Consider the following 71,042-nt stretch of genomic DNA (forward strand, 5'->3'; position numbering starts at 1 on the left):
TCCGTAACATGTGGACGAGGCATGCATCACAGAGACATGTTCTAAAGTTCTGTGCCTCCTAGGTGCTCATGGGCCTGCTTAGGATTGGGGTAACTGTGTGCAGGAAGAAGGTGTTTCAATGTCCCTCCTGACTTCATTTTCCTGACCTGAAATAGCCCTTGGGAGCTGTCGTCATGAAGCTGGGGGAAAGGAGTTGGCCGAAAGGCTGAAGCACTCTTTTCTTGTGTGCTGCAGTCCCAATTTGAATCAGACCCATGCACACCTGGGAGACACAGAACACCTGAACAGGTCTTGGTCAGGTGTGATTGTTGTTGTTTAGTCGCACAGTCGAGTCCGACTCCTCGCGACCCCATGGACCAGATCACGCCAGGCCCTCTTGTCTTCTGTCGTGCTCCGGAGTTTGCTTAATTTCATGTTTGTTGCCTCAATAACACTGTCTGACCATCTCATCCTTTGCCGTCTCCGTCTTCTTTGACCTTCAGTCTTTCCCAGCATCAGGGTCTTCTCCAGGGAGTGCTCCCATCCCTTCTCATTTGGTGGCCAAAGTATTTGAGCTTCAGCGTCAGTATCTGGCCTTCCAGGGAACAGTCAGGGTTGATTTCTTTTAGGATTGACTGATTTGATCTTCTTGCAGTCCAGGGGACTCTCAAGAGTCTTCTCCAGCACCATAATTCAAAAGAATCTATTCTTCGGCACTCGGCCTTCCTTATAGTCCAACTCTCGCAGCCATACATGACTACTGGGAATACCATTGCTTTGACCATACGGACTTTTGTTGGCAGGGTGATGTCTCTACTTTTTATTATGCTGTCAAGGTTTGCCATCGCTTTCCTCCCAAGGAGCAGGCGTCTTTTAATTTCATGGCTGCTGTCACAGTCTGCGGTGATCTTGGATCCCAGGAACGTGAAGTCTGTCACTGCTTCCACAACTTCTTCTTCTATTTGCCAAGGAGTGATGGGGCCGGATGCCATGACCTTAGGTTTTTTTGATGTTGAGTTTCAAGCCAACCTTTGCACTCTCCTCTTTCACTCTGAGTAAGAGGCTCTTTAGGTCCTCTTCACTTTCTGCCATTAGAGTGGTACCGTCTGCATATCTGAGGCTGTTGATATTTTCCCCAGCAATCTTAATTGCAGGTGTGATTGGGTCTTCGCAATGACTTTTCTTCCTTTTTTGCAGGCACGAGATCAGAAGGTGTCTGGTGATCTGGAAGCTGCCCATCGCTATGGCTCCAAGGCCAAATGCTACAACATCCTTGCCACGGTGTGGAATGTGGTTCTGCCACTGGTGCTCATTGCTCTGGTGATCACAGGCGTCCTCCATCTCTCCAAGCTGGCTCAGGAATCCATGGACTTTTTGGCTTACAGACTCTTTCCTAATGAGGACGACGACAAGAAATGAGCGGAGAGCCTTGAGCATTCCAGGGGACTTCGCTTTGGCCATTCAGGTGGCTTCTGACAGAGACTGTCAACTGGTGTGACCCAACCACTGCACAACAAGAAACCTCTCTTAGTTCTAATTCAGATCACCTGTATCGATGCATTCATGTTTCTTGGAACTCATCTCAAAGCTCACCCTTTGGAGATGCAGAAGATATAAAAACGGATCCTTGGCATCCTGCCTAGGCTCGAGGCTGAGCTTAGCTGCCAGTGTTTCCCACCTGCCGTCTCTCTTTTTCACTGGTGGTCTCTTTAGCTTTCTGTCCTCTCTGTTAGTCTTGCACTCCAGACACACAGAGCACGGTAGCCGAGAAATGTGAGCAATCACATTGATTATGCTCACAAAACTGCCTACCGCTTTTGCAATCTTAGTCCTGGGTATTATTATTACTATTATTATTATTATTGCTGTGGCTAGTTAGTGGAGTAGACCCTACCCCCATACTACCACTCCACTAAGCAAATTTTGGAGCCTTCCTCCAGCCTAATGAGCCATTCTCCAAGTTAAGTGGCTTTTCCTTTGGGGGAAGAGCCACGTAAGTTGGAGGAAGGGTCCTCAGATTCAGAGGAGGCTTCAAATGAGCCAAAATAAAAGGTGGGGTATAGATGTTTAAATAAATCAATAAAGTGGTGGGATAGGCAGGGGTCATTTCCTGCAGGAGCGCACAGGAGCGGAGCTCCGGCTGTAAAGAGCCCAGGGGGCGGGCACATGCAACAAGCCCCACCCCCTGCTCCCAGCAGCCCTCAGTCAGAGCAAGAAGCAGCCAGGTGAGTTGCAGAGCTCCCCGCCGCCGCCCCCGGTCCAAAACAGTCCAGTGGCACCTTTAAGACCAAGTTTTATTCAGGTACAAGCTCTCCCTTCTCTGCGAGGACAGATCTGCACATTCCTCTGCCCCCCCCCCCAATAGCTAGCATTCCAAAACAGTCCAGTGGAGCCTGAGCGGTGGGTGTTGCCTTCTGACACACTTCCGGTGATGTCAGGGGGTGTGGCATACACAAATAAGTTATGCTAATGAGCTATGCTAATGAGCTCCTGCACCACTTTTTCTATGAAATGACCCCTGGGGATAGGGATAGGCTCTACCCCATTTATACAGAAGGTTAGCTAGCATGCTTTGCTCAATGTCTGTTAAACGAAGCACCGTCTTGTAAAGTTTCTTTATGAATGAGATTCCAGAGTAAACCATTTTGTAGTGAACAGGTAATTCACTTGCAAGATGCCGGTGAGATGGCGTATGTTCCAGCCCAAACTGGCTTATCTACAGACACATATTTGAGATATATTAACCAGGCCATAGTAAAGATCCTTTATAGTATTATGTAACAGTGTTACAGGGACATAAAACTTTTGGAACCTCCTTTGTTTCTTTTCTTAACTTTGACTGTATCTCCAGTTTATTTTTATTGCTGTAACTTAAATAATTACACAGCTTTCCTGTCTGATGTGCATCTAGTGGCATCTGTTAATAAAAACAACATGATGTGCTGTTTTTCATCTGGGTCGTGTCTTCAAGCTATTTTTTTGGCAGCATCAAGGACTAGGCACTTTTTCTGATCTAAACAGCAACGACAAAACACAGGATTCCAATACAGTTGTTTCATATGTACTGGGACAATAAGCAATTTGCCTAACTTCAGCCCTGCTCCCAGCATGCAGCATCAGCCCCAGCATACAAATGCAAACACCAGATACTATAGGGATGTGGTCACTGGTCACACACACTAAATAATCCACTTTCAGTGCACTTTCCACCTGGATTTTACTGTGTGAAGTGGCAAAATTCAGTTGGAAAGTGCATTGAAAGTGGATCAAAAGTGGATTATTTAGTGAGTGTGACTGCAGTCTAGCAGTAGAAAAGAGTAAGAGTCCAGGAGCACCTTAAAGACGAACAACATTTGTGACAGAGTATGAGCTTTCATGAGTCACTGCTCACTTCTTCAGATACGGCTAGAAGGATACTACAAGATACTACAGGCTGCGATCACACACACCAGTAGATCCGACATAGGCACAAGTGCCCGACGGATCTAAAGGGTGCAATCAGACAGCAACATCTGTGAAGCGTCCCACAGTCATCAGCAACCCGTGCTGCTCTGCCACGGAAGCGGAGTTAAAAGACACCTGGGAAAGTCCAGTAGTAAACGGGTTTCGATGGACGTTCCCATGTCTGATTGCTCAAGCGTGCACTCATACCGTCGGGATGGTCTGATCAGGCCATCCCGACTCGGTGCCGTTTCCCCCCTCTCTCTTCACAGTATGCGCATCATCGCATACCCATAGGGGGCCCTCGGTGCGGAGGTGTGATTCCTTGTTTATGCGCATGGGAACAAATGTGACAGGCTGTGCCTGCAGCTACGAAAGATGGTGTGACCTCGCAACTGCAGGTTGAATTACTCCGGAGGGAATAGCCTTGCTTCCCCTCCGCTTCAATTGGCACGTGTGACCGCAGCCTATAGAATAGCAAGCAGAAAAGGCTACCATTCTGCACTACATGGGCCAAGTGAGAAGAGGAAACACGAAACACTGAAAGAAGCCTTGCAGGGGCTTCTCATTTTCTCAGCTTGTTCTGAAGTCCACGATATCTTACTAGAAAGGTGAGATGTTATTACCTAACACAAACTTGTGGGGCCCTAGAATCTCACCCGAGAGAATTTTGCTCTAGATATGGGTGTCTGTGCCTAGTCTGAAGAATCATCCCAAGCCATCTGCAAATACTGAAATATTCACTAAATGGTCTAAGCAATTTTATACCTCCCAGCTTTACTGGTACAAAGGCAATCTGGGGGTGCACATATTACACTCTACGACTATCTACATTCAGCCTCATGTATGAATCACCAGGAATCAAGATGGTATCCTTCCACCCTCTGAAGAAACCGTAGGGCATGTGCTCAGCACCAGCACACGTCGCTCTGAGTCAGTTTGCACCAGCTTCCAACTAGTGATCAAAAAGATCTATGGGATTCAAGTGACAAAGAACAGTCCTTTGCATTTAGCTGTTCCTTTGCACTATGCATGGGGTATGGTACAGTTCTGGCACTGAGTCATTTGAAGCCACACAATTCCTGCTTTGCCTGATTACTCCCTGCCCCCTACGTTAGCACAAATAATGCAGCCCAAACATAGGTCCAGGAGAAATGGTTTGTAACTTACCAGGGGTCATTTCCTGCAGGAGCGCACAGGAGCGAAGCTCCGGCAGTAAAGAGCCCAGGGGGCGGGCACATGCAACAAGCCCCACCCCCTGCTCCCAGAAGCCCTCAGTCAGAGCAAGAAGCAGCCAGGTAAGTTGCAATGGGTGTTGCCTTCTGACACAGTTCCGGTGATGTCGGGGTGTGTGGCATATGCAAATAAGTTATGCTAATGAGTTATGTTAATGAGCTCCTGCACCTCTTTTCTACAAAATGACCCCTGTGTGGCCTTTCACTTTAGATCTTACATATTCTGTGGGTCAGTTTGCGGTCAACTTGTGATTAGCATAATGCGTGGACTCAAGAATATTTTTTTAAAAAAAAAACAAACCCCAAGTTATATTATGGTAAAGATAGCAGTGTACCTGCATTTCTGATACCCTATTAGCACATCAATACAAAATAACCAAAATGCCATACATCAGCTGATTAGGTCTGGTTCCCAATTTCTGGGCTGATGTTCTGCTGAACATCTAGTTGCTCACAACCCTCATTATCATTCTTCCAAGGCCGGCCCTTTGTTATATTTCTGGTTACATTTAAGAGAACGGGTTGTGGTGCAGCAACAGGCCCTGTAATTTACTGGTTTTGCAGCCTCTGTCACGCCAAGTGTACATGTACTGCCGTGTGTTCTAAAATAGGTCCTGTGAATAGAAAAGGCAGCTTTCCTGTTCACACACACTTGCACACTTCAGTCTTATGTGTTGGCCCTCCATTATTTCTTGGCCCGCCAGGACTGCAGGTTTGCCACAGAACAGAGTTATTTTAGTTCTGGATAATAGCAGTGAGGCTCTCATCTTTGAAGCATTGGAGGGCAGCTATTTTGTGGGATCACTTTAACGTTTTATTCCATGTTTTCCACCATTCGGCTCAATGGCAACGTGCAATTTTCAGGCCTGTCAAAGTCCTTGAGACAACGACAATGTAGTCATTATCAGCTAAATATTGCTGCTGGTGGCTTTGGCAAAACCAATAGGAATGTGCCATCCACAAGCGAAGCCTTCTCATTGGTATCTTGGCTGAGTACAACGGAATGCTAATTGCCTAGTGCAAAAATGCAGAAGTTTCTCTGTGGACAGAATGTCCAATGAACTAGGCCTTTACCTTCCATCGGAACACTGATTGCTAGGTTTCTGATTGGTTACAACATGATTCTGGATGGTGAAATGGTTATTTCTACCAGTTAATTAGAAGACGCTGGTCTCATGGCTCAACTCTGCACTAGATTTCTTACAGTGGGAATACAGATGTTTCTCACCACCTCTAGCAGCCCAATCCTAGGCACGTTTACCCATTTGTTTCTGTGAGGTATACTCCCAAGAAAATGTGAATATATTTGCAACTATTACTGTCTAGAAGCACTTAGGGTGAGTGCCTTATGCTGAGCCTGCCACAACTGGAAGGCCAGTGGGCCTGGGCCTGGAGTGCTGCTACCAGTCCAAGGGGACAATAATGAAGGCCAAGCTACACATCTGTGTTCTTAAACCGTTGGGTCTGGATTCCTACATCACACAGCAACACAGCAGCTGTGCGGAATGGATTTTAAATAATAAGGGTGGGGGACAGGGGTCATGTCCTGCAGGAGCGCACAGGAGGGGAGCTCTGGCAGTAAAGAGCCCAGGGGGCGGGTGCATGCAATAAGCCCCACCCCCTACTCCCAGCAGCCCTCAGTCAGAGCAAGAAGCAGCCAGGTAAGTTGCAGAGCCCCCCCCCGCCTCCTGGTCCAAAACAGTCCAGTGACCCCTTTAAGGCCAAGGTTTATTCAGGTAGAAGCTCTCCCTCCTCTGTGAGGACAGATCTGCACGTTCCTCCCCCCCCCCATAGCTAGCAATCCAAAACAGTCCATTGGAGCCTGAGCGGTGGGTGTTGCCTTCTGACACACTTCCAGTGATGTCAGGGGGTGTGGCATATGCAAATGAGTTATGCTAATAAGCTCCTGCACCTCTTTTTCTATGAAATGACCCCTGAGGGGGGGATTATTTCCCTGGCTTCCCTGTGGAGCAGCCAAAACAGGGAAATAACTCCTCCCCCAGCGCTGTTTTTCTGCATGGGAAAACAGCTTGCAGGGGGAAGGCAACCCCTTCCCCAGCAGCAGTGTTCCAAGCCCGTCTGCGCTCTCCTTCAATTTTTAAAAGCCATTCCCTGCAGGGGGTTGGAGCACCTTCCCTGTGAGGAAAAGCTGAAGAGTCTGGGACTTTTCAGTTTAGACATGAGATGGCTAAGGGGGCCCGTAGCTACAGTGGGGCATCTCGGGGCCCGAACCCCTGACTGACTGCCAAGCCCCCCTCAACTTCCAATTTTTCATTTTATTTGTGGTGGTCCCTTGGGGGGGGGTGTCTGTGCGAGGTGCCCCCTGACTTATTTTAAGGCCCCCCCAAATTAAAAAACCCTGGCTACGGGCCTGTGACTAAGGAGGGGGAGGCATGGTAGAGGTTTGTAACGTTATGCATGGAGCAGAGAAAGCTGACAAAGAGAAGTTTTTCTCCCTCTCCCAAAATACTAGAATTCGAGGGGATCTAATGAGGCTGATGGGCAGTAAATCCAGGACAGACTAAAGGAAATACTACTTTACATAGATGAGTGATTAAAATGTAGAATTTGCTGCCAAAGGATATAGTGATGGCCACAGGCGTAGACAGCTTTACAAGGGGATTAGACAGATTCATGGAGGATAAATCAGTGGCTACTAACCATGGTGACTAAAGGGTTGGCCACTCTGTGAGACAGGATGATGGACTAGAGGGGCCACTGGTCTGATCACAGGGCTCTTCTTCTGGTTTTATCCAGGGGTCTTGTTGTAGAAAAAGAGCTGCCGGAGCTCATTAGCATAACTCATTAGCATAACTTATTTGCATATGCCACGCCCCCTGACATCACCGGAAGTGACAGAAGGCCACACCCCCTGACATCACCGGAAGTGTGTCAGAAGGCCCGGCTACTTACCCTCCTGCTTCATCCTCATTCCCAAACGGAATGAGGATCGAAGCAGAGGGCGGGGTAAAGAAGGGGGCGGGGCTTCACCACGTGACCGCCCCGCCCCCTAGAGATTCTCTTCCGGAGCTCCGTACCTGAGAGCTCCCCCCCGACTAGAGCCCTGGTTTTATCCAAGTCCAACACTCTGTGTCACACAGTGACCAAAAATACCAGGTGCCACCAGGAGGTCCAGCAGTGGGGCCAGGACACTAGGAGCCCTCCCAGTGTTGACCCCTCCCCAAAGCACTTGCCCCAGACCGAGAGTTCCTATCTATACCTTGTGGCTAATAGCCACTGATGGACCTCTGCTCCATAGGTTTATCCAGTTCCCTCTTGAAGCTGCCCATGCTTGTAGCCACCACCACCTCCTGTGGCAGTGAATTCCATGTGTTAACCACTCTTTGAGTGAAGAAGGGAAGGGAGGGACCTCAGCAGGGGACCCTAATACAAGCCCTTCTGGTCCACATTCAGACTAGTTTCTCCCCAGTTGCTTGCAGGCCAGGTAAGAATCCCGGGCAGATTGGTTCCAGCCCATGGGCTGTATGTTTGACATGTCTGCACTATACCAAGCCAGCCCTTGATGACTGAAGTCTTCATATGCTGCCGTTCCAATCTGAATTGGGCCCCTGCAAACCTGAGAAACTCAGAACTTCCAAACACACCTCTCTACCTGACCCAGGGCCCTCCCCTGGGGAAAAAATATAAGGTGTAGTTATTAGTTACTAGTGTGAAAAGAAACCTAAATCCCTCAAAGGAGCAGGGGTGGGGTGGCTTACCATTTATCTATGTGAACATTGTTGCCCCCTAGTGATTAAGGAGTGTTTTTCAAAATTAAAGACAGTGTATGGTTTCCAGACAGACTAATTACAAGGCAAGAGGACTCCTTTCTCTTCCGCTTTAAGCATTCCCACATGCTGCCTTTGAGCAGGGAGGGCCCTGGGGATAAAGATAAATAAGATCTCCGCGAGAGGGGTACTGGGGCTCACGTGCCACGCCCCTTTTGATGGGTGAGAGGAACAAGCAAGCATGTAAAGTGCAGAAATAAGAACCACTGGGTGAAGTCAGGGTTGCCAGCTCTGGACTGGGACATTCCTGGAGATTTTGGGGTAGAGTCTGGGGTTTGGTAAGGTGAGGGACCTCAGCCGTTTATGATGCCAGAGAGTCCAAAGCAGGCATTTTCTCCAGTCGAACTGACCTCTAAAGTCTGGAAATCAGTTGAAACACACACACACAGCAGGGTCTCTATGATTCGGAGTTCTTGAAAAGAGTTTAAAAAGCAAAACTTTGTATAGAAAAAGATAAAGAAAAACACAGGAAGCTAATGTTAATGGGTGCTAGCCTTAAATGATCGGAGAACACATTTTTCGTGGAGCCCTTGCTTGCTTGAAATCATGGGTCACTCAGGGCCCACCTGACTGCACGGAAGGTGAAGCAGGAACTAGTCCTTTAACTGTATCTGATTTCCAGTGGCAAAGTCCCCTCAGAAGAAAAATTAGGCTGGGTGACTCCAAAACTGCAGAAGGTGCATTATCCAACAACTCAAACTTGCGCTGGTATGGTCGTTGGTTTGTAACTACCTTTAGGACACCTGAGGCAGCATCAGAGAAGGCATTTACGCTACCTCCAGTAGTATGATGGAGCTCCTGCACTTTTAATGATTGTGTAGAAAAAGGAATGCCATTAGGCAGGGGTCATTTCGTAGAAAAGGAGGTGCTGGAGCTCATTAGCATAACTCATTTGCATATGCCACACCCCCTGACATCACCGGAAGTGTGTCAGAAGGCAACACCCACCGCTCAGGCTCCACTGGACTGTTTTGGATTGCTAGCTATGGGGGGGGGGGGCGTTGCAGCTTTGTCCTCGCAGAGGAGGGAGAGCTTGTACCTGAATAAAACTGGGTCTTAAAGTTTCCACTGGACTGTTTTGGACCGGGGGGAGCCCTGCAACTTATCTGGCTGCTTCTTGCTCTGACTGAGGGCTGCTGGGAGCAGGGGATGGGGCTTGTTGCATGTGCCCACCCCCTGGGCTCTTTACTGCCAGAGCTCCACTCCTGTGCGCTCCTGCAGGAAATGACCCCTGTCATTAGGGACAGTTAGTCATGATATGTTCCTTCCTCCATAAAACTACTGGAGGAACCCTGTTTGGCACTTTCCAAGGCTAAAAGTGGAAGTCAGTTCTGCCTTCCAAACTCCTTTAAATAATTCTCTGCAACCTAACATCTACACATATTGGGCAGTGGGCATCTCACAGGCAGTGATCCACTATGTCGTGATAATGAACGTTTTCTTCACCTCAGCCAAGGAGAAAGGATTCCCAACCTGAGTTTGCCTCGAGGCCCACAGAATCCTTCCTCGCCTATGCAAATCAGCTCTATACCTCCATTAGGAGATGGCTCAGAAACGACCTTCTCCCTAAAAACCACTGGGTGGAGGAGATGTGACTGGATGTGAATAATAAAGTGATTGGTAGGGATGTGCATTCAGCTGCATCTGAGCCGGAAAAAATACCCCAAAGTACCTCATTAGTCTCTTCTTGGTATTTTCTCAGTCAAATACAGATCAGAGTCTATTTTTGGCTGTCTGATGTAGCCGCTCCCAGAAGGCTGGATAGCTGCAGTCAAAGGACATTTAAAGTGCTCTCATTCCCTTTAAATGCCTTCAGAATTCTCTCTCAGTTTGGAGAAGGCATTTAATGGGACTGTGAGCCCTTTAAGCACCTCCGGAGATCACTCACAGCTTGCAGAAGGTGTTTAAAGGGACCACAATCCCTTTAAACACCCTTCCCCCACTCCATTGGAGGATGGGGCACCCCTGGTCCACTCTTTTGGAAACTTGGTGGATTTTTTTTGTGGAGACACACCAGCAGCTATGCTGCAAATTTGGTGCCACTACCTCAAAAACAGCATTCCGTGCACCTTGTTTAGTCATGCCGGCCACATGACCACGGAAACGTCTTTGGACAGCGCTGGCTCTTCGGCTTTGAAACGGAGATGAGCACCGCAACCCTAGAGTCGGACTCGACTGGCTTTCGAGCAAGGGAACCTTTACCTTTACTTACCTCAAAAAAACAGGGCCCCCCCCAGCCCCAGGATCGAGTCCCCATTATACCCTATGGGGACCATTGACTATAATGGTACCCATACTGTATAATGGAGCAAGAAAAAAATCAGGATTCCCAAAAAATCCAGAATCCAAATACTGTATCAGTACTGGGATTTGGGAATATCAGGGAATACAGATTTTTTTGGATCCAATACACCCAAAACCCGAAAAATCCCCCCCTCCTTTTTTGCACACCCATAGTGATTGGACTTACAGCATGTGCAGTAGAGGCATCGTCACTCCTAAGTAACCACAAATGTGTATCATTATGCATTTAGGACTGAGAAGCAGGATTTCCAAATTGGCTTCCAGGCAGGTTTATGCTTTTGCACCTTATTTTTAGACATTATTTTAGAAACTTATCTTTATAAACTGCCATAATCTGCAATAATCACTTCCAATCCAGTCTCTAGCAGGGCCAACATGTTATAATACACATCCTCCCAGGTCCAATGTGACTCTTACAGGGCAAGACATTGACCCAATCAGGTTTTAGCTCAGAACCCAATTGTAGGAATGTAGGCTGAAAAGTACTGAGGTAGGCTGAAAAGTACTGAGACTTACTAGTGATTTCAGCTCTCATACTTTATTTCAGCTCAGAACAAGACAAACTAACCAGCTCGCAGGCTGGTTTATATGTGCAACAACCCCGCACCCAAAACACACCCACACACAAGTGATTGGCTATTTACAGTGGCCGAGAGTTTTATAGGCTCTCGGCCGGGAGCCTAGCCTGCTGATAGGTGCCGCCTAGGATCTGCTTGTCCCATTGTTACTGAGAGCACAGCTCAGCCGCTTCGCATGACCGCGTGGTGAAATGGCCACGCACGTGGTCTGGGATGGATACATTACATAGGCAAAGGAACCTGCTAGCATATCCAGGTTTATCAGACAAAGGCCTTTCCAGTCTAAGACAAGGGCTTTCCAGAATTATCACCTACTCAGAATGAAGACTATTATCCAGACAGTAGCCTCTGCATTCTGTAAAGGTTTATTTTGGCTTCAGAATACAGACCGTCTTTGACAACCCAGAAGGCTTTTGAAAGCTTTATATAGGAAAAAGCAACCTAAAAATCAACACACAAACATAAGACATGATGCAAACTCATTATTCTTAGTTGCAAGTGTTCTAAGGTATTGTTACAGGCTCATAATGAAGCATATTGTGCATTGTATTATTTACAAAGTAATAAAAAAGCAAAAGAACAACAGCAGGTCCACATCTGAAGGACTGTACAATCTAATTTCCAGATAAGGAGTGGAAAAGACAACAGAGGGAAAGGAGCAGCAAGTGTAATAAGGGTGCAGTGTGAGCAAGCACAGTTATGCTACAGTCAGTTTCCAATAAGAGTAGACTGCCTGCCAAGAGAGCTGGTAATCTGTGGATCCTCCCAAACACAGGTACACAGGAGTCACTGCGGGCTCTTTCTAGAAAAGCTTTCCTAGGATGGCAATATTACTTCATGCAACTTTTCCAGACAAGTCTCAGGCATTAGTAACATAGGCTATGTCTCCTATGTATACTAAGGTATCAGCTTCAGTGTCAGGAAAGAACGTGAAGACCAAGGTACATTTTCCGTTAATTACCTCCGATTGAAAATACTGAACTGAATAAAACATTAATCAAAGTCTGACAGCCATTAGTAAGTAACTGTAAACTGTTGTAAACGATAAAGAATATACAAAATAAAGCATGATTCAGAAAAGACCAGTTGTCAGCAAGCTGCCAAGAGTTTTTCGGTTTCCCTTTCATGCACATTCTTTCTCTTGCACTTAATTGCCGCTCCGCTGCAACGAGTGTCTTTCAAGGCCGCTGGAGGAGTCGCTAGGGGGATTGCTTTGGCTTTAGCCAGGATGAGCCGTGCGAAGCTCGCACCTGTTTTGCTTTTGGTAGCAGTTGGTTCTCAAGCCTAATGGCGCGCGCGGGAACCACAGTAATTGGATACTGCTGATGTGAATGTACTATAACCTTACATGCGCACAGTTTACCTGTCATTCCTAACAGTGTTCTTGTTCATGCATCTATAGCTTCAATAAAAGTAAAACCTTCCTGCAAGTGTGTACTTTGTTGTTGCTGTGGGTCCTGACACCAGTGAATCAGAATTTCTACATAAAACAGTGGCTGTCTACCCATTTCTGATTAAGTTGTGGGGAAGATATACATTCTAAAGAGTGGTGGAAGATGTTTGCAAGCCTGTTCTCTGTATTCCAAGACGTCTGTTTCCAGATCAGAGAATCAAGACTGGAGCAAAGGTGGGGCCACATGCAGGGCACCCTGTGCCACTGCAAGGACCGGTTCTCCCCACTCTTGCGGAATGGTTGCGGTATTCCTTCTAATCAGAGTCATAGCTATAGTTGAAACTTTCATTTAAATCATGAGAACCATAGCTAGATGATTTGGGGGGGGCACTGGGGGGGGCATGACGTCACTCATGACGAAACAAAAATAATAAAATAAACATAGAAGAGCCAGTTCCCTGGCAGGGGTGAGAAGGACAAGAACAGCGCAAGGAAGCGGGCATCGCCTCACTCCTCAGCAGAAGAGCCATTCTCCCCTGTGGGGCCTAGGGTTGCCAAGGGTGAGCTGGAAAATACCTGGAGACTTTGGGGGTGGAGTCAGGAGAGGGCTGGGTTTGGGGAGGGGAGGGGCCTCAGCATGGCGCAATGCCAGAGAGCCCACCCTTCAAAGCAGCCATTTTCTCCAGGGGAGCTGATCTCTGTCGGCTGGAGATCAGCTGTAAAAGCGGGAGATCCCCAGGCCCCACCTGGAGGCTGGCAACCCTAGTGGGGCCTTGTGGGCTGCTTGCTGCTGCAGCTGCTGGGCCCGTTCCCACAGCAACTGACTCCCTGCACAGCACAGGAAAGGCTATGGTGGAGGAAGGGCTTGGGCCTACCCAGCAGCAGCCTCCCCTCCCCTATCCGCTCATGTACCTAGTGGGGAGTGGGGCGGCACCCGCTTCTCCTGATGCATCTGTGCACTGGGAAGAAAGCCGAATGCGTGGAGCCACTGCTGCCGCTGCTCTCCCTGGCTGCCTGCTGGGGTAAGGAGCGCAGCCCACTGGGGGTGGGTGGGTCTGGCGTCCTCCTGGGGTAAGGCATTGTAGATTTGGGAGGGGTGCCCCCCCACCATGGAGCTGCGGTGGCTCAAGTGGTTCAGACGCTGAACTGCAGGCTGTGGAAGGTCGGTAGTTCAGCAGTTCGAGACCCGAGTGCCGCGTGACGGAGTGAGTTCCCGTCTCTGGTCCCAGCTCCTGCCAACCTAGCAGTTCGAAAGCAAGGAACTGCAAGTAGATAAATAGGTACCGCTTCGGTGGGAAGGGAACAGCGTTCTGTGCGCCTCAGCGTCTAGTCATGCCGGCCACATGACCACGGAAACGTCTTCGGACAGCGCTGGCTCTTTGGCTTGGAAACGGAGATGAGCACCGCAACCCGAGAGTTGGACTCGACTCGCTTTCGAGCAAGGGAGACCTTTACCTTTACTTTACTAAATGATGACCATAAATAGAACACCATTAGTTTGCTAAAAGGTTTTTGCAGTGTATTGTTACTAGACTCTCCTAACACTGCAGCTCGGGTTGCTTCAACCTCCAGGTGGTGCCTGGAAATCTCCTAACTACAGAGATCAGCTCACTTGGTAGCTCTGGAGGATGGACTCTATGGCATTATAAGTACCTTCCCTCTCCAGGCTCCACCCCCAAATCTCCAGGAATCTCCCAACCTGGAGTTGGCAATCCTAGAGGCACTGACCATGCACAGCTAGATTGTGAAAAATAATATCAGAAATGCAAGAAGCAAGTGGCCTTCACCACGAAATTTCCTTAGATACGTTGACTATTAGGGAATTTTACATGAGTTTTTGCTACTGGCAGTATAATTGGTCACATTTCTGACGGCAGCAACGTGACAATCTGTTTTTACAGCTGAAATATATAAATCGAAAATTATGATAACAGGATTTGCAAATGCTAAACATGGCAAGGATTTTACCGGGAAAAATGCACAGGCACTAGCCAACAGGTCCAAGAAACGATCCAAAAACCGGAAACCTGTGTGCGTACTGTGCTACAAAAATAGTTTAAGTATTTCAAGTGACAGTGTAATAATCCAGAGTGCAAATATACACACAATCAACATTTCAGAAAGGTAAGTACAAAAATAAGCAAATTGATGAGATGTTAATGACAATCTCCGGCATGTTCTACCATTTCGAACGAAGATGAAGAAATGCAATGCCTCTAGTCCATGTCTCAACTGGTACATATCAATAAGTCACTGTATAAGGTTCCAAATGATTCTTAGAAGGGCAAAATGCTGTAAAGTGCCTCTGGATTATTACACTGTCACTTTAAATACTTAAACTATTTTTGTAGTGCAGTACTCACACAGGTTTCCGGTTTTTGCATCGTTTCTTGGACTTGCTTTAATATTGTTACCATCATCTATATACGACTAGCCAACAGGTGCCTACAACACTCACATGATAGCAGCACTTAGAACACTGGCAAGCCTCAGAAATACTGGCAAGTAGAATAATCACAATTTGCCACTAATAAATACTATACTCGTCTTGTGTTTTTATAAACTTGCAGTAAACTAAACATTAGAGCAGACCCTAAAATTCCTTCGGGGACTCCTGTTTCCCTTAAAAGGAAGCACCATTTCCTTCCTGTTGTCCACAACCCAGGTTTCAAACACCTACTCACAGAGTGAAAGAAGCTACATGGCAGATGTGGTAAGAGTGGTCAGATTTCAAATCAACTCCCACTTGATCAGGTTGCTTAAATACACAATGAATGCAGCCAAGACACAGGACTCCTTCCCATTTAGCATGAAGGCCCCCTGTCCTGTGCCATGCTTCTGTGGCTGGGTGTTTCTGATACTTGCAATGAAAAGTAAAACACGTTGGGCTTAAAATATTTTAACAGGTGTTTTCTGGATCCAGCCACCAGCTGTAGGGAAGGTAACACTCTGCCCTGAAATAGAAAACACACACACACAAACTGTCAACTCTTTCTCGGGTTGTTTTGTTTTCAGTCTAAAATGCAATAAAGAGTTCAAACAGCTTTCTTGGGTTGCAGTTTCTACAAGCTAGTTCTACATTTTAGCTTACCCCTAGAGTCAGCCTGTATCATTTAGCATCAGATTAGGGTCCTGTGACTCACGCGTGAACCCCCCACTCTGCCATGGAAGGTTGCTCGGCAGCCTTGGGCCAGGCCAGTGACGCTCAGTCTAACCTTCCTCACAGAATGGTTGAACAGATGAAACGGAGGAGAAAATTACATCAGGCACTCTGAGTCCCCACTAGGCGGAAAGGCAGAGTATAAATGGAGTAAATAAATAAGTAACTTACTTTTAGGAAACTGGGCTGAGTAGGCTGGGTGTGCACATAGGCTCCGTGTCTAAAAGCTGGCCCGTGTAATTCTTTCAGTGAATCACAGCACTAGCATTTCGGACTGGAAACCATCAGTAAATGGCAAAACGTCCAAATGGTATAGTTTATAGGCTTTGTTGGGTTTCCCAGGAATGCAACGAAAGATCCAGCCCACATGAGCCCTTGCCCCATGAGAAGGTGCATGAGCTGCTGGAGGAGTGTGCCTCACTGTTCCTTAGTTCTCTTGACCAAGTCACTTGACCAATACCTCCTACACTATTTGCCCACTTCAACCCAACATCTTATTTCCCTGCCATTCTCAAGGGCTTGCCAAGAACCTCCAAGGAGGCACAGACAAATGTTTACCAGCCATGGAATCTATGAAAACAAATCACCCGTCCTGCCCAGCTCTTTGGGGCTCGGAACGACTAGGGACGTTTGCCCACTGAGCCCCTCTCTCTCTGCAGTTCTGTCCCCCCCCCCCCCCCCCCCCAAAAAATTCTGACATTAGTTTGTATAACTCCAGCTAGCTATTCATTGGCATAACTCCATGGAATTAGATCCCACTCTGTTAAAAGTCATGTTGGTGCCATCAAGTTGCAGTTGACTCATGGCAACCCTGTAGGGTTTTCAAGGCAAGAGAGGAACAGAAATGGTTTGCCATGGCCTGCCTCCGCGTAGCAACCCTGGACTTCCTTGGAAGTCCCCCATCTAAGTACTAACCAAGGATGTAGCTGCCGCCACCTCCTGTGGCAGTGAATTCCAAGTGTTAATCACTCTTTGGGTGAAGAAGTACTTCCTTTTATCCGTTCTAACTCGACCGCTCAGCAATTTCATGGAGTGCCCACGAGTTCTTGTATTGTGAGAAAGGGAGAAAAGTACCTCTTTCTCTACCTGCTCTTTCCCATGCATAATCTTATAAACCTCGATCATGTCACCCCTCAGTCGTCTTTTCTCCAAGCTAAAGAGCCCTAAGCGCTTTAACCTTTCCTCATAGGGAAAGTGTTCCAACCCTTTTATCATTCGAGTTGCCCTTTTCTGCACTTTTTCCAAAGCTATAATATCCTTTTTAAGGTGTGGTGACCAGAATTGCACACAGTATTCCAGATGAGGTCGCACCATTGATTTATATAGCGGCATTATGATATTGGCTGATCTGTTTACAATACCCTTCCTAATAATCCCCAGCATAGCATTGGCCTTCTTTATTGCAGTCACACACTGTCTCGACATTTTCAGTGAGTTATCTACTACAACTCCAAGATCTCTCTCTTGATCTGTCTCTGCCAGTTCAGACCCCATCAATGTGTATTTATATTTAGGATTTTTGGCTCCAATGTGCATCACCTTGCACTTGGCCACATTGAACCCCATTTGCCATGTTGACGCCCACTTGCCCATCTTTGACAGATCCCTTTGGAGTGCCTCACAATCCTCACTGGTTTTCACCACCCTGAACAACTTCGTATCATCCGCAAATTTAGCCACTTCACTGCTTACTCCCAACTCCAAATCATTAATGAACAAGTTAAAAAGCAGTGGACCAAGTACTGATCCCTGCGGTACCCCACTGCTTACCCCCCTCCACTGAGAGAACTGCCCATTTATACTCACTCTCTGTTTTCTATTTATTAGCCAGTTTTTGATCCATAAAAGGATTTGTCCTTTTATCCCATGATTTTTGAGCTTACTTAGGAGCCTTTGATGAAGAACTTTATCAAAAGCTTTCTGGAAGTCAAGGTAAACAATATCTATTGGATCCACCTTGTCCACATGTTTGTACTTCTTCACCCAAAGAGTGATTAACACTTGGAATTCACTGCCACAGGAAGTGGTGGCGGCTACAAGCATGGACGGCTTCAAAAGGGAATTAGATAAGCATATGGAGCAGAGGTCCATCAGTGGCTATTAGCCACAAGTGATGCTCTGTCATCTTGGGGCAAGTGATGCTCTGTCATCTTGGTGCTTGGGGGGGGTCAACAGTGGGAGGGCTTCTAATGTCCTGGCCCCACTGGTGGACCTCCTGATGGCCCCTGGTATTTCTGGCCACTGTGTGACAGTGTGTTGGACTGGATGGGCCTTTGGCCTGATCCAACATTGGCATCTCTTATGTTCTTATGACCCTGCTTAGCTTCTGAAATCTGACAATATTGGGCTAGCCTGGGCCGTCCAAGTCAAGGTAAAAGTCATGCAATATCAATATTACAGATCTTGATGAAGCTGTACCTTCTCGTAAGGGAAAGTGCTGCTGTGTTGTGGCCAGCACAGCCTCCAGACTGGAGGACTGTGGTTCATCGGAGGACCTAGTCACTTCAATGGTGACATTTTCTTTGGTGAACGTGAAGGTCAGTTTGCTTCCCAGGTAACACACTCCAGTGATCTTTAGCTTTTTTGTGTTGTCAGGGCAAATAGGGTCAAAGTTCAGGTGGTTTTTGGTGATCCTAGAGAATGTGAAAAAGAATCAATGGTCAGATTTATTCATTTTGTCTCAAAAATGTGCGACCTTTCTTAAGCTTCAAGTAATGATGAGTGGGAAAGAGCTGTTGGAACAAGCAGTTTCCTAGCACTGGTTTCAAGGTTTCTCTGCTCTTTTGATGAGGCATCTCCCAAGAACAACCTTGTTCCTAAGGTGGATGCATGACAGACACAAACACAGAAAGTAGGTGAGAATTTCATCAATCGATTTACCTAAGCCCAAGGGCCATATCTGAACGGTAGAGAGCATTTTCCCATGTATTTTCCATGATTTAATTTCTAGCATCTGATAAGGGCTGGAAGTGTACTGTGGCATGAGACCTTATACCTCTGCTTCCAAATTACAGTGGGCAGTGATGATGTCTCAGTTACCGTCACTCTACATGGCCCTTCACAGATTAGCTAAAAGAGAGAGATCCATATCCCTATATGTATTCTTATTGTAAAGGGAAATCTTCAGTGAATAATCTGAATTCATTTTTTAACTTCAGCTATCCCAGAATGCACTCTCCTTATGGTAGCATACAGAGGAAGCAGAAGAAGCCTTTTTGGGAAAGGTAGGGAAGTACCGTTCCCACCAGACCTCCCTCTGCTCCACCCTCTGTTGGGGGTCCAACCATACAGAATGGATAGCCAAACTGGACTATGGAAAGTAGAAGCACAGCTAGAGCTACATAGAAGTGGCTCAGCTAGGGGTGTGCAAAAAACCCTGGTATTTTTTGGGGTTTAGGTATATTGAACCTGAAACATTTTGACATTTCCCAATATTCCCAAATCCCAATACTGGTATGCTATTTAGATTCGGGAAATATTTGGGATTCCTAATTTTTTTCAGTTTAAACTGGGCTGCCCAAGAGAGCCGCCTCCATCCTCCATAGTTTCCAATGGAGGGAGGGGGAATGCATTTAAAGGGATTGCTGTTCCTTTAAATGCCTCTTGCAAACCATGAGTTCACCTAGAAGGCATTTAAAGGGACTGCAATCCCTTTACCTTCAGCTATCTGGCAGTCCCAAAAAAAACCCTGAATATTTTTAGGACTTTTTGGGGCAGCCATTTTTGGACACCCGAATAAATACTGGGCTCTATATCTGGCTGAAAAAATATCTGGAAAATACCAAAAAGGTATTTTTGGACATTTTTTCATCTTGGTATAGGCTGAACGCACACTCCTAGCCTCAGCTAATAGAGAAATGAACTGCCTCAGCTGTCGGTCTTGCTGACTTAATTTTGTAATAACAGTTACCTTCTGCTTTTTAATATTAGTAATAATAATATACATATATGTGTGATAGAAAATGTGTGTGTACATAAATAGATTTATAACTTTTGCAACACACAAAGCCTACCTACCTTGCAAAAACTGCAGGGCATCACAAACATAGCTGAAAAAGTAAACAAAGAGGGCAGAAACCAAACTGGGAACCATCCTCCGTAGGACCTATCTCCTCCTCTTCATGTGCCACAAATGAACTTTTCTCTGTGCAGGGCCTATTTTGGGTTATTTTGGCCATTTCCTGCATGCCTTTCTAAAGAAACAGGGCTTGTTCTCACCCTACAGATGGTATCATTTGACATATTTTCTGTGGTGTCAGAAGCCCTAGTCAGTATTGACTCAGCTGCTTTTTGCATCAGGGGGTAGTCCTTGCTAGTGGGAATAAACTTTGTGGCTACAGCCATGCAGCCACACACATTAATTGGAAATAAATCAGAGACCACAGCATTAGAGGGGAAAAGAGGACATTCTTCTTATAGAGAATAAAAGACACACAAGGTAAGACTGAATTACAGAACGAGCTCTACTCCAAAGACAAAAGCTCTTTCTATGAGGGCTGTTAACTTGTCTTGGCCTGAATTCTGGGTGAGATGGGTGAAATAACCACACGTTTTCCTCAGCATGAAGAGCACACCAGGGACTGGGACAGGGAGAACAGGGAGGATATGTATGTTTTTCTAACTGCAATGGTTATTGCAGAGAGACCACAGGAAAGCTATATAGGTTGTACACAGACTCTGATATGCAGAGAAACCTTTCCGAGAACATCAGCCATCTTGTTTATTCCCAGGGACTTGCGAGTCTGTCAGAATAGGACCCTTGCCTGGCCCAATGGATCATTGTACTTGTCATTGTGGCTCTCTGATGTACATATCTTTGCTAGGCTGAATTCTATTTTCGTTGCACTTGCTATTTCCTCCCCGCTTGTAGATCCCAAGTCTCATGTAGCACCTGATGGCAATGTATCCCAAGGATCCTCCTCTGACATTCCTGAGGGAGGAGTGATTGAGACATGTCTGTGTGCACTTTAGATTAGCTGCACTATTGTAACACTGTGAAAGGGTGCCTCCTCCATAGAGGCCAGAAAGAATCTCCGCTGTTCCTATTTCTCATGGCCTTCGAGAGAGTATCAAATGATAAACATTCTCACCATTTTAATTGAACTGTATTAACCTGTCAACATGCTATGTAATCATGATGTATGAATGAGGGCTGGACCAGAGGTCTCGTAGTTCCGTACTTTGTAATAATCTTCAGTTCTGTCAAAGAGTTTCAACTTTAATGCAACTTTCCTGACTTTCCAAATAAAACCTGTTAAAGGACTTATTGCGTCTGAGAGTTACTGTAGAAGCTGACAGAGTCATGAATAATGATTAACATTATTTGCACCTGAACCCAGTGTATCCAAAAAGGATGGCTTGGAGGAATCCACCCATTCCTGTCAGGAAATTGACTGCTCCTGATCCATCAGAGTTCTCGACCCATATCTGAGTGAGTTAGAAAAAATGAAGAAGCATTTTTAAAGACGCCATTTGGTACTTGAAATGAGAAGAGAGTGACAAAATTTTTTTTTCCCACCTGACTAACCTTGAATGGTTCGGTAATGTTGCTGAAGCACTTGCTCAGCAGTTGTTGTGCTCTTTCCGGATCCTTCAGCTCCAGCCAACCAACAGCAAACATGCTCTGGTGGGAGAAAGGGAACAATCCTATTACTTGCATACCCACAATCAGTGTTCCCTCGAAGCTGAGTGAGTGTGAGCTGGCTCACAGTTTTTTAGCCTCTGGCTCACACATTTTTGTCTCAGCTCAGGAAGGAGGGCTCCAGAGCAAACTAATTTATGCTGTAGCCAAATAGCTCGCTCACAACTTTAATGCCGGTAGCTCACAAAGTAGAATTTTTGCTCACAAAACTCCACAGCTTAGAGGGAGCATTGCCCACAACAGGCATCTCTTGGTAACAAATCCATGTTAAGATCCAGCCTCTTCATGCCATGAGAGTTTGGCTTTCTCCCTGCGCAAACGCAGTCATTTACCCAGGTCATGGCTGGCCCTGTAGGGTCAGTCACAGGTTCATACATTTCCAGGTCATTCCTTCTCACTTCAGAATCCATGGGATACAGGAGAGGGAATCCAAGCAAGATAACATCGGCTTGTTTCACCTGCTCACCTAAGAAAGAACAGAGAGGAAAGATGCATGCATAGATTAGTTACTGCTGATGAATGGTACTGAAAGTATGACTTTTAGATCTCAGGACCATAATGAAGTAGCTTCATGACAACAGCTTCCTCCACTACTGCATCTGTAGGCTGGGAAAAATCTTCACCAGCCGAACTGCCAGAAAGAAAGATGGCAACCCTGCCAGAAAGAAAGATGGCAACCCTGGACAACAGCTTTTTAGATGGGCCAGACCAATTATGACAGACACATTACCTTCGAACACAAAACGATGATGGGTTCAACCAGGGGCCATTTCGCAGAAAAAGAGGTGCAGGAGCTCATTGGCATAACTCATTAGCATAACTTATTTGCATATGCCACACCCCCTGCCATCACCGGAAGTCAGAAGGCAACACCCACCGCTCAGACTCCCCTGGACTGTTTTGGATTCCTAGCTATTGGGGTGGGGGACGTGCAGATCTGCCCTTGCAGAGGAGGGAGAGCTTGTACCTGAATAAAACTTGGTCTTAAAAGTGCCACTGGACTGTTTTGGACCGGGGGGGAGGGCTACTTAAATACTCAGAGTTTGCAATGGATCTTTGCTTCACTGGAGAGGAGACATTTCTTTCTTTGTAAAAATCTTTATTTTTAAGGGTAAAAGGTACACAGGAAACCTACAAACAAAAGAGCTATCCAGACCTACATCTTTGCATGCTTACAGACACAAACTTAGTCACACAACAATGGAGAATCCGCCTTCTTCTTGACCCCTAGAAGGAAGTCACCTGAAACCAGTAACCAATGGTTTAGTAAACAGACTAAGATTTTCCCCGGGCTCTCCTCCCATTGGCTCTGAGCCAAGTTTCCCTTCCAGGTCAATCTAAACAATAGCATAGAAGATAAACAGGTTAACCCTATAATGACTGGATTAGACCTTGCAACTCATACATTTCCAACAAAAACCAGTACTCCAAATTTTGCTAGAAACAAATATAGCCAGTGAAATGTGTAGTTGGACGTGCATAGGGATTGGAACCCAAATGTACATCCCACTGAAAGTTACACGATGCCGAGGGATCACATCAGGATGCACACAGGACACTTATCCCATTTTCTCAGCAAATGATAAAACCCCTAGAAAGGCAAATTTGCATATGGATCTCCTTACTTGGATTAGAACACTGTCTTCTTGGAGCCAACTCTGGAGACAATGGCTGCACTGCTTCGGCTAGCTGCAGCTGAGAAACACCCTGCTTGAGCACAGTGGCCTGTGGCAGGTTTGCTGTGAAGTGGGCATAAGATTTGTTTTGGGCAGGGCACACTTTCCAAGACCAGTCCCTTCCCCATTCGTCCCTCCTCCCAGTTTAAAGGATGCAGGAAAGGTTGGCTTAGAGGAGGTATGCTGGTCTCTACGCCCAGTCCTCCTCCACCAATGATCTAGGGCTACATCGAGACAGTACAAAAGCACAGCTCTAAAGTATTGCCAGATTGGAGGTCTGCGGGGAGACAGGTTTTTGGTTTTGTTTCTGAAAAGTACTGGGTTCGCCGCATGGAGGACTTGGATGACGACATTGTATAGAAATATTAATTCCTGTAGGCCTCATGTCTCCCTTTGAATGTTATGTAGCATCATGTTTCCCCTTGGAATGCCTTTTGCTCTCACCCCCTGGTGTTCTAGCTTCCTATGCCTGACCATTTGCTCAATTGCCATGCCATATAACGACACATGTTTCACACTTCTGGCAGACCTACTGGAGCCTAGTTAGGCCTAGCTGCCAGGAGTCACGTACCACATGGAGGAGTGGTTAGAGGGAGTGGTTAGGGTTTGGAATCACATTCTGCAGGTGTGGCTTCAATACTACTGACCACTCAAGACCCTTGGACAATTTCAGATCGTGTTCATTGGCTCCTGGCCCGGGGTCATTTGAATCCTGAAATTGCCCTTTATTAGTCTGAAAACAAAGACATGAGCTCAGATTTTCTGCTTGCAAATCTGTTCTTGCTATCTACTGTCTGTGGACTTATTCTGACATGCTTTGTTTCTGCCATGTGGCTGGCAGACAAAGGATCCTGGGTTGCAGCTCAACACATGGCTGCATACTGGCACAAAGATGAAACTTAACTGGACTTTATGCTGATGCTTCTGGACTATGGATCATTCTGGTAATTATGTAGATCTTTAATGTTTAGTAAGGGCCACAGAGGGCCATAGGTGTTTTCTTGTTTTCAGTACTTTCTGTAGTCTGTGTTAAGTTCTGTGATAAATAAAACTATTTCTTGTTTAAATACTGTCTGATTGATGGGTAACTGATCTCCAAGGCTGAATTCTTGTGCCTAGCTGGCTATGCTACCATTAAATCTTAAGAGTCCATCTCTAAGGAGGTGTTGGAGCTGGGCATGGTGGTTATTGTTTGTTAATATAGGACTCCTTCCTATACAGACATGCGTTTGCACACGTTTATTGTACTTAGCATCAGACTAACTAAAACGGCCCTGCAAGGCCAACTATATACACTCCCACCCAGCACACCCCTAGTCCATTGGAGGCTTTGAATTTCCCGCCAAAGAGGCTATTATTTGGGGCTGGGGGGAACTAGGATCCTATGTTCCTATTGTTCAAGGGAGCCAAGCTCCTGCCCGTGCCGCGGACCCCTAGTGGCGGTCCGCGTACATAACAGTAAAAAACATAACAGTTACCCTACATTAGTGATCGCTCCTCTAAGCAAGAGTCCTGTCCTCTCCCTGGACCTGCATCTACATGTGAGACGAGCACTTGACAAATTGGCTGATGCTTATTATATCACAATCATTATATGAACACTGACCTATATTGAAGTTCTTCCAGTGAGCAAAGATCAATATCGCCCTTTAAATAACCCAAGCAGGCCAATCTCCTCAGAGTTTGATGATTCCTCTTTGCCTCAGAGCCACTCACCTGGACAGTATCCATCATACTCTGGGTGGAACCTTCTGTTTTTATCGAATGGTATCTTGACCTTCTTCATAACCTCCTTCCACTCTTCAGGGGTGGGAATGCACAACTGAGTCCCCAAATCAATGGCAAAATTCAAGCTGGAAAGAAGCAAAGAAAACAGAAGAAAAGTTGGGCTAGATAGAGAAGAAAACTGAGAACTGGAGGAGGAGGAGATTGGACTTATGCCCTCCGGCCCTTCACTACCCGAAGGAGTCTCAGAGCGGCTTACAAACTCCTTTCCCTTCCCCTCCCCACAACAGACACCCTGTGAGGTAGGTGGGGCTGAGAGAGCTCTGACAGAAACTGCTCTTTTTCAAGAACAGCTCTTATCAGAACTATGGCTTGCCCAAGGTCATCCAGCAGGTGTGAGTGGGGGAGTGGGGAATCCAACCCGGTTCTCCCAGATTAGAGTCCGCGCACTTAACCACTACACCAAACTGGGATGACTGCAACATCTTTAATGTTTTAAAGATAACAGAAAGAAACAGAATTGAGTTAAGATGCTGAACTGCAGGCCGTGGAAGGTCCGTAGTTCAGCAGTTCGAGACCCGCGTTGCCGCATGACGGAGTGAGCTCCCGTTTCTAGTTCCAGCTCCTGCCAACCTAGTTCGAAAGCAAGAAACTGCAAGTAGATCAATAGGTACCACTTCGGTGGGAAGGGAACAGCATTCCGTGCGCCTTGGTGTTTAGTCATGCCGGCCACATGACCACGGAAACGTCTTTGGACAGCGCTGGCTCTTCGGCTTTGAAATAGAGATGAGCACTGCAACCCTGGAGTCGGACTCGACTGGCTTTCGAGCAAGGGAACCTTTACCTTTACCTTGTTAGTTTTAATCCAACCATCTGAAACTGGACTTGATATTAGACATGGACACCCACTTAATGTATGGGAAAGCAAGACGGCAATTTTGTATACCATCTGTTTACATTACTCAGCACTGGCAATACATATCTGTCTGGGGTGGAAGGGACCAAATTGCCCCAAGTGCTGTGAAAACTGGGGAGAAGGGGTCCAACAGTGGCCAGGCTTCAGGATAATTATCCCTCATCTGGATGGTCTCATCTGTGCCAGCCTCTGCTGATCCCCTCTTGGCAGGGTTCTGATTGTGATGCAAGAGCACAAGTCAAACCCTAGAACAGCTGCCGGTGACACCCCTCAAGCACCGGCTCAGCAACAGCCCGTAGTTCACCGGCACCCAAAACGCTGCTTGGGTGCAATCGTTGTGCCCGTCCTTTAAGGCTCTTTGAATGCAAATTGAACAGAATTGCTTCATATATTTTTTTTGCAGCTAAAACAGTCATTTAGGTCTGGGCTGTCCAAGAGGAAAGCTTTTAGTCAGAGTGTTTTGGAGGTAATGATCAGTTAACGGAGGCCTCTGAGTCCACCTCTTAGCACAAAGTGGAAAGACGAGAGAGAGAGAGAGACTGGAGGAGCCCGGAGAGCAAGGTCAGACTGTACACATCTCTTACCTCCTCTGGGCAATGGCGTTGGTATAAACAGAGTTATCTACATCACGATGATATTCATCTGGGGGCATCACACCTGGGAGATGGCAGACACTTCAAAAAAGGGAAGCACAACCCACTTCCCCCCCCCTTTTCACACTGCCGCCAGGAAAGAACAACTTCAGGTAGGGTTGCTTGTCGACCCTGCATGTAAACTGAGATCCTAAATTCTGACCAAGTAAAGGCAGAGTCATGTAAGGCTAGATTTTGAGACCTTCTGCATAAGTCTATTCTGCATAAGTCCTTTGGCTGCTACTGCTAAGTAAAGGGAAAGAAGGAACTCTGCAGACAATAGAAACTCCAGCCAGCCAGCCCCACTCCTGAGGTTCCACCAATCTATAGGCGGTTCTGCGTCTAGCATTCACTCCACATTTTCTCAACTGGGAGGAAAAGGTGCAGCTCAAAACTACAAATACCTCGGGGGAACTCTGTACTGACTGCAAAGTCACCCCTGAACAGCCATAAATCTATGCAGAAGGGACCATAAAATCCGATGATCAAAGGAAGGGAAAGCAGTGTGCAATGAAGTGCGGACGCTGACAACCACAGGAGAACATCCTGGAGACGATTCTAACACACAAGCCAGAAAAGATGTCAGGGGGTCTGCGGAGTTTTTTATTATTTTTTTATTATTTTATTATTATTATTGGTGAACAATGAAGGGGGAATGAATCCTACAATCCCCCAGGATTTCATCTTTTGGTGTTCCAGTCATTAGATTCGGCAAATGCCCAATACAACAGTCACACAACCCAGTAGGAGGCAAAGCAGAAGAAACTGGGGACTGGTGAAGAAAACAACAATGGAACCCCCTGGCTTTCTCTCAGAAGATCAAAAAGAACCCTAACGCTACCATTCGGAATATGGTTTGCTTAGCCTTTCCTTTTCAATCCTCAGGAATTCTGTGTCTTAATGAGAAAAGCATATTTATTGCTCCGCCAATTCCAGGCTGCTCAGGTGGGAACACGGTTGATGCAAGAAATGCAAGTACCGACAGGCAGACAGACAGCTGAAATAGGTACAGTGCATCTGGAAGAGGCAGAGGTGTTGCTGGAGGAGCAGAGGGCTTCTTCTCTCACAAACGTACCATTAATATGGTAGCTCTGTTCTCCTGAGTTCCATTCCACTCGACTGCACCAATACTGAGCCACAGCCTGGACCACATCCCAGCCTCCTTCCTCCTGGAACAGTTTCAGATCCTGGAACCAAACGCGTAAGAAGGGCTCAGTGGGTCAGCGAGTATGGCTTCCTGTCCTAGGGCTTTCCCCCATGGTATTTCCCCCATGAGTTCGTGCCCCATACCGCGGCGGTTTATCCCCTGATTTCTGCATGCATTTTTGTGCCTTTAGTTATCACTTTGTTGTTTTCTTGGAGAGCACTTTCCCCCCAATCTTTTTCTGGAAGCCAGCTCTGAGTAATCTTTTTCCTTGTTCCAGTTTTCTTCTATCGGTTTTCTTTGCCACGCCCATTCCCAAGCACCCCCAACCCATTTTTTTTTTATGCCCGGACTGTTGTCATTAAACTACTCCCTCTCCACTCCCACATCCTGAAGATGAGTGGTTTCATTTCTGATTTCTAAAAAGGCACTGCAATGTCAATACACTGCTTGTACCGATAGGTCGGGCAGGTTCTCTGAACTCCCAAATTTCATTAAAAAAAAAAAGTCTCTAGTTTTTCCCCTCGTGAAGATATAAGGAAAAAAGACATACCTTCACAAGGGAAGAGGATAGGGATTTGCTTTTAAAAAAATGGCAGTTGGGAATTCAGAGGACCTGCTCAACCTATCATTACAACAGTATATCTATGGATAACTTAGTGCCTTTTTTACAAAATGCAGCTATGATATCAATAGAGAGCCTATTAGAAAGCCAACTTGGTGTAGTGGTTAAGTGCATGGACTGTAATCTGGGAGAACCGGGTTTGATTCCCCACTCCTCCACTTGCACCTGGCTGGGTGACCTTGGGCAAGCCGTAGTTCTCATAAGAGCTGTTCTTGAAAAAAGAGCAGTTTCTGTCAGAGCTCTCTCAGCCCCACCTACCTCACGGGGTCTCTGTTGTGGGGAGGGGAAGGGAAAGGAGTTTGTAAGCCCCTCGGAAACTCCCTTGGGTAGTGAAGGGGGGGTATAAATCACAAAACATGTTTTAAAAGTGGGTGGATGCTCTGACACCACCAAAAACAGCCGCCTCCCCTGAAAATCCTGATTATTTAAGGCACGTGTGGAAGAAAGCAAACTAACTCCACAATTATGAAAAAGCACAAGGGGGGAGGGCAGATGACTGGAAGAACCCTGCCCAAACCAATTCCAATGCTGGTGGATTGACTGCCAAGAAAATCAAGAGCAAATTGAATGTGTGGGAAAGCCCCTACAGTAGGATAATCTGGTTTTAGGGGAAGCATGAACAGAAACACCCAAGAGAAGCATGTGTATAGGACAGGGTATTTTCAACAGCCAATGGCATGGCATGATACCTGAATCTGACTTACGACTAAGACTGGAAAGATGACAGGCTGAAACCAGGAGCATCCACCCTCTTTTGTGCATGGTCCAAGACATGCCCCAGTTACAGTACCTGCGTGACGTGGTAATACTGCTCAAATGCCAGCACGACATCTCCATTGATGTGGATTTCCTGGTCACCATAGATCTTTTCAGGACAGACTTCCCGGCCAGTGGCTGCACTCTCCCAAGGGAACTTGCCACCCTGCCACAATCAAAGCCCGGAGATGACAGCTAAGGAGGCTCTCGGTAGCAAGAGGAAGGCCGATTCAGAAAGCTTTCCCAGTTTTAGGGGAAATTTCAAACCCAGATATTCCTATTCAGGATCATGCAGTTTGCTCATCCTGCACTACGGGAAATGACTGAGCCTTCACCCGTATTTTTCAAAACCTCTGCTCTGATCCAATCTTTGTTGCTCTTCTGTTTTGGCTCTTCTGAGTCATGACAGACTGTCGTTTGGAGAAACGACTTCTCTTTTCCCCACTTTATTTCCCTTTGGCCATTTTCCTGCCTTTTTTAAAAAAACTGTTTCATATATAAATATCTTGCTATTTTGAGGTATGTGCCCCCTTGCTTTCCCCCCAACTTCCAGCCATTTTGCAATCCTGGCTTCTGTAGCACCTGAAGTAATCCCCCCCCCCTTGCCTTCAGAATACTGTTATGCTAATTACCTGCTTGTTTATGTTAGGGTTAAGTTAACCACTACACCAGCCAGTCAGTTTGGTGTCATGGTGAAGTGCGCGGACTCTAATCTGGGAGAAGTGGGTTTGATTCCCCACTCCTCCACTTGCACCTGGCTGGACGACCTTGGGCAAGCCATAGTTCTGATAAGAGCTGTCCTTGAAAAAGAGCTGTTTCTGTCAAGAGCTCTCTCAGCCCCACCTACCTCACAGGGTGTCTGTCTGTTGTGGGGAGGGGAAGGGAGAGGAGTTTGTAAGCCGCTCTGAGACACCTTTGGGTAGTGAAGGGCGGGGTAGAAATCCAATCTCCTCTTCTTCTTCTCCTCCACTTGCACCTGGCTGGACGACCTTGGGCAAGCCGTAGTTCTGATAAGAGCTGTCCTTGAAAAAGAGCTGTTTCTGTCAGAGCTCTCTCAGACCCACCCACCTCACAGGGTGTCTGTTGTGGGGAGGGGAAGGGAGAGGAGTTTGTAAGCTGCTCTGAGACACCTTTGGGTAGTGAAGGGCGGGGTATAAATCCAATCTCTTCTTCTTTTACCTCACAGGGTGTCTGTTGTGGGGAGGGGAAGGGGAGAGGAGTTTGTAAGCCGCTCTGAGACTCCTTTGGGTAGTGAAGGGCGGGGTATAAACCCAATCTCCTCTCCTCCTCCTCCTCTTTCTCACTCCTCCTAATGAGTCACCCCAGATGCTGATATGCACCCCTAAATTTCCTTTCAGTAATTCTCTTGATAGTTTGGCATTGAATAACTACGGTTTGTTTATGTAACGGTTTGGTTCCCTTTAAACTGGACCACCCTCCCGGCTTGTTTTCTTTCAGTCATTTGTAACACTGCGCACAGCATGGCAAGGTGAAAGGAATCATGAGTAGAAGCTTTCCCTTAAAACAATGGTATACTGACATAGCTCAAAGCTTTAACAAAAAGAAGCAAACAAGGAAAACAAACAGTGGGCACTGCAGAAAAATGTGGCATCCACCGCAATAGATGGAGTGTTTTAAGGACATTTCACAAACAGATTTCACTGCTGTCTGCAAAGAGACATTAAAGGTAACGGTAAAGGGTTTCCCTTGCTCGAAAGCCAGTCGAGTCCGACTCTAGGGTTGCGGTGCTCATCTCCGTTTCAAAGCTGAAGAGCCAGCGCTGTCCGAAGACGTTTCCGTGGTTATGTGGCTGGCATGACTAAACGCCAAGGCGCACGGAACGCTGTTACCTTCCCACCAAAGTGGTACCTATTTATCTACTTGCAATGTCTTGCTTTCGAACTGCTAGGTTGGCAGGAGCTGGAACTAGAGACGGGAGCTCACTCCGTCACGCGGCACACTCGGGTCTCGGAGTGCCAAGCTACAGGCCTTCTGGTCTTGCAGCTCATTGTTGTAACTTCTGGTCTTGCAGCTCATTGTCTTAACTTCTGAGCCACCATGGCCCCCAAAAGAAACATTACCACCCCACTTAAAAGAAACAGATGGGTTAGAAATTGATACAAATCAGGAAAAGGTTACAGTGTGAAAGGGACCTTAGTTTCAATACAGAGCTCCTGGAGCAAATCTGTTTGACAGGATTTGGGGCAGACCTGTAAAAGGTGAAGTGTGTCGTTAGACTTTGAGCAGGGCTAGTGACTGCTTACCTTGTATCCTTGCTCCTGCGCATTCTTCAGGGCTCCCCCTAGTGTTCGGATCCGGTATTTAAGGATAGCACAAGCTATGTCTGGGTAAAAAAGCAAGATGTTTGGGAACATCCAGGTATCCTGTGTTAAACAAACAAACAGCCTCAAAAACAACACAAGGACCTCCCAAAACATATAAAAATAGCCAGCGCTGAAAGTGTGAGAGGATAACAATATAGAAAGCACTCCTGTTCCCATACCTCAACCCCCGTCTTCTGTGATCTATAACCTATGTTGCGTTTGCTCTCCAAGGTGTGAATGCTGCAGAACATTCTCACAACTACGGGTCTGGCGGCTCATAGTCATTAGGACAAAGGAGTGGCTACACCAGTTTCCTCAAGCTTACAGGTGGTCTTCACTGGGGATTAAAACCAGGGGTCATTTCCTGCAGGAGTGCACAGGAGCGGAGCTCCAGCAGTAAGGAGCTCAGGGGGCGGGCACATGCAACAAGCCCTGCCCCCTGCTCCCAGCAGCCCTCAGTCAGGCGATGAGGAGCAAGAAATAGCCAGGTAAGTTGCAGAGCCCCCCCCCCGGCCCACCTTCAGGTACAAGCTCTCCCTCCTCCGCAAGGACAGATCTGCACCCCCCCCCCCAATAGCTAGCAATCCAAAACAGTCCAGTGGAGCCGGAGCGGTGGGTGTTGCCTTCTGACACACTTCCGGTGATGACAGGGGGTGTGGCATATGCAAATAAGTTATGCTAATGAGTTATGCTAATGAGCTCCTGCACCTCTTTTTCTACAAACTAACCATCAAATGCCACCCTGTCATGGCGAGAGACTGGTGGAAGGCTGGCCGTAGAACTACTTCAAGGTCCTCCTTAGTACTGGAGGTGCGTGGGAACCGGGGTGCCATTCTTCCATGATTTCCTCTCCAATTAGAGAGCCCCACAAGGACCATCTTGCAGCTCCGGTACTCCCCAGGAAGCAGCAAGGAATGTGACCTTTTCCACCCACATCTTTCAGCTCAGGAATGAGACACATCACTCTTGTTCACCTAGCCACAGGGCTATTTTTGGGCAGGAACGCACAGGAACGGAGTTCCTGCTGGCTCCTGAGTTGGCCACGCCCAGCAGGAGCTAATTAGCATAACAGGCCACACCCAACAGCAGAAACTCATTAGGATTGGCTACATTAGGGGTGTGTGGCCTAACATGCAAAGGAGTTCTTGCTACAAAAAAAGCCCTGGGTTTTGAAAACAAACAAGGTAAACAGAATAAGAAGCAAAAGGTGGGTGTGGCTGGATAACGACACTTCTGGTAACATGGGGGTCTGGCCTAATGTGCTAATGAGCTGTGATGTCAGGGGGTGTGGAGGTAAAGGTAAAGGTTCCCTTGCTCGAAAGCCAATCGAGTCAGACTGTAGGGTTGTGGTGCTCATCTCTGTTTCAAAGCCGAAGAGCCAGCGCTGTCCAAAGACATTTCTGTGGTTGTGGCCAGCATGACTAAACACCAAGGCACACGGAACGCTGTTACCTTCCCACCGAAGTGGTACCTATTTATCTACTTGCAATTTCTTGCTTTCGAACTGCTAGGTTGGCAGGAGCTGGAACTAGAGTCTTGTGAGACTTGTGAGCAAAAATTCTACTTTGTGAGCTCCTGGCATTAAAGTTGTGAGCGAGCGATTTGGTTACTGCATACATTAGTTTGCTCTGGAGCCCTCCTTCCTGAGCTGAGACAAAAATCTGTGAGCCAGAGGCTAAAAACTGTGAGCTAGCTCACACTAACTCAGTTTAGTGGGAACACTGGTTGGAACACTTTCCCTATGAGGAAACGTTAAAGCGCTTAGGGCACTTTCGCTTGGAGAAACAACGGCTGAGGGGGGACATGATTGAGGTTTATAAGATTGTGCATGGGATAGAGCAAGAAGTACTTTTCTCCCTTTCTCACAAGACAAGAACTCGTGGGCACTCCATGAAATTGCTGAGCAGTCAGGTTAGACCAGATAAAAGGAAGTACTTCTTCAACCAAAGAGTGATTAAGACGTGGAATTCACTGCCACAGGAGGTGGTGGCGGCTACAAGCATGGATGGCTTCAAGAAGGAATTGGATAAGCATATGGAGCAGAGGTCCATCAGTGGCTATTAGCCACAAGGTATAGATAGGGACTCTGGGGCAGGTGATGCACTGTATTCTTGGTGCTTGGGGGGGGAGTCAACAGTGGGAGGTCTTCTAGTGTCCTGGCCCCACTGCTGGACCTCCTGATGGCCCCTGGTATTTTTGGCCACTGTGTGACACAGAGTGTTGGACTGGATGGGCCATTGGCCTGATCCAGCACTGGCTTCTCTTATGTTCTTATGTTCTTATGTTCTTATTACCCTAATAAAATACAGACTACCAACTAAGAGATCAGAAGCAAAATCAAGCTAATGAGCAGCATTATAAGCAAATTCACCCAATCCTGGTGTGTAGTTGTATTTCTTTAGAACAAAAGCATCCAGTTAACATTAAAGTTAAAGGTAAAGGTTCCCTTGCTCGAAAGCCAGTCGAATCCGACTCTAAGGTTGCGGTGCTCATCTCCGTTTCAAAGCCGAAGAGCCAGCGCTGTCCGAAGACATTTCCATGGTCATGTGGCCGGCATGACTAAACACCAAGGCGCACGGAACGCTGTGACCTTCCCACTGCAGCAAATTGTGTTCCCCTTCCTTGGCTGGCCCAGAGTTCTCCAGCCCACAGAAAGAGGTAGGTGACGGGTTGCCCCAGATGGGACCAAAAGGTGTAGTGGGGAAAATGGGATGGAACGTTGGTAATAACGGAAGGATTCCCTGATGAAGCTGCTCTGAAATTCTAAAGCGTATAGGCTGGGTTGTTATTCCTATATAAACTAGGGAACACTTACAAATTAAAGCATAAATTAAGTTTTTAGATGAAAATGGCTGTAAAAAAATGTTTGTATTTCATGAAATATTATGTGGTTTAAATGTTTGTATTTTATTAGTATGATTGTATTCTATATTCTTATAGCATTTAGTTCCTGAGGAAGGACCTGAAGTCCGAAACACTGATCAATACCTAGGAAAAGTGTTGGACATCTATTCCAGACTTCATTGTTTCCCTCTGAGAGATTGCTATTCAGGACTTTGTTCTTTCCCTTTGGGATATTGTGGATTTATGTATTTTCCTATGATGGATTACATATGTTGAATTACTTATTGTGTTGAAGTCTCTTTTTTTAAGCTCTTTTTGTAAGCTCTTGTGCGGGTTTTTCAGTGCACAGCTGTTATTTTTTGGTTTTTCTTTGTCAAAACCCCAAATGTGCCTGCTGGCTCGAAAAGGTCGGTGACCCCTGGTGTAGGCAGGACTGGGCTAGGGAGACCAAGGAACTGACTGGCACGCAAGGATAACTCAGACCCCTTCCTACTTTATAGCCGTGAGAAACAGTAGTGGGAGGGGGGGAAAGAGCAGTGCTCACCTGATCCCAGAAGACATGGCCCCAGTAATCTTCATCCTGTGTGCCATTCGAGAGGCCTCCAGGGCTGATTCCAGAAAACTGGAAGTCATAAGAGCCCAGGGAAGGGGATGCACTTAGCAGATAATAGAGGCACCCATAAATGGCCTGACTCAATGAGAAAGGCCCATCCGCTTTGACACAGCATCCGCCCCAGGTCTCCGCCCATGCCTGGGTGTGATATGCATACAAGGAGCCAGCATCAATTAGCGACTTTCCTTCCTGGAAATACTTTTTCACGTCCTCTTCACTCTCTGCTACGGCCGTGAGGAACTCCCAGCTCTTCTCTGTCTCGTCCCCAGATAGGGTCACTGACTGTGGCACTGGGGTCCAGATCAGATGTACAGTAGGCAGGGGGCCACCCTTCACCTCTGGGACCAAGGTCTTCCCATAGAGATAGCTAAAGGAGAAAAGATGAAAGGCCGAAGAATCTTAGCCTCATCAAAGGAATGAGAACTCCATTTCTAGACTTCTGTCGCTGCCACCATTCCTTTCATCCTTCAGTTAGCTTCTGCTCTCATCTAGCTAGAGGTGTAAATGTTTTGGAAATTTTGAAGCTCGGGAAAAAACCCATTTTTTTCAGGAAAAAATGAAGATTTTCTGAAAAATTGAAAAAAAAAATGCTACATTAGCACTTCTTTTTTCTTTTCCAGATTGAAAGTCATTCTGTTGCTTTAGGAACATAAAATATTACTATGGACATTTTTACTTGGCATGAAATTATCACAACCAGGGGTCATTTCGTAGAAAAAGAGCTAGGGGAACTCATTAGCATAACTCATTAGCATATGCTACACATCTGACATCACCGGAAGTGTGTCATAAGGCCACACACCCCACCCCCAACGGTCCCGGCCGCCACCGGCCTTGCAGCTCCACTGCCGAGCCCCATGAGGGGCCTGGCGGTGGACCTGCAAGGCCGGCAGGAGTGCAAGGAAGCCCCACGAAGGCCCTCCCTGGCCCCAGGCAGGCAGGGGTGGGGAGAGGTAGGGAGGAAGCAACCTACCCTCCCTCTTTTCTTGCCTCCTCCTGGCTGAATGAGGGCCGGAAGCGGGGCCGCCGGAAGCAGGGGGCGTGGCTTCGTCATGTGCCCCGCCCCCCGTACCTCACCCAGGGGAACTGCGATCCCCTGCGATCCCCCCGAAATGACCACTGATCACAACTAGCATATTAAAAATATAGTGTATCCAAACAATTATTATAAACAGAATACCCACCCACATGCAAAAACAAAACTGAAACCTTTTTCGTTTCTTGTGACAATAGCACCTCCCCAAAAAAGAAATGCATCTTGTTCTTGCATTGGAGAGTTCAGTTGGTAACCTAGGACTTGCTTGTCCTCAGTGCACAGAAATTAGATCAATCTGATACCATACATATTTTTTAGAAATGATTTGGAAAATATTTGAACACCTTGTCTTAAATATTTTATTCATCATGTTAAAATAAAATGTTCCATAATCATTTTTTTCCCTTTTCTTTTTTCAATTTTTCCAATTTTGGGGGGGAAAACAAAAAAGGCTTCAGGAAAAAAAGGGGGGGACGGGTTTTTTCCTAATTTTTCCATTTTTTCCACATCTCTAGCACAAAGTCCTTAGCCATTTCCACACTGGTTATTTGCCCTTGGTTCAATAGTGTTGGGAAGCTGTTTCCCCCCACTTCCACATGGTATCGTAGCATATTTGTGCACCTCACAAGGCTCCCATGGCTTTTCTCCAAGCATTCTGAACCTTGAACCCTGTTCTCCTGCAAATTTTTGGGAAAGACTGCAGCAAAGTGTGGGTGGCCGCCATGTGGGTTGGGATGTCCTGCCACCGTGGCAGCTATTTTCTCTACCCCACCCACCACCAGGAGGGTGTTTTTTTTTTAATTGACAAATATCTTTATGGCGATATAATCTTATAAGAATCTGTGTATCAGGTTCTCTGAATACCCAATTGTTGTGTAAAAACAAAGAGTACCTAGCCCCCTCCCATGGCGTGCATACAAGTGGAAAGGCATGGCTCCTTGTAGCAAGAAAGGGACAAGAGTAGAGGCTCTGCCCTGTCCAGGGCCTAGACAAACTCCCTCCGTGGTTGTGACCCATGAGGTCATTTGGCACAGCAGCACCAAATCACAGAGCTTTTGAGATACCTTCCAAGACCATGCCTAAATGACTCGGATTTCAGTTCTTACCATCACTCAGCCCAAGTTCTCATTTAAAACAGCAGGAAATGCCCAGTTGCTTCAGCCACTATCTTCAAAGTCCCAGTGGGAGGGAGGACCCTTGGAGACTTAAGCAAAAATACTTACTGAGCTCCCTGGAAATCTGTCCCTCTATGCAAGTCCAAGTCTGGACTCTTTGGCACGAACTGGGCTTGGAGGTTCACGGTGACAGGCTGAGTTTGAAGAGGTGACTTCTGGATGGTTATGCTGAAGGCCAGAAGGTGGACAAGGGAGCGATGGGCATAGATCCTGTGTGTGGCTGTATAACCAGGGGACTGGATCGTATGGATATAGGTTCCTGCAGACAAGCGAGAACATGAATTCAGTCTTGCAAAAGTTGTCCTCTAAATCAACAACTGCATACACATGTGCTTCCTCTGTTGTGGCTCCTGCCTTGTGGAGTGGCCTGCCCGGGGAGGTCAGGAAAGCTTCCACCTTTCTGCAAACTATGCAACATGGAACTATTCTTGAGAGTTTTTCTGCGCAGGTAATAGGGCTGCACTGCAAAAAAATGGTTTTACAAACTTGCTTTTGTAAATGAGTCTATGGGGTCTATCCTGCTGTCTGTAGCTTATTGTTAGTAGGATCCTACTTACGTAATCTCTGCACTACTTAATGTTAATACTTATGCTATGCTTCAGTTCTTTTTGGTGGTTCCTGACTCCTGAAATCCTAATGCATCGGTTATTGAATGCCCCATTGTTCTGACTGTAGTGTGAGAAAGGTGGACTATAACTAATGTAAATAAAAAATAAATAAGATTTCACTCTGGGTCTTTTTTAAAGACCTTGCTTGGGCAAGGACATCTGTGCACATGCTCAGAATACCATCTTTCCTTATATATAATTGAGTAGTGGGTTAAGGTTAGTTCTGAACATTCCACACGCTCCTAAATCAGTTGGCTCCATGATGTGTCACTCAGAAGCTGTCTCTATCCACTGGCTGCATTGCCTGAGTCACACCCACAGTGTGCTCCATCAGCCATTGGCCCGTCAGCTGCCACTCAAGAGTACTTGCATGCCATTGGTCAGGTGCTGGGTCTGCTCCTCTTCCCCGCCCACTCCAGCCATTGTTCCCTGTCAGAATACACTCTCCCTCCTGAGGAAGACACTTCGCCTGCTTGGCTCCTCTGTGGGACTAACTTTTCACTCAGTGGCTGTTGGTAGGAGAGAGACATCTGTTGTCTGGAGTTCGGTTGTGATACCTGGCAATTTCAGGCTCCACCTGGAGGTTGGCTACCTTAGGCGTAGCAGTTAGTGCTTCAGAGCAGGGTCTGCTAGACCCAGGTTCTTGCTGTGGAAGCTGACTGGGTGATTTTGGACCAGTCAAAGACTTTCAGCATAACCTACCTCACAGGGTTGTTGTGCAAGTCAAAAGAATGATGTAAGCTGCTTTGGTCCCCATTGCAGGTTTCCTCCTGGGGAACCGTTGTTGCCAATGTCCAGGTGAGGGCTTTAGATGACTCAGAATTACAATTGCTCTCCAGATGGCAGAGATCAGTTCCCCTGGAGAAAATGGTAGACTCTGTGTCCTTATACCTTGCTGAGATGCCCCCCCATGACTGCCAATGTGAGGTAGCAGTCAGAGCTTCAGAGCACAATAGAGCTTGCAGGTGTGTGTGTGGGGGGGAGATGGAAAGCTGAAGGGTGAGGGGCAGATACTGACAGGTTGATGCTTGGCTGGGAAGGAGATAGAGTTGCCAACTCCAGGTTGGGAAATGCCTGGAGATTTGAAGGGTGGAGCCTGGAGAGGGTGAGGTTTGAGGAGGGTTGGGACCTCAGACAATGCCATAGACTTCACCCTCCAAACCAGCCATTCCCTCCTGGGGAACCATTGTTGCCAATCTCCAGGTGGGGGATGGAGATCACTCTGAATTACAACTGCTCTCTAGGAGGGAGTAAGAGGAGGTGGAAAGCTGGAGTCAGAGGGGCAGATAAAGGTAGGTTGATGGTTGCCTGGGAGGGAGATAGGGTTGCCAACTCGAGGTTGGGAAATTCCTGGATATTTGAGGGGTGGAGCCTGGAGAGGGTGGGGTTTGAGGAGGGGTGGGACCTCATACAGGTACGCCATAGACCCCACCCTCCAAACCAGCTATTTCCTGGGCAACCATTGTTTCCAATCTCCAGGTGGGGACTGGAGATCATTCAGAATTACAGCAGCTCTTCAGGTAGAGAATAAGAAGAGAGAAGAGGTTGTATTTATACCCCGCCCTTCACTACCCAAAGGAGTCTCTCAGAGCAGCTTACAAACTCCTTTCCCTTCCCCTTTCCACAACAGACACCCTGTGAGGTAGGTGGGGCTGAGAGAGCTCTGACAGAAACTGCTCTTTTTCAAGAACTTATTCCTAGTTTATTACATCTCAGAATTATATTAGGTACCGTACAGAACTAAAAAATACCCCTACTAATAAAGGAAGGTGGAAAATAGTCACCAAATCTTGTGTATTTTGTACTGAAATTTGAAATGCTTTCTCATCATGGGAAAAAAACCCTTTAACACATTACTCCCCCTCTAAGGTGATATCACTTGAATTTTCATTTTCTTCATACAACAATCTTGCAAGGTAGGTAGGTGATTTGGTCAAGGTCACCCAGGGGGGACTGGAACTCAAGATCCCCTATACCTAATTCAACACTCTGTATCTAGCACACTTTTTTTTTGCGCCCTACTTTAAATGAAGCTTCTTTTACAAACAAAACAAAACAGACACACCTAATTTCTGTACTCTGTGTCACCTTAATCAGGGGCACAGTCCTGATGGCACTGCTGCATCAATGCAACAAGCAGAAGATTCTTTGGCCACATACCCGTCCTGGTGTCCAGGGAGAAAGTCTCACTCTGGCTGTCCTCAGCTGACACACTCATTCGGACGTTGATAGGACTGGGGATATCAGCCCGGTGTGTGTCCCCAACTGCTCCATTATACACCCCATTGGCATGGAGGATGTCTCTGTAGACCCGGGTGCCCAAATAGGCATTGGTCACTGTTGGCAGGAGCCGGGGGTCGGAGGGCAGGGTGCTAGAGGTGAATACAGTGGGATCCTCAGTTGCCATCCCTGCATACCAAGGGCAGAACAAGGGGAAACAGCTGAAATTCAGGCTCAAAAATAACCTTAGGAACAAGGCATAGTTTGTTAAGAACAAGAATGTTATTTGGGCAGTCACGATACTTAACATTTATGTAGGGGGATTTGCATCTGGAGAGTTTCTATTACACTCTTATTAAAACACAGACATATTTAGAAAAATATAAGGCCAGTAAAGCAGACACAGAACTAACGCTGTGGAGTCTTATGAGCAAAAGTTCTACTTTGCGAACTACTGGCATGAAAGCCGTGAGCGAGCGATTTAGCTGCTACATAAATTCGTTTGCTCTGGAGCCCTCCTTCCCAAGTGAAGACAAAAATGTGTGAGCCGGAGGCTAAAAAACTGTGAGCTAGCTCACACTAACTCAGCTTAGAGGGAACACTGCACAGAAGAACTCCCTGGTTCCAGACCAACAAGGCGGACGCCATCTCAATTCGAGCTTCAGTTGCTTTTAACTGGCTGTCCTTACCGACAGTGGGAAGGTAACAGCATTCCATGCGCCTTGGTGTTTAGTCATGCTGGCCACATGACCACGGAAACGTCTTCGGACAGCGCTGGCTCTTCGGCTTTGAAACGGAGATGAACTCGACTAGCTTTTGAGCAAGGGAACCTTGACCTTTACCTTTTACCTTACCAATGAGGGCGACATTAGTCAACTTCAGCGGAAGGGATCGGTCCTTTGCAGCCGCTCCTCGCCTCGCTGTAAAAGAGAAGCCCTCACGGGGTTTGCAGACAGAAGCGAGGCCCGGAGGAACCGGAGCTCGGAGGGGTTTCCTTCCTAGTGCTTCTAGGCGGCCAATACCCCCGTGCAGCGACTTTTCCCCTCTAGCAAACCCCTCCCCGCCGCCCACTCGAAGCAGCCATTCGGACGGGCGCAGAAAGCAAAGAAGAGGGAACCACACGTAGATGTGGAAAAGGAGACGGATTCCTCCTGAGCCTTGCCTTGTTTTGCTTGCTGGTGCGTCTCCTTTGAGCCGCGCGAAGAAGTCTCTCTGATGTCTTGTTGGGCGCCAGTTTAATGCACAAGATTGGCGCTGGGAGCTCTCCAGTGCCTGCTTGTTTCCGCGTCAGCTTGGAATGGCTTCTTCTTCTTTTCACTTGGTTGCGAGGAAGCCGCATTGAATTCTGCGGGACTGAAATTTCTGGGCACAGAGAACTTTTACGCCAGATGTTTTCCTTTTCCGTTAAAGTTTAGGCGGCTGGATTGACTCCCACCGCCAGATGTCGCCCCTTCCTTGCAAAACGGAACACGCTTCCACCACCCCCCACCGCCCGCGGTTATTCCGGCAAAACTTCCTTATTGTTGTGATAAGATTCACTACCACAAGCCATGGCTTGGAAGACTCGAAAAGGGGTGGGGGGAGGTATAATTAACCGTACCAGCAGATAAATGGGTTACTAGAACCAGCGATTCTGGCTAGAAGGAGAAAGGAGACGAGAGGGGGGAATAAAAGCCAGATCTACACGGATCCTTGTGGATAATTTTTAAAAGAGAGCTCTTTAAAACTCTTTAAAGGAGCTGCGGTGGCTCAAGTGGTTAAGACGCTGAACTGCAGGCTGTGGAAGGTCAGTAGTTCAGCAGTTCGAGACCGAGTGTGCCGCATGATGGAGTGAGCTCCCGTCTCTGGCCCCAGCTCCTGCCAACCTAGCCATTCGAAAGCAAGAAATTGCAAGTAGATAAATAGGTACCACTTCGGTGGGAAGGTAACAGCGTTCCGTGCACCTTGGTGTTTAGTCATGCCGGCCACATGACCACGGAAACGTCTTCGGACAGCGCTGGCTCTTCAGCTTTGCTGCCCTGCAGTGGTGTTAAAACATGGATCTGAGGCATGGAGCCCTATGAATTCACATATGATTTTTACACTGAGAAAAATAATAAAACCACTGTCATATTGTAGATCATGTCAATTTAGGCTATAGGCAGTGTCACAAAAATAACACATCCACTGCTTTTTGGTGCCACCACAAGGCTCCAAACCGTGGATCCTCAGGATTTTTACATTTGGTAACTCACAATTCACAATCAAATCATGTGTCATCATGTCCAAGGCCACAGATTGCACTACTGAGGTCCCTGCTACACAGCAGGAAAAAAACTGGGCGAAGTGGGGCTTTTAAAAGCCGCACCAAAATAGAGACGCCGCGGCGGGATCCCACAGATCCCTGAGCCGCAGCGCCGTTGCTCCCCGGCACGATCAGATGCCAGGGAGGAAGTGACAGTCGGGAGGGGGAGGCTGCCTGAGCATGCGCAGTTCGGCCAGGAGCCGGGGATGCGCCAGCGGAAAGACGCGCCGGCGATCCCACGGCCGGCATTGATGCAGCCTTTCGGAAAGAACCATCTACTTTTTTTGCTGTGGGGTTTGGGCGGAAGGGGCGGATCGGGAACGGGCGTGCAACGTTTCCCAGATGTTGCGGTGGGATAGCGCCCCCGTTTGCTGCAACCCCGATCCGTCCCTCTCCCGGCCCAAAACCTCTCATATGACCGGGGCCAAAGACACACATCCATCGTTTTATGGCACCACCATAGCGTAAAAACATAGAATCATAGAGACCATAGAGCTAGAAAGGACCTCAAGAGTCATCTAGTCCAACCTTCTGCCCAATGCAGGAAATTCACAGCTACCCCCCCTCCCCCAGTGATCCCTGCTATATGCCCAGAGGAAGGCAAAAAACCTCCAGTATCCCTGGGCTTTCCTGCAGTATCATTTCCTGCAGGAGCTCACAGGAGTGGAGCTCTGGCAATAAAGAGCCCAGGGGGCAGGCACATGCAACAAGCCCCACCCCCTGCTCCCAGCAGCCCTCAGTCAGAGCAAGGAGCAGCCAGGTAAGCTGCAGGGGGGGGGGGCCCACCCCAAAACAGTCCAGTGGCACCTTTAAGACCAAGTTTTATTCAGGTACAAGCTCTCCCTCCAGCGCGAAGAGACAACCGCCACTTGCCCCCCCCCCCCGTAGCTAGCAATCCAAAACAGTCCAGTGGGTGTTGCCTTCTGACACAGTTCCGGTGATGTCAGGGGGTGTGGGATATGCTAATGAGTTATGCTAATGAGCTCCTGCACCTCTTTTTCTACGAAATGACCCCTGCCTGGACCAATCTGCATATTGACTGGAGTGGGTTTAGGGCTGCCATCTCTGGGTTGGGAAATACCTGGAGATTTTGGGAATGGGGCCTGAGAAGCCCTACAAAACTTGGGGGCAGCATACCTGAAGCCCTGCCTGATCCCTTATGAGCCCCTCTGACCCCTGAGGTCATCTTCAGAGGCCCTGCTTCAGGTGCCCCTGCCTTCTGAGATTAGGCCCAGAAGACAGCCTTCTTGGTTGGGCCACCAACACTCCAGAACTCTCTCCAAAGGGAGACTTGCCTCATCCCCTTCCGTTGCCATCTTCTCCCAAGTGGGTGAAGTCCTTTTTGTTTCTTCTGGCATTCCCACAGAGATCTCTCCTTCCTCCCCTGCTTTTAGTTGCTGCTTTTATGTATTTGTATTTTAACTTGATGGAGCTGCGGTGGCTCAAGGGGTTAAGACGCTGAACTGCAGGCTGTGGAAGGTCGGTAGTTCAGCAGTTCGAGACCCGGGTGCTGCAAGACGGAGTGAGCTCCCGTCTCTAGTTCCAGCTCCGGCCAACCTAGCAGTTCGAAAGCAAGACATTGCAAGTAGATAAATAGGTACCACTTCGGTGGGAATGTAACAGCGTTCCGTGCGCCTTGGTGTTTAGTCATGCCGGCCACATGACCACGGAAATGTCTTCGGACAGCTCTGGCTCTTCGGCAGCCCTAGAGTTGGACTCGACTGGCTTTCGAGCAAGGGAACCTTTACCTTTTTATTTTAACTTGGTTCTAATCATCTGAAAGATGTGGTTTTGATTGGTTTTCAAGATGTGTTTTTTTTTTTTAATTGTGTATGTTTTAAATGTATGCATCTGCACAGTGTAAACCTGCAGAACTCTTCCCAGAGGTCAGGGGCCAGCAGGAGGAGGAGGTGGACTGGTCTGCAGCTTGTTGCAGTCATTTTGCTTAGCACTTGGTGGATAAGATCTCTCGCATCCATTCTGACTTGGACTCTGCATTAGCAAGAACAGCATCCATCTATAGTAACTGTCTTGTATGGCAACTTTTCTAGACTCATGGTCTGTATCTGCTAGGTATTACAGCTATTTTCCATGTATGTGTTCCAGTTTAATTTTTAGTGATGAAGTTTCTTTTCTGTTTAAGAAAGCAGAGTGTGATTCACCTCCTAACCATTGCTCTTATAAGCTAAGAACTCTGTGTCAAAGTAATTGCTCAGTGGCAGCCTTACCAGGGTTCCCCAAGGCACTGGTTACGAGACAGGATGGATTTTATAACTTGGGGTTGGTGGCACTAAGAGAAATGTGCTTTTACATGGAGGCAATCACGCAACATGCATGTGGGGATTGTGACACTGGTGCTGAACTTTAAAGCCCTGTATGCCCTGTATGCCCTGGGACCAAAATGCCTTAAGGACCACCTTCACCCATATGAACCTACGTGCTCCCCCAGTCCTCTTTGGAGGCCCTGCTTTGGTAGCCCCTGCCATCTGAGGCTGGATGGGTGGCAACCTGAGAAAGGACCTTCCCATCATGAGACCAAAACTTTGGAACTCCGTGTTGTGGAATTAGGGCCTGGATTGAGCCTCAGTCCTCTCTTAAACTTGTAGGAAGGGCCCCGAGTTCAAATGATTTTTTATTGATTATTGCTATTTTAAAAAAGGCTTTGGGAAGAAATTCTCTGGGAATCTCCTGGAAGGGTTGACAACCTGTTTTAGAACACTAGACACTACTGTATAATGCCAAATTATGTAAATCATTTTAATTGACATGTTTTTCTAGCCCTTAGTTTCAAAGAGAAAAGGAGTGTTTATGATGTAACCTTTAATTGGGGAATTATTGCAGGTGTTTTGCCCATTAATTCAGCCAACTTTTAAGTGTCTGAAGATTTATTATGAAAATCCTGCTACTGCAAAAGAGGTTTGTTCTTTGAATCGCAGGTGTTTTGCTTACTCTGCCAATTACCCAGGTCAAGCTGACCTGGCTGGCGAAGCCAGAGAGTAGGGTTAAGTGAAGTGCAGTTATATTCTCTATATTACATTTTCCTGAGTACCATATAGCAACTCTGAATGTCTATAGCTGACAATGAAAGCCTATAATTAAGATGCAGTGGTTTCTGAGTTTTAGTAAATAAGGGAAACCCAGGCTATGTTACTTCTTAAGATGGGGATGTTGAATCATAAAGAAGAAAAGACACTGTTTGCATTTTTAACTGGAATAACAGAAAGCTTTGCTTGCTAGTAATGCTAACTGGGGAGGCTTGCGATCACTGCCAATTGTTCTCTCTTTTATTTCAGAGCCAAATTGGAGTAAAATAATGCTAGTATATATTGTAACAGAGAGAAATCTCTTCTCTTGATCTAAATGCTTTGTTTGTAACACTTTTAAATATAGATTATGGTATAAAATGTTTGTAAAAAGCAAATATTCTTTATTAACTGTAAGCTTTGTTGTAGAAAGGTATTAAGTTTAAGGCAACCAGACTGTTTGCTGGAAAAGAAATCATTATACACAAGCAGGTGTGTGTGGACCCTTGCCAACAGGAGTACATAAATCATGAATAAGTAGAAAGAAACTGAGTTGAAAAGGCTAATGAGGGGAGATGTTCTGAAGTGTGTCTTTTGAAGTTTTAGGGAAGTACCCAGCTACTAAGTTCATCCAAGAACAAAACTCATTAATCATGACCCTTGGCATCAATTTAAAAGGGTCAATTGGGATGTACAGAATATTGTATTGTAGAACAGTGTCTCCTACAGGCTGAACTGAGCTATATGTTTTACAAATTATAAACTTCCATTTTAACAGAACAAGCTTTATGAAATGACCAGAAAATATTTTGTAAAATATTCTGATAAGCCAAAATGAAAACTAATAAATAGAATCAATGCATCTATAAGAGCTTTATGCCACAAGCTATTTTATAATACTAAAAGAATTCATGTAAAGAGTTTAATGCTTTAGAATGTCATTGTAATGGTATGTTTTCCTATTTTGTATACCTGTTAGTGAAAATAAGTTTATAAAATGCTTTAAGATACTTTTATATGTATGTATTAAGTGTAAAGAAAAACCAAGTTTATTGAACTTTGTACTTGAACTGACAGTTAATACTGGGAATGAACTGAGTCTGAAAGTTTGGTCAAAGGTAACAGAAGTCTGGGGAAAAGGCCAAAAAAGTGTAAACAAGACTGTAAATCAAAATAATGAGCTGCACCTGCATTGTAAGAGTAGAGACTCAGCCAACTAACATCCTGTGTGTCGAATATGTGATTGATGACTGGCCAGACAAAGAAATCTGAACTGGGCATGTCTAAATTATGTCAGTGATGATTTAAAGTGAGGAGGAGCAAGCAGAGCATATAAGCAAGCTCCTGGCTGTAACAAATTGAACATCCACGATTCTGTGAGGTGTTCCTTATTCGAATAAATACTTCTTATTACCCTTAACTGCCTGGATGATTGTTTTCACTGTGTGTTTTATTGGCTAGCCACACAAGTCAAAGAACCATAACACCCTTTGAGCATTGGCAACAAACCTATGATACTTTAGTTTTTATAGTAAGTAGCCTCTATAGTTGAGTCTTTGGTTCGGTTTCCCAGGAAGTTTCAGAACTCTGCTGGTGCTGTGGCCTTCTGGTACTGATAACTCTGTACATGATCCTTGCATTAGAGGATGTTTATACATTCCAGAAGTTAGTGGTGTCACTATCAGAATCAAAATGGATAGGGTGTCTGAATCAAGATTCTTTGACTCTCCATGACTTTCTGTGAGCTTTCTGACCCAGAGATAGAAAGAAGGGGATGGATTTGGGTTGGTACATCGGTTCAGTTCTAGTCAGTTCTAGTTTGGCCTGCATCACATCCATGGTAGTCCTATATGACAGGTATGTCAGTAGGTACGTTAGCAGCTATAGGTCCAAGAAAGATATATACCTCTGGTTTTACTAATGGCAGGGGATGGCCATCAACAGCTCTATGTGAGACCTAATTTCCTAGAATGTTATGGGTTGGGTGGCGGCTACAAGCATGGACGGCTTCAAAAGGGAATTAGATAGGCATATGGAGCAGAGGTCCATCGGTGGCTATTAGCCACAAGGTATAGATAGGGGCTCTGGGGCAAGTGATGCTCTGTCTTCTTGGTGCTTGGGGGGGGTCAACAGTGGGAGGGCTTCTAATGTTCTGGCCCCAATGGTGGACCTCCTGATGGCACCTGGTATTTTTGGCCACTGTGTGACAGAGTGTTGGACTAGATGGGCCTTTGGCCTGATCCAACACTGTCGTCTCTTATGTTCTTATGTTGGGTCAATAGACTGAAATATGATACAACTCTAAACATTTTAAAGAGTTATAATATTATATTGGTACAAGAAACCTGGCGACCTGATTCTATTTTCCTTAATGGATATAAAGCCTATGATTTGGGTGCACTGAAAGCTAATTCCCCACTTCTTGGGTCTAGTTTGGGTAACAGTTTAATGGTGGAGAATGCCGACAGTCATGTGTCTTTAAGTCTTGTGTATTTGGCCAACACACATATCGTGAAGGTACATACGTAGGGGGTCGATCCCAGAGTAATATTCCTGAATTTGTGTTAAGTGTGCATGTGTCTGCGACGGAGCAAGTGAGTCCCATGCAAATGGAACCAAGGAGGCTTTCACTTTCTGACTTTTCTCCTTCCCTCTTTATTCCTTGTTGCATGCTGCTCTAATCAGCTCATTAATCAGCAGATTCCACCACCACCACCCGTCCTTGGGTCCAGTTCGGGTAACACTTGGTGGTTCACCATCCCAGTACTGATCTTGCCTAGTTTCTAAGAACTGTTGAGTTTGGGCTATACCATACCAATCCACATCCTGAAGGGAGATTAAAGGTAAAGGTAAAGGTTCCCTTGCTCGAAAGCCAGTCGAATCCGACTCTAGGGTTGCGGTGCTCATCTCCGTTTCAAAGCCGAAGAGCCAGCGCTGTCCGAAGACGTTTCCGTGGTCATGTGGCCGGCATGACTAAACACCAAGGCACATGGAACGCTGTGACCTTCCCACTGAAGTGGTACCTATTTATCTACTTGCAATGTCTTGCTTTCGAACTGCTAGGTTGGCAGGAGCTGGAACTAGAGATGGGAGCTCACTCCATCTTGCAGCACCTGGGTCTCGAACTGCTGAACTACCGACCTTCCACAGCCTGAGGTTCAGCGTCTTAACCACTTGAGCCACCGCAGCTCCCATGAGGGGAGATTACATAACCAAAAAAGGATACGATTACAGCTGTGTAGATACTACCACTCCAGTTCACAAACCGCAGTTGAGGTGGTTCTGGCAAAGCTGTGCCTCACATTGCACACTGGGGCTCACATGCAATTATGTCCTTCCATGCAGTAAGAAAAATATTCCACATATAGAAAACTGACATATCGTTAAGAAAGTTAGGCCAGATCCCTTCTTTTGATGTGTTGTTTATTGATTGCAGTGTGAAGTAAAAAACATGTGAAACCCGTTTGTCACTTTATCTGCCGAGAGAATTCGTTCACTTTCACAATATGGCATATTGTCCTCACTCTCCTTCATAGACTTTGTACCAGGAACCTGCTCGTCACTTTTTTAAAAGGCAAGTAAAAGTTTAACTTTTATTAAAACAGATGCATCAGCAATAGTAACTTCAGTTCCTATACCAGGCTCAATACTGATGGAAGTTACCCGCTTGACAATCTCTGACAGACTGTGCAAAATGATAAGAAGTTTATGAATATGCATCAGGAAATAACCCCAAGTCTTCGAACGTTCACTACATGGTGTTTTCTGGGTAGTGACTCACAGGGTCTTGGTAGGCATGCAAACGGGTCCTTTCACTTCTAGTTTTCTTTCGCACCTCTCATCAGATCTGCACAGACGTTTCTGAAGTGATTCTACACTACGACTAGTTAAGGTAAATCTGATTCGGCGAACTGCCACTTCCTGTACTACAGGTGCCTTGCTAGTAACTTTAAATGCCATGGTTACCTTGAAGCCTTACTGACCAACTTATTCCAGAGCGAGCGAGGCAGGCCCAAGGAACAGCGGTGAGTCCGGATAGCACAACACCCCCCCAGACATGAGCGTAGGCAGAGAAAAAGCTACCCGCTCATCATTTTATGTAAGTGTAGGAGATTAGCGCTTCCCTGTGTTTGTGCTACATCACTGATATCTTGGTGAGGGAAGTAAAATGGATTGTCAGTGAAAGGATTATTTGTAGTTCGTGTGAACTCTGCTGCACGGAATGAGAACAAAGTTGCACAAGAACAGGATCAGAGGGAGGTGGGTGCAAACATTCAGGTTTTACCTCAGATCTCTGAGCTACACAGGTGACCAATGGGGGGGGGGGGCAAGGAGGCAGCAGACTGCCAGCCACATGGAAAACAATTGGGGGGAACACATTTCCCCCCTTTTTTACCCCTTTAGGGGTCATGTTTCTCAGAAGTCACTGGAAGAAATGCACTCCCCTTATTTGGGGTTTCTTGGTGCAGGGGTTTGGCCTGGGCATTGAATTGGGGGGGGGCATACCCTTGAACAGGGGGGCCTTGAATCACTTCAAGGTACGCGTCTTTGGCAAGGAAACCTTAACAGATAGAAGGACTGTCTTACCGAATGAATTTCTGTTCTTCTGTTTGGTCTTTCAGGGGAGCTTCCATTGCCTAACACTGAGTCCCTGCTGTCTGTGCCAGCAAAACTGAGCCACCCACCCTTGCTTGCTGCTCTAGGTGCCTCGCTTTCTTTCCCCCCATACTCATGCTTTTAGTTATGCTACTAGCTTATGCAGGGGTCATTTTGTAGAAAAAGTGGTGCAGGAGCTCATTAGCATAGCTCATTAGCATGACTTATTTGCATATGCCACACCTCCTGACATCACTGGAAGTGTGTCAGAAGGCAACACCCACAACTCAGGTTCCACTGGACTGTTTTGGATTGCTAGCTATTGGGGGGGGGGATGTGCAGAGCTTGTACCTGAATAAAACTTGGTCTTAAAGGTGCCACTGGACTGTTTCGGACCAGGGGGGCGGGCTCTGCAACTGACCTGCCTGCTTCTTGCTCCTCTTGGCCCGACTGAGGGCTGCTGGGAGCTGGGGGCGGGGCTTGTTGCATGTGCCCGCCCCCTGGGCTCCTTACTACCAGAGCTCTGCTCCTGTGCGCTCCCGCAGGAAATGACCCCTGGTAGTAATGAAGGAGTGTGTGGTACAGTCTAGAGAGATGCACAGAGTACAGAAGCATGTTATTTCAGCAGCATAACAGTCTTATAAGTGAGTGAACTGCAAAAAATCAGTGAATGGAATGAGTCATTAGAGATTCCTGCTCTAAAGCTGTTGTGCCAGAGGGCGATATCTCACTAGAGCTGCCTCGCAGCACAGCGCCGTTTGCCCCAACACAATCATGTCAATTTCACACCCTAGGCTGCGGGGTTGCATTTGACTCGGAGCTTCGCCCAATTTCCTCCGCAGTTTTATGATCCTCAAAAACCAGGATCACGAAACTGCAGAGGAAATCGGGCGAAGCTCCGAGTCAAAATGCAGCCCCGGAGCTTCGGGTGTGAAATTGACATGTTTGTGTTGGGGCAAACGGCGCTGTGCTGCGAGGCAGCTCTAGTGAGAAATCGCCCAGAGATAAAGCTGTCATATTGTGCCAGAGAAAAAAATAGACACAGGATGTTGAGCTGCAGCTTCGAACAGTAGTACATTCTACCAACAACCACCATTTCCTGGAGTAGCCTAAGAGCAGTGCAGCAAGTTTGAATGTGAGGCTCAAAGAAGCAGGGGGTAAAGAAGATACGTGGAGTGTTTTCAGGGGTTATATGCCCTATACGGTCACATTCCTCTGACTGAATACCGTGCTGGGCAGGCTTGCCATTGCTTTTCTCTCCCATGGGAACATGACAAGCACTCTTCTCCCAGCTATTAAACAGAGAAGCCGTTTCCTGGAATACCTTAGCAGTTGCACAGAACATTTTTATGTGGGACTCAGAGATAAGAAAGGAACCAGAAGGGCTGTATTTAATCTGAGATGGAAAATGTTGTAACTCAAGATCAGGGAGATCTTTCTTTAATCAGTGATTTCAGTTTATTGGAACAGAACACATAACAACACAGAACAGTGTCTCTTTTGTTACATTGAGAATGGCGTCTCTTATTGTTCTTTTATTAAATCTCACATGTATTTCTCTTGGCATTTCTCTCACTGCGGCAGTCTGTCGGATGTGAAATCCGGATGCAGACGGCCGAGCAGCGAAGCCAAACACGGAGGAGCTCTGCTGGACTCCTCCCAGTGGCTGTGTCTGGCGTTATGTGCTGTTGGAGCAAGAATTTATTTATTTATATTCTAATTTATATCCTGCCCTACCCCGCCAGAGCAGGCTCAGGGCCAGAAGTTGGCCAGCCTTTGATTCCAGTCCCTGTGAACAATCTTGCGGAGTGTGTCTTTTGTGGTTCCCACCATCTGCTCACCTTGTCCGTTTTTGGAGGGATGGAATGGGACTGCCCTGATGTGCCAGATCAGGTTCACTTCCATGAACCTCTGGAACTTGGAGGATGTGAACTGGGTTCTGTTGTCGGATATGATGGTCTCCAGCAGTCCATGTGTGGTGACAATTTGGTGCAGCATCCGGATGACCAAATGTTAAAGTCATGGATGACATCGAGCTAGGGCCTTCATGCGGATGATGCCAGGATGTCCTGCATGCAGTGCCTCTAGCACCTGGTGGCGTAGTTTGGGGGCTCCAGTGTGTTCTCTTGACAAAACTCTGTTAACCTTTGCCCTGCTTCATTTTGCTTTCCAAGGCCAAACTTGTCTGTTATTCCGGTTACCTTTTGACTTCCTACTTTAGCATTCCAGTCCCCTATGATGATGAGGGCATCATTTTTTGGTGTTAGTTCTATGAGGTGTTGTAGGTCTTCATAGAACCGGTCCACTTCAGCCTCTTCTGCATCAGTGGTTGGGGCATAGACTTGGATTACTGTGATGTTGAATGGTTTGCCTTGAAATCGGACTGAAATCATTCTGTCATTTTTGAGATTGTATCCCAGTACTGACTTTTGCACTCTCTTGTTGACTATAAAGGCCACACCATTTTTTCTACGAGATTCCTGGCCACAGTAGTAGAGTAGTAGAGTTAAATTCGCCCATTCCTGTCCACTTTAGTTCACTGATTCCTAAGATATCAATGTTCAGTCTTGCCATCTCATTTTTGACCATGTCAAGCTTACCTTGATTCATAGATCTTACATTCCAGGTTCCTATGTAGTATTGTTCTTTGCAGCATCGGACTTTCCTTTCACCATCAGACCCATCCACAACTGAGCATCCTTTCGGCTTTGGCCCAGCCGCTTCACTCTTTCTGGGGTCACTTGTACTTGCCCTCTGCTCATCCCCAATAGCATATTGGACACCTTCCGACCTGATGGGTTCATCTTCCGGTGTCATATCTTTTAGCCTTTTGTTACTGTCCATGGGGTTTTCTTGGCAAAGATACTGGATTGGGTTGCCATTTCCTTCTCCAGGGGATCGTGTCTTGGCAATAAAATGTTCAAGCATAAGACAGAAGTGTGGCTGCCGTCCTCCAGGTGGAGCCTGGAAACCCCCCCAGAATTAAAAACAATCTGCAGACTACAGAGATCAGTTCCCAAGGAGAAGATGGCTGCTTTGGTGGGTGGACTCTTTGGCCTTCTACCCTGCTGAGGTCCTCCCCCCAAAAAAACCCCTGCTTTCCTCAGACTCTAAACCCCAAATCTCCATGAATTTCCAACCCCAGAGCTGGAAATCTGAGCACAAAAGCAATAAAAATTAATGCAGACAGAATATTTAATTTTATTTATTTATTTTGACATTCCTATCCCACCCTTCTCCTGAAACACGGGGCTTGAGGTGGCTCACAACATTTTAAAAAATACAACAGAACCATAAGGTTCATCATTAAAATAGTTAAAATCGTGACATTCTCCTGGCACCTTAGAAAATGTTCAAAAGAGACAATGTCTGGCAACCCAACAACAGCTGAAAACAGAAAGTATATGATAAAGGGTGTAATACCTGGGCTGTAGGGGGAAAGAACAGATTCCAAATGTATTTCAGAGAATACAAGTAGAAATCACAGATGAAAGCAGTCATGAAGCTAATAAGGAATACCTAAACAAATGATAATATATTAATAAAGACCAGGGGTCATTTCCTGCAGGAGCGCACAGGAGCAGAGCTCTGGCAGTAAAGAGCCCAGGCAGTCAGAGCAAGAAGCAGCCAGGTAAATGCAGAGCCCCCCCCCCCGCCCCCCAGTCCAAAACAGTCCAGTGGCACCTTTAAGACCAAGTTTTATTCAGGTACAAGCTCTCCCTCCTCTGCAAGGACAGATCTGCACGTCCCCCTGCCCAAATAGCTAGCAATCCAAAACAGTCCAGTGGAGCCTGAGCGGTGGGTGTTGCCTTCTGACACATTTCCGGTGATGTCAGGGGGTGTGGCATATGCAAATAAGTCATGCTAATGAGTTATGCTAATGGGCGCCTGCACCTCTCATTTCTATGAAATGATTCCTGATAAAGACATGACACATGGACAGTGAAAATACATCATAAAAGACAAATAGGGAATGGTTATGTAAGATGTACAACATTCTGTCCTCCTACTCACTTCCAGACTATCCAATTAACAGGTAAATGTGTCATTTACAGGGCTTAGCTTCATTGCCACCTACCTATCCAGGAGGTCCAATGACTCTGAATTCAGGACGGCATCTCCTGAGAAGAGGAATTCATAGCAAGAAGGTTTCTTTCCCTTTACTTGGAAAAAAGTATTCCTTTGTGTTAACCGCTTCCCCACCCAAACACCTACCCTTCCACAGACAGTGATTGACTGCCCAGAACATAAATCTACCTTTAAAATCTTTTTACATTCATCTCCAAGCAGCTGAAGACACCACATACACATTAGCTATTAGAGGTCACACTGGGGGCTTGCTAGTTCCAGTTCTCTTCCCTTATAAGGAAAAGAAAGTTCCTTTCACTTTTCATCTCCCTCTGACCTTATCTCGCAGACCACATCCGAAATGCTGGCATGACAAGAGCAAGCAAACGAAAGCCCTCTTTAAACAGAACTTTAAAAGGCTTCTTCCCTGCATTGGATAACCGTATCACCTACCTGGAAAGTGTGGACACGATAGAGCTACGGGAGTCTGAACATAGGAGCCTTCTTCGTGTCTCCTGAACCCAACCTCCTTAAAAGGATTTCAGCAAGATGCTGTGCCTGATGCAGGTCAGTACTGGGGGGCGAGAATGACCTTTGCTTAAGGGTTGTTTCCATCTGCCGAGGGGTTGGGGGCTGACTGGGGTTCAATTAGGGTTCCCAGCCTCCAGGTGGGGCCTGGGGATCTCCCACTTTTACAACTGATCTCCAGCTGACAGAGATCATCTCCCCTGGAGAAAATGGCTGCTTTGAAGGGTGGGCTCTCTGGCATTGCACTATGCCGAGGCCCCTCCCCTCCCCTCCCCAAACCCCGCCCTCTCCTGGCTCCACCCCCAAAGCCCCCAGGTATTTTCTAACCCAGACCTGGCAACCCTAGGTTCAATCCCCCTTCTGCTCCAGCAGAGTTTTTAAAACTGATACTTGCATTACAACAGTCACCTTGCTTTTTCCATCTCTGTCCCAGCGACTGCATCAGTCACTTCTCATCATTTTTTAAAAAAATTACTCACTTTATTTGTACCCTACCATCATGGCCTGCCTGGCTGCCTCACTGCTTTCCCCTCATGAGTGTCAGGTAACCCTGTCATGGATCTGGAATGTGGAGGGGTGCCCTCCTTTTGCTTCTCAGCTCTCCCTGGCTCACCAACTGTTTGCTATCTTATGCTTGACCTTGTAGAAACTCCAGCTGCAGTTTACTTGGCTGGGAAAGTTAACGGCCTTTTTGCTTTGCCCGCTTGCTTTGCCTGTGCGCGCGAAATGTATCCATTGGCTCATGCTTACAGGGGGGATGTTTGATTTTACTATAAGTCAGAGGCCCTAGTACTGAATGCCATTTCTGACACAAACTGTACACGTGTTCATTAGTAATGGACTCATCAATAAACAGTTATCTTCTTATGAAGCCCTGTGTGGTGTGACCTGACTAAAGACCCTGTCAATGAGCTGATTAAATTGAGTTACGGGAGGTCACTTTCTTATGTCCCTATCCCCCTTATGCCTCCAGAACTACTGTGGAAATATAGCATGGGCCCCAGTTTTAAGCATTTAAAGCTATGCTTCAGGCTTTCAGACAATTCATTGAACCCACATGTCAGAACCCACAGGTAACAATGAAGTACACGCATTCAGGAATGGTTATACTTTTATTGCAAAGCTATAGATGCAGTAACACAGGCACTGTTAAGAATGGCGGCAACCAATAGAGCCTAATAGGATATAGGGTATTCGTATGCACCCCCGATGGCATGGGCCAATTAGATACCCTCCTGCGCGTGGGACAAGTTAGGAAACCGTTAGGTGGCTAAAGCTGGGAGCCAGGAGTCTCTCACGGTACATAGGAGACTTCCAGACAATACAACCTCCTCCAGCACATCTGTCGAGATAAGCGTTTCAGCAAAGGCAGAACAGCAGGGATAGGAAAGCAATAGCAATTAACAAGACACAGAATGAACTCCCCAACCCCTATGGCAGCATAGCTGACACCAAATCTGCCTTCGCTTCATTACCCAAATGTATCTACCCTGCAATTATTTCAGTAACAACCTGCTTAAAACATTTTGGCACTTACTCTATCCTGTTCCTGTGGGAGACTTAGAAGGGCCTTGTGTGTTTACCAGGGCCTGCTTCTCTAGTTAATTGCTAAAAAACTTTTTTCTCCACAACCCTAGAGGAAGGAACAGGAATGACCTGGACAAAAAAAAAAAACAACTTCTGGGGAGAAATATGGGATCATTCCTATTTCCACCAGGGGAAGGATTTTCCTACTTGTCTTAATCTGCTTTTTAAATGGTCTTGCTGACAAGGTTGTAAAACCTGCAAGGTGGTGACTTTTCAAGACTCTTCCATCTCATCTTTTCCCCAGTGTGGTGACATTAATCTTCCGGTTTAAAATTTCAGATTATGTATAATTTCTAATAATAATGGACAAAAATGTTAAGGAAGCCCTCCATTATGCCTTGGAAGAACTCCTTGAAAATGAATTTAAACATTTTAAATATACGCTACATGATACTGAGTACAATGGAAAAGGAAAAATCAGCAGAGGCCAACTGGAGAAGGCTGATACACTGGACGTTGTAGATCTTATGTGGAACTTCTTTGGTGAAGAGGATGCCCTCAGCATATGTACACAAGTCCTTGAGAAAATCAATAAGAACATTGCTGCAAAACTCAAAGCGGCAGTAAAGTCAGGTAAGAAATCTTGCTGTGTTGTAGAATCATATTCAAGAGAATCGCATACTAATTAATGTAGGAGGACTAATGTTGACTTCCTAGGCAGAATATCATGTCATGAACTGCGGGTTTAGAAGCCGCGGGTTCATTATTTCCCCTGCTTTGCTGCATGTTCTGGCCCTGTGGCCTTCCTAAGCCCTCAGTAGGTTTGCCAACCTCCAGGTGGGGCCTGGAGCTCTCCTGAAATTATAACTGATCTCCAGACTACAGAAATCCCTTCCCCTGGAGCAAATGGCAGCTTCAGAGGGTGGTTCTGTGCAATGCTCCCTCTAAGCTGTGGAGTCTTGTGAGCAAAAATTCGATTTTGTGAGCTACTGGCATTCAAGTTGTGAGCGAGCCACTTGGCTACTGCATCAGTTAGTTTGCTCTGGAGCCATCCTTCCTGAGCCAAGACAAAAATGTGTGAGCTGGAGGCTAAAAAACTGTGAGCGATCTCACACTAACTCAGCTTAGAGGGAACACTGGTTCTATGCCGTCGTATCTCTGCTAAGCCCCCTCCGCTCACCAGCCTGGCCCCCATACTGAAGAATCTGTTTAATGAAAAATCAATTATAATTGTTTTTAACATTATTCAGAAATGTTATATGTATTATTTCCAGTCTAAGTGTAAGTAAACGTATCATATTGATTTTTTTTAATTTTTCAAGTTACTTGTACTATCCCTCAGGTCAGTGGCTACTGTATGTGTACACCTGAAACAAATATGCATTGCCTCTTAATTTCACTTTCCTTTCCTTCAACTATCCTGTACTGGCAAAAGCTGAGTAAGCAAATTCCCTGATGTCAGAATCGGATTTCTTAAGAATCTGGAGGGAAGCGTGTGAAAGCCAAACCATTCATCGCAGTATCTGTCGCCTGTGTTTTACATTCTGTGACTATCAGAGGTCATTTCGGGGGAGGGATCGTGGGGGATCGCAGTTCCCCCGGGTGAGGTACGGGGGGGGACACATGACGAAGCCCCGCCCCCTGCTTCCGGCCGCCCCGCTTCCAGCCCTCATTCAGCCAGGAGGAGGCAGGAGAAGAGGGAGGGTAAGTTGCTTCTTCCCTGCCTCTCCCCACTCCTGCCTGCCTGGGGCCAGGGAGGGCCTTCGCGGGGCTTCCTTGCACTCCTGCCGGCCTTGCAGGTCCACCTAGCTCTTTTTCTATGAAACGACCCCTGGTGACTATTAATATTAACTACAAGTCTCCTTCTCTTTTAGATTTTGGTCAAGATCAAGTTCCTGAAACATCAGCAAATGGTAGGGATTGTCCTATAGAACTTTGATTTTGCATGATGTGAGCTGTATATTGTTACTTTTTGCTAGCAATTCGGTCTTCCCTATTAGCAGGGTTGTCATTGAAAAGGTGATGGTATTACATTGGTTCAAGCCATATGTATCCAGATTTGAGTGTCATGAACCAAACATGGTTGAGTGATGTGAGGGGATCATACAACAATGTCACTTTTTAGCACAGGTATACAGCCATTTAAATTTTATTTTTGAAGATAAAATAGTCATATTTGAGACATTCCATTCCAAATGAACTAACAGGATGGGGTCACAGTCATGGCTTTTGTTGACATTTTGTAAAGTCATTTTAGATATTGAAACATATCTACAACCAGAATTTGTTTTAAAAATCTATTACTGGGGGAGTAGTCACACTCCTATGAAAACTTGTTTAAGGTCACATTTCCTTCCTGTGCCGAATTTTATTGTTTTGGCATGAAATAAATGATTTTTAAATATTTTGAATAGAGACATTATATTTCTATTTTTCTGGAATGACCTTCCAATCTTTTAAATTTTGTTTGTCCTCTTCTAGATGAAAGATTGGCATATAGAGATCACGTTAAAGATAAATTTCAAACACTGAAGGACCAGAATTCTCTTCCAGGAGAATATGTTCATCTGAACCAGCGCTATTCAAAGCTAATCATCATAGATTATCACCGGCCAGAAAAGGAACGAGAACATGAAATTATGGCTTTGGGAGGGACTCATGCTCAGCTCATGAGGAAGAGAGCCAGTTCTGCTATTACTATTGAGACACTATTCAAGCCTGATAAACACGGGCTAAAACCTCAAATTATTGTGCTGCAGGGAGTAGCAGGAATTGGTAAAACTATGACAGCAAGAAAAATCATGTTAGACTGGGCCTGTGGAGAGCTGTATGAAGACATGTTTGATTATGTTTTCTATATACATTGCAGAGAAGTGAACCTCTTTACAGAGGAAAGTAGTATTGCTGAAATGATTTTAAAACAATGGGCCAGTAAGAACACAATTAAAGCGATACTGAAGAATCCTAAGAAACTCCTGTTCATAGTTGATGGTTTTGATGAATTAAGGTTTTCCCTTGACCAGCCGAAAGATTGCCTGTGTACTGATCCCTGGCAAAAGAAGCCAGTGGGAATCCTATTGAGTAGTTTATTTCAGAAACATGTTCTTCCTAAATCGTGTTTGATCATCACAACAAGGCCAACGGCTTTACAGAAACTACATCATTGCTTGGAGTGCTCACGTTATGCGGAGATCCTGGGCTTTTCAGAGAGGGACAAGAGGGAATACTTCCACAAATTCTTTCAAGATAAACATGAAGCAGAAAAGGCTTTTGGGCTTGTAAGACAAAACGAGACACTCCTCACCATGTGCTTCGTCCCCATCGTGTGTTGGGTTGTCTGCACTGTCATGAAACAGCAGATGGAGAGAAGTGAGGACTTTGCACAAACAGCAAACACACTCACGGCTGTCTATATGCTCTACCTTTACAGTTTGTTCAAGTCAGACAAAAGGTATTCAAAGCAACTTCATGGTAACAAGTTGAAAAGTCTGTGTTCTTTGGCTATTGATGGAATCTGGAAACAGGAAATACTATTTGGGGAGGACGAAATCAAGGACCGTGGATTAGATCAGTATGATTCTCTCCCTCTTTTTATGAGTGAGAATATTTTCAAAAGAGACATTGACTGTGAATGTGTCTACAGCTTCGTTCACTTAAGCTTTCAGGAGTTTTTTGCTGCTTTATCTTTTGTATTCGAGGAAGAACAGGCACAGGATTCTGAGAAGTATAATCAAGAGTTAAGAACGCTATTGGAAAGCTATATCACCTCTCGACAAGACTTAGCATTAACAGTGCAATTCCTCTTTGGTCTTTTAAATGAAGAAAAAAGAATGAAAGGCTTGTGTGAAAGGTTTGGATGGGAAATTTCACCTAAAATTAAACAATTTGTATTGAAGTGGGTGAAAAACCACACAACCACAAAAATAACAGATCCTTGGAATAAACAGTTATTGTTTAGGTGTTTCTATGAAATGCAAGATGAAAATTTTATAAAACATGCATTTGATAAAGTGACTGAAATGGACTTATTCTGGGGTGTTTATAGTAAAATGGAAGAGAGAGATCTAGCATATTGTCTAGAGCACCTGTGTGGTTTGGAGAGCCTTACTCTCAAGAACCTTAAATTTGTGCCTGAGGTTTTTTATCCAGATACAGAAAAAGAAGAAGAGGAAGAAGTGCTCAGGAATCCACAACAACATGGGTTAGATTTGTATGTATTGCTTAAATTCTAACTTGTTTCAGTTCCATTTTTATTTGACTCTCCTTTCTATAACTTCTGGTGATTTTCTAATACCAGGATTTTGTCTAATATATTCTGCTTTATAGTAATGTATTCATTCGTGTGCCAACTATAGTGTCCTATTTGAATCTTGGAACTGAAGTATATAGCTTCTTGATATCAAAACAAATAATCTGAAGAATCTTACATTCCGGAAGAATGATAGCATAATAGCATGTGGGGATATCACAATATTAAGTATGGACATACATTTTCAGTGCTATCCAGGGGTCATTTCATAGAAAAAGAGGTGCCGGAGCTAATTAGCATAACTCATTAGCATAACTTGTGTGCATATGCCACACCCCCTGACATCACCGGAAGTGTGTCAGAAGGCAACACCCACCGCTCAGGCTCCACTGGACTCTTTTGGATTGCTAGCTATTGGGGGGGGGGGGTGACATGCAGATCTGTCCTGGCAGAGGAGGGACAGCTTGTACCTGAATAAAACTTGGTCTTTAAGGTGCCACTGGACTGTTTTGGATGGTGGGCCGGGGGCAGCTCCGTAACTTACCTGGCTGCTTTTTGCTCTGACTGAGGGCTGCTGGGAGCAGGGGTGGGGCTTGTTGCATGTGCCCTCCCCCTGGGCTCTTTACTGCCGGAGCTCCGCTCCTGTGCGCTCCTGCAGGAAATGACCCCTGGTGTTAAGCAGAGTTACTCCAGTCTAAGCTCATTGAAATCAATGGTTTTCTTAGAACAGCCAGATATCAGCCATACAATGTAATTCCTGAACCTCTGACATTGCTTTATTCATTTATACCTTGTCTTTCTCCCCAATGGGGACCTCTTCTCCTCTATTTTATCCTCACGCAATGCCATGAGGTAGTTTAGACTGAATGTGTGTGACTGGCTCAGGGTCACACAGGTAGCTTCTGTGGCAGGTTGGGGATTTGAACCTGGGTCTTTCAGATCCTAATCTGACAGCCAGCATACCAGTTCATCAGGGAAGCAATATGTACATATCTTCAGCTAAGTTGCATACAAAGCTGTTCACCATTTAAGGATTTGTTATGCGGTACTCCTTGAACCATCATTTGCCAGCCTTTTTTATTGTAAAACTGGTCATCGAAGTTAGAGACCATAGGGTGCAGGAGGCAGAACTTACTCTGCATGTTCTATTTTCTTATTGCGCTCTTTTTTTGCTTTTAAGCTTTTCCTTTTCTGAATTTCAGGCATTCTCTTTAACTTTTGAGTAGAGCAGTCTTATACTTTGGATCTGCTCCAGCTGCAGCAGTGGATATTGTTACTTGGATTGCTATAGATGAAGTGTGGCTGATACCTGGGGAAGAGCAGCAAGACCTAACTTGCTTCTCAGAAAATGCTTCCCTTTCCTCTTGCTACTAGAGGGGGGTGGCATGTGGGAATGTCATCCTGTAGCATAGTGAATGTCAAGCAAAGTAGCAAAACTGAACCCTAAATTGCTCCATCCAGAACAGTGTAATAAACATATATAGGAACACAAGATGTTGTCCATCAGCTTCTCTTTCAAATTTGATCTAAGTATTTTGGCTTTTGCTTTTTCTGGGAAAATGTGCTCTCATTATTTAGCTTTTACTGTGCTTTCTCCTACGGTTATGCGGTTACAGTGTTTGATATAGGTAATAAGAAAAAGTTATGTTATATTTGTTTAATCTTCTTGATTTTCCTAATAAAATTTTTATTTAAACTGCAGAACAGTGTAATAGAGGGAGAGGGAGAAGCAGGCTGGTGATTTCTCCCCCCAACTTTCCCCCTAGGGCCTAGCATATCTACCCAGTCTATGTGTCAGCCCCCCTCTCCACATGCCACCAGGGAGCTTCTTACAGTTTTTTTTTTTAAAAAAAAAATTGGTAGTTGGCATATCAATGTAATGGTATTGTTGTGGGCCACCCAGGAGTTCTGGAGTTGGGGAACGTAGACGCCTCCTCAGCTGAGGAGGAGGTGATTGAGGCAGGCCCATGCTTACAACTAACAATGGGTGCTCCACCAAAGGAGATGGTTCTTTTGGTTTAGTTTTTTACCCCAAGTGTACTGCTGTCATCCCTTGGGGTTGGGATCAGCAGTGGAAAGGGCACAGCGGTTGGCATCACCTCTATCCTCACCTGGGCCACTGGAATACCGGGGTTAGGAGGAAGGTACTGGCCAGGCACTAGAGTGCCCGGCTGGTATCTCAGTAGTGTTCAGCTCTGGCTATTGAAAATGAGTCTTCAGAGGATCGGGAGTAGGGAAATTGTGGTCCCTTAGGTACGCTGGTGTGCTGTAATTGTTGACACCTGTTAGAGAATGACTCCGCAGGACTGAAGATTGCTGGTCAGATATAAGCAGCAGCTGAGAAGCAGGCTGGTGTGGAAGTAACACAGCTGTTTTGTGCTGATGCTCATTGTGTTTGTTCTCTGTGTTGTGCCTGTCTCTCCTCTGTGAACTTTGGCCTGTGCCTCAACTCTAGATCCAAACAAACACAAAACCTTTATTGGCATGAAAGCACAAGACATCATGGAAATACGGGAAAATACTAAGATGCATCAGTCACTATTCAAGTTTCATCTTCTGATTGCATAATATAAAAATTTTGCAACAGCCTCAATTATTTCACAATTAGAATTAAACAGAAGAAAGGGAACAATTGAGTCATCAGAGTGCCAGCTCTTACCCTCTAGAAATGGAGTAATAAAACAAGATCAGATATCCCTATAGAGGGGGCAATGAAGTATGGTGTGTGTAGTGGATGCTATATCTTTTAGAGAGCAAGGACAAAGTCTGGCGGTACCTCCCTAAAAGCACCTCTGATGGCAAGCAGGTATGCTCTGCAATGATATGGGGCTGTTAAACTTGACAGGGCTATTTTTGGGCAGGAACGCACAGGAACGGAGTTCCGGCTGGCTCCTGAGTCGGCCACGCCCAGCAGGAACTCATTAGCATAATAGGCCACACCCAACAGCAGAAACTCATTAGGATTGGCTACATTAGGGGTGTGTGGCCTAACATGCAAAGGAGTTCCTGCTACAAAAAAAGCCCTGGGTTTTGACAACAAAGTAAACAGAATAAGAAGCAAAAGGTGGGTGTGGCTGGATGACCACACTTCTGGTAACATGGGGGTGTGGCCTAATAGGCTAATGAGCTGTGCTGTCAGGGGTGTGGCCTAATAGGCTAATGAGTTTCTGCGGTTGGGTGTGGCCTATTATGCTAATGAGTTCCTGCTGGGCTTTTTCTACAAAAAGAGCCCTGGCTATGGTCATTACTAGTCTAATAAAGCAGACACCAACTCTGGAAGCCCCATTCCCACTGTATTGTGTTGGCAGCTTCAGTGGCACTGGGGCTTTCTTAAGATAGCACTGTTGCATGGAAAAGGCTGGGCAGTGGATGGGCACCTTGCTGTGCCTAGTGGCTCCTCACTTGCATTGAACTTGTGCTCTTTTGAGTTCTTTCTTGTATGTTATATGTACTCAGATTTATGAGTAATAATTGTAGATTAATTCATAGTTAGATATATGTGGATAATCTGCAACACCATGAAAATTGAAAGTAAAATGAATAAAACTTTGCCCAAAGTTCAGCAAATAATCTTGCTTTCCTTCCCCCCCCCCCAAACATTTTATTAGGATATATCCAAGTTATTTCAACATTTTTGCATAATCTTGCTTTCCTCTTTAGTGATCTGCATCAAGATCTTGAGCCTGGTGAACAAATCTGTAAAGCACTGAAGCATCTAAAGAATAATTTAAGGAGACTGAGGTAAAAAAAAATATCTACGAATGTTTTCCTTTGTAATACCACCATCATTTGAGTGTTCTTAATGTGAAAACCCCATGCGTTGTCTGCAAATGGCTCCCTGAGCACTACGGCACAGATTGATCTCTCTGTTTTCAGTTCTCCTGCTGAGCTCTTGTGGGCAGAGAGAGTGAAAGGCCAGATTTCCTTCCTCTTTGCCATTGTGGGAGGAATCTGTGCAGAGTTCTATGAGCACATGCATTTTGTCATGGCTTCCTGGACTGATGCAAGACCTGCTGGGAGATTGGATTTAGGGAATTTTAGAAATCAGTAGACTTTAACAGCAAGGTCAAAGACCATGAAATTGAGTAAGTGCATTAATGAATGAATAGCTGTAATGGCTGGAGAATTCCAGGTCCTAATTAAGTTCTTGGGAAATGGTATTTATTTGTTTAGGATATTTTTATGCTGCCTCTTCAGAGTCCTGCTTGAAGTGGCTTACAGTTAAACCATGTTTAATTGGGTTGCTTTTAAGTGTGGGGGGTATATCTTAAAAACAAGCCATTAGAAATAAACAACATAAAAACTATCCATAAAACAGAAACAGACCATTAAAAAGCTGTGGTAAGATAAGTTCCCCCCCTCCCCAGTTAAAAGCCTGGAGTAAAAGATGTATTGAGGCCTGGTGGCTACAAGAAATACAATAGGCATCAGTTCCAGTTTATCCTCAATAAAATAGGTCATAAACAAAAACAACTTGTTGGGCTTATTCAGGCTAGGCCTAATACAGACATTGAGTAAAATACAATAAGTAGATGCACACATTTCAAATTCAAAAGTCTACATCATAGAAGGATAGAATTAATTGAAACGTTTAGTAAAATATTAATAAGCCCACTATCAGAATTAGACCTGTCCTCTGAACCCACTCAGTGAGGATTGTTTCGTGACTTGGTCATGATGTTTTAGTGTCCATGAGAAGAATTTTGCCACTGTTTCTGCAGTCTTCTTGTCAGACTCTGAAAGGAAGTTTAATGTGATAATCCACAGAATGGGCTGGATATGTAGCCCTAAGTGAAGTTAACATAATCACTCTTTGTTCTGCATCCATCTTGCAGGAGAACAAAAAAAAAATGTGTAATGGATTCAACAACCTGAGCTACATAGGGAAAATAACATGTGCTCATGCGGGATTTCCCTTAAAGATAACTGGAAGTTTTCTGGAAGACTGTCAATGGATTTTATTGTCCTCAGAAAGTTGGTAGTAGCTTGCATATAACGGCATACTGGTGGTATAGGGCCTGAGAACAGAGCCAATACAGCCAGAAAATAAATTCTGTCATAATTGTACCTAGGGGTGTGCATTCGGTATTTACTGAGCCGAATAAATACCCAAATTTTCCAGGTATTTATTAAGCCGAATCAGTTTCTCCAATCTGATTCAGCTACCAAATAGAGAATGCCGAATAAAAGCTGAAAACATTTGGCTTTTATTCTCAGGCCACTTTATGGTTCAGTTAGGTTTTGGATTGTGGTTTGTGTTGCACATTGCAGGTAAAAATCCTGCTGGGATTCTCTGTGGGTTAGTTCTGTGGGGTTAACTTTGCATTGCTGCAACATTGGCACAAGGCTGTGCTGCTGGGCACTATTGCACTGACTTTTATTCGGCAATACAGAATACCAGTTCCGGGGGGAGGAGGGTTAAACTTTAAAGGGCTGCAGTTTCCTTCTCTTTCCCATTTCTGGCTCCTTCCCATCCTCTGCTCTGCTTTCCAGGAGGGAGGGGGAAGAGGGAACATATACAGCCAATGATTAGGCATCTAGGGCCTCTCAGGCCTCTTCCTGGTTCAGTTTTGTTCTGGTTTGTGGTTTGTGTTGCCCTTTGCAGTTAAAACCAGGTTTTTAAAAGTTTTCTAAAGTTTTTTAATTTTACTGTATGATATCCCTTGTCTTGTTAGTTTGGGTGGTGGTGGTGGTGGAGTGACTGACTAAACCTTCTGCCTGGGGCCTAGGCTCTCAGGCCTCTTTATGGTTCAGTTAGGTTCTGGTTTGTGGTTTGTGTTGCACTGTGCAGTTAAAACCAGGTTTTCTAAAGTTTTTTTAATTTTACTGTGTGATATCCCTGGTCTTGTTAGTTTGGGTGGTGGTGGTGGTGGAGTGACTGACTAAACCTTCTGCCTGGGGCCTAGGCTCTCAGGCCTCTTCATGGTTCAGTTAGGTTCTGGTTTGTGGTTTGTGTTGCACTGTGCAGGTAAAAACCATGCTGGGATTCTCTGGTATGACACTAGGTTAGTTCTGTGGGGTTAACTTTGCATTGCTGTGACATTGGCCACAGGGCTGTGCTGCTGGGCACTATTGCACTGGTTGTGCTGTCGTAGCAAACCCTCTCCCCCTTGCTTGGATTGTGATTCTGTGCTTGACATCAGTCCTGTTGAGCTGGCATTTGCCACAATGGCACTGGTACCTAAACAGAGTCCATGTAGATAAGCTCCCGCACGTATGTCCATTTGACATTCTTTCATTATCTTCCAGATAATTTTTTGCAAGTCTAGCACAACTTAATCTGTCAATTCCTAATGGTGGCAAGAATCAGGGGTTTTGTTTTTCAAAATTTCACAGTCCTGGGGTTGCAGCATGAGACTGAAATGGGCTCTTAGATGGTTAGTCTCAGGATGCCTCAAAAGATCCCTGAATTCACTACTGTTCACTTCACTATGATATTATGTTCACAAACAACTAGAACTGTTTGCAATGCATTCCATCACACCAACAAAAATAGAGTTGCTATTCACTCTAAAACAACTTTTTAATAACAACTTCAAAATAATAGCAATAACGGAGACTCGCCAAATTTTGCTATCTGTACTACCCCCAAACCTCAACTATTCAAGAAATTAACTTTCTTGACAGACAGTTCCTGACAAACCAGGGCAGCGGTCACACGGGCCAGAAAATGCGGGGGGGGGGGAGCGTGGCTGTTTGCCCCGGAGGAAAATAACGCGCGGCTGTCCAATCACATGTCCCGGTCGAGGTCCCATGGTCAGGGGAGAGATGCCAATCACATGAGTATCCTGCATCTCCACCGAGAGCAGCCGGGCCAATGAGAAAGGGAAAGGAAAGAGGGCCTCTGGGAGGGTCTCGCACGGCCCACTCCAGGCGGGGTCCGTGTTCCGCTTGCAAGGAGGAGAGGGGGAGATTAACCCACCAGATCCCCCCTCCCCACCAGCAGCCCTCCCTCCCTCCCTGGGACATGCGGCCCGCTCTCAGCCTGGCCTCTGCCGCTCACCCCCATCGCAGCCTCTCGTGGCCCTCTCTCAAACTCAAAGAAGCCACGCCGCGCGATCACACTAGCGATCGCTCTTTGTGCGCATGCACTGTTGGGCACTTTTGGAGACTTGGGGGGGGAACCCTTGTTTGCAATGAACATCGGCAGCCACCGGATGCCATGGGATTCCAGCGGAAACGCGATCAGGCGCCTGCCCTTTCTGCGCGGTTTCCGGAAACTAGTACCTCAGAGGTACTAGTTTTTTACTCCGCAAGCAGCAGGAAACCTCGGGTTAGCCACGGGAGCTCTACGCTTCCCAGATGTTGTGGTGTGATCGTGCCTGGAAAATCCGCCTACCATCCATATCGTCAGCGCGGCAAATGCTCCGTGTGACCGCATCCCATGTTGTTCTTTTGTTTAAGATTGTGGGATGTGTTGCTATTTCTCATTCAGGGATTTGTTATTCTGCCTCATGTTCAGGGGGCAATGCTTGGTAGGCTTCATATTTCCCACAGGTCTTCCCACAGAGAGCCAGTTTGGTGTAGTGGTTAAGTTGGCGGACTCTAATTTGGGAGAACCGGGTTTGATTCCCCACTCCTCCACTTGCACCTGCTGATGTGACCTTGGGTCAGTCACAAGCTCTGGCACAGCTGTCCTTGAAAAAGAGCAGTTTGTGTCAGAGTTCTCTCAGCCCCACCCACCTCACAGGGTGTCTGTTGTGGGGAGGGGAAGGGAAAGGAGTTTGTAAGACGCTCTGAGACACCTTTGGGTAGTGAAGGGCTGGGTATAAATCCAATCTCTTCTTCTTCTTCTTCTTCTTCTTCTTCTTCCAACATGGAGCATTGTTCAGAGGAGGTATTAACATTTTCAATGGAGAAGAGCTAGGAAATTTCATGGCTAGAAGGAATGTGGTGGTACATTATAGATCATGAATGATGTGTGATTGTTTCCCACAGACTGGTTTATTGTGATTTTTCCATTGATCATTGGTGGGATCTCTTATCTGTTCTCTGCATTTCTCCAACGCTCTCTGAGCTGAACCTGTTATTCGGTGAACAGGCAGATTCAATAGTGCAGCTCCTGGCTGATGCACTGAAACATTCAGACTGCAAGATACAGAAACTGGTGTAAGTCACTGTTAGTGTTTTAACTTCCTTACATAGTTATTTATTTATTATTTTCAATTTATATCCCACTTTGCCTGCACAGGAATATCTGCCCTTTCTGCTGGGATTATAGGATCCCTGGCTTGATTCAACTGTTCTGCCTTGGAAGGAAAGCAGAGACACTCACTGAATATTTTTCACATGTGTGTATGCTAAATTTCCGTTAGAGGGAGAAGATAGATCCTACTGGGACAGACAGTGTCAAGTTCCACCCTCCAGGTGCCTCGGCTGATTACTTTCAAATAGATTGGAATGTTGAAAAGAGGGGGAAAGAGCTCCCGAACCCCTAACACAAATAAGAGTTAGGAAGGAGCTGATCTGCATCAGCAGGTGGATAGGAGAGCCCGGGGCCTTTTTTTGTACAAAAAGCCCAGCGGGAATGCATTAGCATAATAGGCCACACCCAATAACACAAACTCATTAGCCTCTTAGGCCACACCCCCATGCCTTCCCTTGTCTGGCCCGGGTGCCCTGCAGCTGTGGGGAGCCTGAGAAAGCCCCCCCCTGGAAGGGAAGGCAGTTTAAACTGCCTTCCCTTGGCTTGCCTGGGCACCCTGCTGATGGGGGAGGCAGAAACCGTGGTGACCCTCAGGATGCAGCAGTGACAGGGGTCATTAAGACAAAGAGAGGGATTTCCCCCCTGCAAGTTTCGCAGGTCCTCAATCGTCATCTCTAATACCAACATTTTAGAATCTCCAGGCATCAGTTTAATTGAAGACTGACCGTTCCTTTATGAAAAGACAAAGAGAGAGAATGAAAACTTTTGTTCAAGCCATCAGTGCATCTGAAGTGATGTATCAGCATCTGATCCTTTTAAGTGGAGATGTGAGAGATTGAACCTGGGACCTGCTGCATGCAAAGCAGATGCTTCACCATTGAGCAAAGGCCCCTCCCAGAACCTTTCTAGTATCTCTGTTCCCATAATTGGGCTGCAGGTCACTCATAATGAATCTAAAAACGTACACATACACATTTTAAAAATAGTAAACGAAATTCAAAAACTTTTTAATGAGTATTGCTGATCATTATCATCAATGACTCTTTCACACAATAGGTTGGTGCAGTTACCCTGTAGTGATAGAATTGGTTGTATCTGTTATTCCCTATCATTTGCAGACTGAATCTCGAGATCACTTCTGCCTGTTGTGGGAATCTCGCCTCTACTCTTAGCACCAATCAAAGTTTGACAGAGTTGGTCCTGAAAAGGAACACAATAGGAGACACAGGAATTAGGCTCCTGTCTGCTGGACTAAGACATCCAAAGTGCAAACTGAAGAAAGTGAGGTAACCATCTATATCTTAATTTCTTCTATACTTGGTAACTTGCTAATATGAGAAACCCATGAACTATCTGCTCTCCCATTTCCCCCCAACCTCAGTGCCCTCCTCGTTGCATAGTAAGTTATGTTTTTCTCTTGCAGGTTGACTAGTTGTAAAATCACATCTTCTGGTTGTGGGGATCTCTCTTCTGTCCTCAGCACAAGCCAGACACTGAAAGACCTAGGTTTAGGTAACAATGAACTGGAAGATTCTGGAGTGAGACTGCTATGTGAGGGTTTGAGAGCTCCACACTGCAAAATACAGGCATTAAAGTAAGTAACGGCTAGTTTGCTTGTCATACAACATTCATAGTTAAAAGAAACAGATTTTTTTTTTGATAGAATTGTTTGACTAAAACAGATTCCTGGGTAATATGTTTCTGTGCGAAAGTCATGGAAAGGGAAAGCATTCATCATGAGTTCAAGCAGTGAGTGGTGCTGATTGGAGGAAACAGTCGGTGATTTCCCACAAGCGCTGCTCCGCGCTCATTCTTCTCTTTGGCCCGATGGTACGTGTCAATTTCACACAAGCTGCTGCGGGACTCCATTTTGCCCCGCAGCTTCGTGCGATTTCCCCCGCGTCTACTCAATCCTGTTTTTTGAGGACTGAGTAGACGCGGGGGGGAATCGCACGAAGCTGCGGGGCAACATGCGGGGCAAAATGCGGCCGCGCAGCAGCTTGTGTGAAATTGACACGTACCATCGGGCAAAAGGGAGGAGTGAGCGCAGAGCAGCGCTTGTGGGAAATCACCCAGTGTTTTTCCAAGCAATTAAGATTAGGGAGAGCAAACCATTAGAGAGGTGAGTCCTTCAGTAATGGGTGTTCGGTTGCCAGGTCTCCTCTACCCACAAATGGGGGATGGGTGGGTAGGGGTGACAGATCCAGGTTGGGACACTCCTGGAGTTATAGGGATGGAGCCTGGGGAGGGCAGGCACCTCAGTGGGGGCACAAGGCCACAGAGTCCACCCTCCAGAGCATCCATTCTCTCCAGGGAAACTGATCTCTGTAGTCTGGAGATGAACTGTCATTCTAGGGGATCCCCAGGTCCCACCTAGAGGCCGACATCCCTAAATGGTTGTAACCGCTTAAGTTGGTGGTGCAGCAGAAAACAACATTGTAGCTTAGAATTTTTAAAAAAATCTAAGATGTTCCTTGTATTTCAGGCTTCAGCTATTTTATGTACTTAAGCCAAAAGTTGAAGTGAATGTCTGTTGTAACTCCTATTGTCCAACCTTTGGACATTTTATGTCCCGGTAATATCTTAATTGCACAGTCAGATTTACGATGCGGGGGTAGTTCATTCACTTCCCCTTCCTCGAAGACCCTGGCCGGGTCTCGATACTAAACCGGGATGAAATTTAATTCTTCCCACACCAGGCATCCGTGCTCGGCTACAGGGTGGGGCTCCTACCCCCACTTCGGGTCCCACAGGTGCTCCTTACACGAGGGGTCCAGAAAGGTTAGGGTCCCAGCACTCCATTGAACA

The 71,042-nt window shown here is 46.0% G+C and overlaps 3 protein-coding genes and 1 pseudogene across 3 annotated transcripts in view; 2 read left to right on the forward strand and 2 right to left on the reverse strand.

The window, feature by feature from the left end:
- LOC107112738 (interferon-induced transmembrane protein 5-like) overlaps positions 1-1,871 on the forward strand; it is a 6,370-nt gene extending 4,499 nt beyond the window's left edge. Inside the window, exon 2 of the mRNA XM_015413928.1 lies at positions 1,177-1,871. Within this exon, the coding sequence (XP_015269414.1) occupies positions 1,177-1,398 (222 nt within the window). The 3' untranslated portion in view covers positions 1,399-1,871. The remainder of the gene's footprint in view (positions 1-1,176) is intronic.
- A 13,499-nt stretch (positions 1,872-15,370) lies between these two features.
- ATHL1 (ATH1, acid trehalase-like 1 (yeast)) lies at positions 15,371-41,134 on the reverse strand. Its single transcript, XM_015413927.1, has 14 exons — positions 40,976-41,134; positions 39,754-40,002; positions 37,034-37,244; positions 34,706-35,141; positions 31,258-31,377; positions 29,028-29,159; positions 27,544-27,655; positions 26,421-26,493; positions 24,912-25,048; positions 21,852-21,985; positions 21,406-21,501; positions 21,208-21,305; positions 18,297-18,511; positions 15,371-15,672 (listed from the first exon to the last, which is right to left on the reverse strand). Exons 2-14 carry the CDS (start codon positions 39,998-40,000, stop codon positions 15,608-15,610), a joined length of 2,076 nt encoding a protein of 691 aa, XP_015269413.1. The 5' UTR covers positions 40,001-40,002; positions 40,976-41,134; the 3' UTR covers positions 15,371-15,607.
- A 7,553-nt stretch (positions 41,135-48,687) lies between these two features.
- LOC107112727 lies at positions 48,688-49,080 on the reverse strand (annotated as a pseudogene).
- Positions 49,081-58,409: 9,329 nt separating this feature from the next.
- LOC107112728 (NACHT, LRR and PYD domains-containing protein 12-like) overlaps positions 58,410-71,042 on the forward strand; it is a 51,691-nt gene continuing 39,058 nt past the window's right edge. The window contains exons 1-3 of the mRNA XM_015413917.1: positions 58,410-59,563; positions 69,353-69,520; positions 69,658-69,828. Coding sequence (XP_015269403.1) covers positions 58,479-59,563; positions 69,353-69,520; positions 69,658-69,828 — 1,424 coding nt within the window. The 5' untranslated portion in view covers positions 58,410-58,478. The remainder of the gene's footprint in view (positions 59,564-69,352; positions 69,521-69,657; positions 69,829-71,042) is intronic.

The sequence above is a fragment of the Gekko japonicus genome, unplaced genomic scaffold (assembly GCF_001447785.1).
Source record: "Gekko japonicus isolate JY-2015 unplaced genomic scaffold, Gekko_japonicus_V1.1 scaffold1701, whole genome shotgun sequence".
Classification (NCBI taxonomy): Eukaryota; Metazoa; Chordata; class Lepidosauria; order Squamata; family Gekkonidae; genus Gekko; species Gekko japonicus.

Bases quoted from the DNA above. Each gene is read 5' to 3' on its own strand.
- ATHL1 (XM_015413927.1), bottom strand. From the start codon at position 40,000: ATGGCAACTGAGGATCCCACTGTATTCACCTCTAGCACCCTGCCCTCC. The intron at 35,142-37,033 runs GTAAGTATTTTT...TTTCTCCTTTAG, and splicing joins ACAGATTTCCAGGGAGCTCA to CTATCTCTATGGGAAGACCT. The intron at 21,306-21,405 runs GTTAGTCAGGTG...TAACTCACTCAG, and splicing joins ACATTACCGAACCATTCAAG to ATATGGGTCGAGAACTCTGA.